Below are 72089 nucleotides of genomic sequence, written 5' to 3' on the forward strand. Positions count from 1 at the left end.
GGGGACAGTCAGGGGCTTGAGCTCTTTTTGCTATTTATTTATTTATTTATTTTTAGTGAATAAATTTTTATTTTTCATTAAGGCAATGTAAACTCATAGTGGAATTGATAAAGTATACTAGAAAATTGTTCTTAATGGTTGTGTCTGCGTTATGAAGTGGACCCAATTCTAACCCAATTCTTTTGAAGTTCATATTTACTAGGTTGTCACCTCGTCAGTGAGAACAGGAAGTTCGATTTTTTTAAAAGATAAAAGACAACTACAAATAACGTACAATGAAGTTATTGAAAATAATTATAAATTGTAATCGAAAGGATTCGAGACAGAATTTATATGGCCTATCAATTAAGACAAGAATGATAATGATAATGAATTTTTACCAAAATTTTGTCATCATCAGAAGCACCCATGATCATCATCTTAAAAGAAAATCCATTAAACAGCGATCCATGCTAGGACCTGATAGTCCTCTGTCTTTGAATGGAAAAATCTGTGTGAACAAGTGTGTAATGGTAGTTTGTTCTTGGACAGTTGGACTCAAATATGTCACAATCAGCCTTCCTTTATAACACCCAACAAAACATTGTCTTTTTGCCTTCTAACCTCATCCAGCCCACAACTCTGCAAACCACATGTACACACAGATATTTTGCCAATCCTGTTAGGATGGGTTCCGTGCACAACCACAAAATCCAACGTGGACCCGTGTTGGGGTTCTACACAGCTGGACTTCGTACTGCATATCAAAACGTTATCTTTTGCATCATGCACAAAAGATCCCTCCAAAGAGAAAGGGATCCTCAGCCGGGCTAAAAATCCTCACCTCCACCATGCATACAGGACCCTTCCAACAAGAGGGATCCTCATTCGAGCTCAAAACCCTCACCTCCCTGAAAGGGAGGGGGAGGTTATACAAGAAGGTATTCAAAGTGTCATGCATTAGTATACCCGGCCAACAAAAACACACTATTTTATTCAATTGATCTCACTTATTTTTGAAAATTACTCTCTTAATTATAATGACTTTGTCTAACTTGGCATGTCAATGACCTGGTATACCCAGCGCAATCAATATCTCCTCAGATTATACTAGTTAATCCTTGACTTGCAGCTGCAAATGCTCTCTCTCTCACACACACATACATATACTCAAAACTAATTATTGCCGTGTGAAGGGACCATCTCTCTCTCTCTCTCTCACACACACACACACACAAAAACACCCAAAACTCAAAACTAATTATTGCCATGTGAAGGGCACCATCACTCTCTCTCTCCACAGGACCCCGTCAAGGGAAGTTATACCACTTGGTCATTGACTTGCAGCTCCAAATACTTCTTTTAAATTACATAAAATAAAAGCAAAAGCGAATTCGACATCGAAAATATGAGAGCGTTAAAATTAAATCATAAATAATAAAAAATTAAACAAAAACGACACCTATTGAAAAAGAATGGCGTGACTTACCTCGTTCTCTCTCTCGTACCCACACCCAGACCCATACCCATACCAAAAACCAATTATTGCCACGTGCACCAACCTAGCTCTCTCCACACACAAACACCAAACTCCAATTATTGCCATGTGAACCAACATTGGGCACCACTTGATATACATCCCAACCATCCGACAACTCCACACTAGAAAGCTTAGCAGTGATTACAGTATTTATAATTTATTGGTTCGATCATCCCTTTTCAGTAATTATAAATCAGATGCTTATGGGAATGAAAAATCCATTGCCTGCTAACAAGTTTTTCACATTTTGGAACATGCCATGATCACAATTTTCATTAATGAAAAAACTTCTAAATCCGATACAAAGTGGTACATTTTTTTCCCTCCTACAGCATCCAATTTTCATGAGAAACTCCGATACGACGTTGTACATTGTTTTTCCGTCCAACAGCATCTAATTTTCATGCAACTTTCCGGTGGGATTACAAATGCCAAGAAAATTAAACGGAGACCAGAAATTGCTACTACCCCCAATCTTCCAAGTTCCTCAGAAGGTCGTGATAATGATGGTACTTAGCTTCTGGTCCAACAGCAATGCCACACTGTGTCGGTTGCTCTGATCCTACCCTAATAATTCCTCCAGCCTCTCTGAACCGTTGTTTTGTGGTCTTCAACAGTACAATATTTACAAGTCCGATTAGCTGGTCCTAGCATAGAGAACAAGGTCCAATTTCTTCATCTTCATGCCGCTGTGAAGATGTGATACGACGTACAAATACATCTAAGGCTTCCTTCATCCACCCATGCTGGCAAGCTTTTCTTGCTTCTGTCACGCTCAACTGCAAAACAAGTTCATATAATCAATAAACATTAGGTAATCCAAAATTTGGGAAATAGAAAAGGAAAATAACCAAAAGTGCCGAACATTTGTACATACCCATTTTCTTTGTCTAATGTCTTTCTCCGGCCAAATTTCTCGTTGCTCCTTAACAAGTAACTGAAACATGTAGCCTTCGTAAAAAACATCATTCCTTCTGCTTTTGAAATTCCATTTACCTAATTCACACTGCATAAATGTTCCAAATTATAAGATATTAGAATCCCATAAACCGTTCAAAAAAGTAAACTTCAACTAAATTGCAAGAACAAAAGAACAAAAATGAGATCAATTTGTCATCGCAGCAAATCATTTTCTTCCTTGAAATATCAAGTATTGTTCCGCTTGACAAGCACGAGGATGCATAACAACTACTCTATGAAAATTATCGTCAAACATCAAACGCAACACTAGCAAATGGCCTTTTCCTAATTATAATTATTTGATGTTTTAAACAAATATTGCATGAAAATTAATTGAAAGTTTTCATCTTTTGTCTAGCATGAGACTTAAGAGAAGGCCATCATTCTGTGTTTGTCTGTGCTTGAAGCTAGCAGCATCCGTCACATGGACTAAAAACCCTATTCAATTGAAATGAACATTTGTAATAGGAAAAAGATAAAGAGAAGAACGAACCTCAACAACGCCTGATACTCCGGCTTCCTCCATAGTCTCTCGTTGGGCCGCATCTATTATGGATTCATCAGTTTCCCAACCTCCCTGGTAATCAAATCGGTGGGATAAGTAGATTAGAGACAAATGAACTATAACATAGATTTAGAAACAAATATCACATGATTTAGCAAAACAAAATCGTAAATATTCTTAGTGATTGACTATCGGCATAAATTATTTCTAGACCAAGTACCTTGGGAAAAAGCATCCCTTTTGCTTTGTTCTGTGAACTAATGACAAGAACTTCTAATTCTTCCTCAACCACCGAGGATGACTTCTTGGTACCCTTATATCTATATGGAATGCATCTGCACAATTGTAAAGGTAACGGAAAAGAGTTATTCACAAAGATAATTATATTATATACACTCACATATACATAAATGAGTTAGTCAAAGTATTTCTCAAAATGAAATAATGACAAAATACAAATGGTGTAGAACTCCTGTACAAAGATATATTTAGAGAATGGCATCGTGCGGACATCCCCTGAAAATGAAATTTGTCCATTGCAAGTATTCCTCTCGGGTAAAAGTATATTCCGGTGGAATATGCAACAAGTTTGAAGTAATGAATGTTGCATTCTCGAAGTAACAGGGTAATAGCATTAAGGAAATTATTTAGAGTTTTTGACAACTCCGACTGTTTTATGTCGGCAGGGGCTGACGTCAGCCCCCACTCATATAAAATCAGTCAAAGTTGCCCGGTTTCAGACACTGTATCATCACTCCAACATTTAAGCACAAACATTGTACCGGAGAGGATCTGGGTCCACTACGAAATCATTATTTGTACCGGAGAGGATCCGGGAACCCTCTCTTTCTAGTTGCATATATGGCAAATCATTACTTGTACTGGAGAGGATCCCGGTACCCTCTATTTCTAGTTGTTGCATATATATATGAAATTATTATTTGTACTGTAGAGATCCGGCTACCTTCTAATTCTTCTCAGTTTCATACATTTTGAAATGATTCTCTTTTTCGTCCCATCATAAAAATCTTTCCATTTCCACTAAACATCCAAACACTCCCTAATTTGACATAGCCATCTAATTTCCAATTCTTGGATGGTGAAAAAGATATAAATTTTCCGCAAGTAAACGCATTTTATCAAATTAAACTCCATGTCAAAACCATAAATCACAAAGCAACTTTTCAGTTACACTTTTAAGTTCTTATTCTCAACTTCAACATAAAAACCAACAAATCTGAAAGAAACCCAAATTCCATAATGCGTTAGCATCTTCATATATATGTACATATGTATGTATAGGTGTATGTGTGTGTTTTTAGAGAGAGAAAGAGAACGAACCCAACGACTTGGCGACTGCCTTTGTTGTAACGCTGCAAATGTCTACCGGTGCGAGAAACCAAAGCCACCATATTTCTTCCTTTGAGATTGATTTTCTGTTGATTGAAAACAAAACAATCTACAGAGCAAAGGAATGGGAATTATTGGAATATGGAATCTCACAAACCCTAGAGTGAGAAAATGATGAGGAGGATGGGTTTGCTGTCTATTTCTGTCCACTGAATTTATGGATAACTGCTGCTATCAATCGACAAAAATGGGACCCCTTTTAATAACGCAACCTTTAGAGAGAGAAAACGACTTTCTAGAGTGAGAGAGGCCTCCTGCAGCTTGCGATGCGCGGATGCGCCTACTAACGTGTCGCTGACGCGTCTCGACTCTCGTTATTATTTTTAATAAATTACACCAATTAATTAAACATTCGCATTGGGTACAAAGATAGCCTACATTTTTTTTTGGTTCTCACTTTGTATGACTTATTAGATGATGATCGGAGCTTCGTACAGAGTTCAGTCACTATTTTTCTTTTTAAAACTATTATATTGGATCATATTTTATTTTAAGCCTATTTTGATTTTTTAAAAATAATTTTAAATGAATAATGTTGCGACTTTAATAAATAAGGTTCAACGTTTAACTTCTTTCCTTTAACATTTTGTGTACTTCTTGTTTTTTCTTTTAGTTCAAAGTGTACTTATTTTAAGGAAATGCGTAACAATTGTCATGAGACCGACCTTATTGTATTATATTACTATTTTTATTATATATTAAAAAAAAAATCATTAATTTGGTAGTTGTGTTAAGAGTTAAATTTAGACTAGAGTGAGGTCATGAATTGCGTGGGATAGGAAGTAGTTAAGCTCCTACATTTTAAAATCAGAGTCTTCTTATTATTAATCAGATTCCTATAAATAATGGTTCAATCATGGCTAATTAAACTGTTTTTTTTAAAATCTAACATTATTTTTTTTTCTCTTTCTAAGAATGTATGTTTCATAATGTTATGAAATATTCAAAAGAGAAATTATAATCATCATATCATGATCTTGTGAAAGATGTGACAACTATTTTGTCAATAATTGTAAGAGTCCTTGAATATATGTCAATATTACAAATGAGGGGTGATATCTAAATACAAGTTACAATAGAGTATTAATTAAAAAAATTCTCTCTTTCACGTCCCTTAGCTTATATTTATAGTCTCAGACTTTTACATGTGTCTCAAAATCCCCCGAGACTTTGCCTAGAGTAGCCATCATGGCCTTACAGGCTTTAATAGGGATATTTTGGTCTCCTGGCTCGATAATAGGTACCATTACATTAAATTCACATATTGACGGTAGCTCAGATTCATTAATGTGATTATGAGTGTTGCAGTTGAGACACGTGGACTCATCATTCATTCATTAATGTCGTTATGAGTTGGGTGATCTTTATTAGCAAGCGTGTGACATCATTGGTGATGCCAGATTTGAGCCCCGAATCGAGTGACGTGGGGTGTGCCACGTGGCTCAGTGAACTACATCCCCTACAGTCATGTCTCTATATTTTATTTTAATATTTTTTCTTACATTATTTCCTTCCCTTATTTTCTACTTGTATTTGCATGTAATAATTTGTATTTTCCAAAAAAGGTAAAAGAAAAAAATCCAAATTCGTAACTTAAATCCATAAATTGTATTAACCCTCTTCCACATGGATTATTTTCATTCAATTTAAATCTAGCTTTTCCAAAATGTAAAAGAAAGAAAGAAAAAATCCAAAAAATTTAACATAAACTCACAAATTTACCAAAAATGTAAACATAGGATTGTACGTAGACTTCATTGTTTGTTGTCAATAAAAAACAGAGGACAATAAGATTGACAGTTTGCAATGCTTGTGTTTAGTTAGGAATTCTGAAAGGAAGGAAATGAATCGACGAGTGCTTCTATGCTTTGTGATTAGTCGGATATGGACAAAAAGTTGTACTAATTTTTTGAGTTTTCAATTGTGTACGGAACCTTCTAATTAGAAAGTAGAGAGCTAGAGACTTACACGTCAATTTCACGTAAATTAAAGATTCGGATTTTTAATTACATTCATATTCATGCTAGAGACTTACACGAATTGACGTAAATTAAAGATACAAATTTTGATTTACATTCATATTCATGATGCAAGTCGCAACTCTTAATTTTGAATAAAGTGCGAGCCGATTCAAGAGATGTTTATTGCACGCGCCAAGCGAGGGAGTAGAAATGGGATGAGACAGTGTTTCCCACTTGCCTTCACTTTACTGGTTGATAGACAGCCACAAAAGTCTTTGCTGATGTGGACTCGAATGGCTGGATATAATTTCCACGTCACATCTATGATCACAAATGTCGATTGCCACTCATTCTTATCTTTTTATTTTAATTTTTTTTTTAAATTCTTTAAATTTTTTATTTAATTATATATTAAAACAAAAACAAAAATTCAGCTTATCACACATCTTTTCTTGGGGTCCATACTAACCCCATAAAGTATTTTGGTTTCTTGTCTTCTTGCTTTTATATGATACCAAAAAAGCATCTCTTGAAGGAAAAAAACAAAATATAATCAATTAGAGACATATGGTTGTTCTCTTTTAACCTTTCAAGGATCCACTAATGATAATATAATTTAATTACTTTTTTAAGAAATAATAATAGATATTAATAGAATATTCTTGATTGGATTTTTTTTTTTTTTTTTAATTGAGCATGATTTTAAGTTGAAGTTAAGTAAAACAGTAATAATTGTACTTGGGACTTCAACATCTCAATGGAATTATACAGTAAAATTCATATTCATTGTGAAACCATATCTACCGATTGAGATGCGACAAATAAGACAATTATTATTATCATTGATATAATTGTACTGAATATAAAATATGTGCTAGATGTTAATTGGGCGGTTTAAAAATCAAATCATCGCTAGTGATCGAGCATTGGACGATATTTATTGGTGTGAAATCCTTGATCTCCCATGACATGTCATATGATATTTTTTGAAATTTTAAAATGCGTGGTAGATGTCAATTGCGATTTTAGGGTCAAATCACCACCACAAAACCAGCATTGTACAGTAATTATTAGATTTTGTAGCCGACATTTACTTAGACATAGAATTAGTTACTAAGGTCAAAGCCATGAAACTTCAAACCATTTTACACTCAGAAAAAAAAAAAAAAAAAAGGCACACTGATATATTTTTGATTGGATTTTTTTTATTTATTTATTTATTAATTGAGCATGATTTTAAGTTGAAGTTAAATAAAGCAGTAGTAATGATACTTGCTGATACTTGCGACTTTAACATCTCAATCGAATTATACAGTGAAATTCATGTTCATTGTGAAATCTTATCTAACGATTGAGATGCGACAAATAAGACCATCATCATCATCACTGATATAATCGTACTGAGTATAAAATACGTGCTAGATGTTAATTGGACGGTTTAAGAATCAAATCATCGCCACTGATCAAGCATTGAACGATATTTATCAGGGTGAAATCTTTGATCTTCAACGACGTATCAAATGATATTTTTTAAAAATTTAAAATGCGTGTTAGATGTCAACTGCAATTTTAGGGTCAAATCACCACCACAAAACCAGCATTGTACAGTAATTATTAGATTATGTAGCCGACATTTACTTAGACATGGAATTAGTTACTAAGGTCAAAGCCATGAAATTTCAGAGCATTTTACACTCTCAGAAAAAAGGCACACTGATATATTTTTTATACTGTGTGCTAAATATATATACATACATACGTACAATGCTTCCAAATAATGTCAATCATGAATAATAGTCAACTAATACATCATAATACTGTATATCTTTCATGGCATGTACTAAATGAGAAGCACGTTGGTTCTATATATATGCCCTAATAGCTGATGTATCAAGAATTTCCAACAAATATATACGCGTATTTCTTATGGACTTGAATATTGACCATACTGAATTAGCCCCCCAAAAAACACATTTACATTTAAAATTTCTAGGGTTTGGTCACTTCCCAATTCTCACATAATTTTCAAACTCCCATTGAAATCATATTACACTGTTTGCCATTTCTTAACGTTATGTTAACATAGTAAAACGAAGTTTTATCTTTTAGGTATTGATACACCGTTCAACTGGTAAGATCTACATCATTTTGTTAAAATATACATAAAAATTTATAATTAACGACATTGCGATACTAAAAGAGAAAAAATATTTTCTGATTGTAAAAATGGTCGGCAATCAGATGCCGATATATATATATATATATTAATTATAGTATATTTCCACCCATTGACTTCACCACAAGCCTATCACCTTCGCCCACAAATTGAGAAAAGTTCCAAGTCTACTCTTTTTGTTTTGTTGTGTGCATTGAAGGCTGAGCCAGAGAGAGATCTAGAAGCAGAAGAGTTAGTCCATGAACGTTAAATTATTTCTAGAATATTAATTTTTGCTTCTCTCTCCTTGTCACGTGTAACGATCTCAATGGTGGGAATTATTCATAATTAATAGCAGTTGCGTGATTCACGATTGGTCGGTGAAAACATTTAATTTTTTAATCTGTTTTTCAAATCGAAGAAAGTGGAATATAGTTTTTTTTTAGTTCCCGTCCTTAACTTCACTGCTCTGACATGCAATTAATTATCTTAACTATACAAACCGAAATTGAAAGGCCCATTAAGCTTTATTTTATTTTTAGCTTTATGCAATATTCATGTTATAAATGCACTATAGTAAAAGAAAATGAGAGTGATTTTTGGCGGGAAAGCGCAGAAGAGAACGTGCGTGTCAGAAAAGAACGTGCGTGTCAGTTTGATAACTTTGATTGCACATTCTCCTTCAATAGTAAGTTGTTTAACGTAACATAAATCGTATGTAAGAGGAAGAAAAATATATAAATGTGTATTAAAATAAATGGCCGTTCGGTATTTTTTTTTATTTATTTTTTATATTTTTTATATTAATATTTAAATTTAGGTACATATCATATTTGGAACGACTGATATTAATTTAAAATAATTCATAATATATTAAATTTTTTGGTTCAAACTCTACTATCAAATTACTGATATTGTATGTGTAGAAACTAAAGTAAAATTTTAAAGACTTGCTTGGTTAACAGTTTTCGATTCTTAAAAAATTGTATAAAAAATTTTGATTTGTTCCGTTTTCTAAAAATTCGGTTATAAAAATATATGTTTTCAAATAATAGTCTTTTATAGTTTTTTGAAAACTATTCTCTATTTTCTGAATTTTTTAGAACTGTTTTCGAAATTACAAACAAAGCATGCCCAAAATTTCCTAAAACAAATTTTTGTTACCAAACATGATTCTAATTTCTTTCCAAAATACACCTACAACAAAATAGTTATTTTAATATTAACTAAAAACATAACGTATAAAATGCATTGCATGCCAAACAAGTCTAAAGGATATTTATGTCTTTTTATTTATCACCTTATATTTAACTATACATCTCAAATTAAATTCGAGATAGGTCATATTCCTTGTGGGGTCTCCCGTTTTTTTCAAAAAAAAACGCTATGCGTCCCAATTATAAGCGTGGTCCCTAGAAGGATTATAGTATTCAATTTGGTTCACATCAGTAACCTAACATCCCATGTGGGATGGAAATCATGACAGCAACCTCAAACATAAAAAATTTAGATATTTTTCATTATTTGTATGCTTTAAAATTTTATATTCAACACTCCCACCATCTCACAAAAGGCACCTTTTTTGGAAGCAATACAACTTCTCACTAGATTCGAATAATACAATACACAACTATTTTTGTTCTACTCGCCTTACTCAAGGTTACAAGAGTTCATGTTCTCTTCTCTCTTTTAAATTGGAAGACGAGAAGACGAGAGTTCAAGTTCCGATAAGAAAATTACAAATAACTAATAACCAAAATAAAACTTATGGTTTTGTGTATGTTATTTTTGCTTATGAGGAACTGAGGATAACTCATGCATAAGCAAGGTACAATAAAACGCTCCACATACAACTGTGTCATTATAGGATATATCTCTACAAAACCATTCAGCCTAACTGAACCAACGAACGATTATACAACAAATAGAACTGCTACCTACAGTCGCTACTATTGTGAATAGCAACCCTCAAAAACAAAGTCCTTCAATCATGTTAATCAAACTCACTCGATGGCCTGATCAGATTCATCGGAGTCCTCTTCAGATGTTACCTCGGACCCTTCTTCCTCTTCATCACTATCATCGATCCTGACGTCTCTATTGGCTGTCATTTTGGTAAGTGCAGCAGTCTTGCTTGCTCTCTGTGAGCGTATGCTCATCGTGCCAGGATTGGTAGGAACAACTGAAGTGGGTGAATTCTCGTCATCAGAGGAAGATTCATCTTGTCTTGCTCGTCTTCTTGCACGGGTTGGTCTGGTTGATCGTGGTGCTGGTGTTGGTGGCATTTCTGTGGACTCATTTGCGTCAAGGTTAAGGTTCAACTCCATTCTCCCTTCAAAATATAAAGACCATAATAAGCATTGTCACAATGACGAGGGAACAAATGATAAATAGAAAAGAATAACAAAATTAAAGTAAAAACACAGAGAATGAAAGACGGAAAATAATACAACTATAAAGAACCTTTTGCTGTCAATGAAAATGACCATCACCTATTACCACCTTTGGAACCAGGTAGCATACATAAAGAGTTTTCAGCAGCACTTTGCAGCACTTAATTCGTAACAAATAACAATTGGAAAGATGTTGCAAAATAAAATAGAAAACACGAGAAAGAAATCAAACACACACACACAAGAACACACAGATTTTACTCGGTTCACCCAAAATCAGGGTTACGTCCAAGAGTTGCAGGGATTTTCACTATGATGATCAAAAAACAGCAACGGATACAGAGAGTTCAGAATAAATAAATAGTTTCGTACTAAGGCAATATAACAAGTTGGATCCGCGGAATTGGGGCTTGGTGTACAGTACCTATCAGGCTCCACACTACACATCTAAAGATGCATATACTGAGACACCTAGAGGCACACCAACCTATTCCTCTAAAGTAAGTAAACGTATCACTGTATCAGCATTTTGGACAAAGAACTCCTAGTTTGTAGGTAGAAGTGATTAAAATTTTATAAAAATCTTAAATTCTTGCTACTCAGGGCTGTTTGGAAACTAGTTTATATTGTCTTGGTTTTGGCAGAGTAAATTTGCTAGATTGATTCAAATATGCACATGAAATAGGGGGCAGGAAAGAAGTCTACCTAAAATAAGATTAGCCTGATCCAGTGACAATTCCTCGTCTGGATTTCCATCTGCTGCTCTAAGACGTACAGCCATCTGCTTCAACTCTTTTACAATATCTTTCTCTGCCAATACAGATTCTGCCACACGATTCAAAAGCTTCCTCATTAACTTTATTGCCTCTTGTTCTGACGATCGGAACTGAAGCAAGACAAGTATTCTACATAGTGCCACAATGTATGATTTCTCGGCAGGTTTCTTCTTCACAGGGAAGCTTGCCACCTTGGAAACACCCAAACCACAAATTAGCAACTCAGAGAAATCAATAAACATACAACATTTACATTGAAGATCAGAGATATCATGGTACCCAAAAACCAACACTTCACCCATTGTTGATGTACCAGGTTTGGATATAGTATTTTATACGCAATCAAGATTCAAACACTAAAGATAAACTGAAAAAGATAGTAAACGAAGAGAACTTCGTTCAGGTTTTCCCTTCCACCTGCCTATCAGTTTTACTACAATGATTTTCAATTAGTACATAGAACCTGGGGGAACTAGTTTACAAGCAGGAACTTCATCCTAGTAGAATAGAAAACCTAAGAGTAACAGACCCGAATTCAGCCTATCAACAACCTTAATCAAACTTTATATGCATAACTAGAATAATGATTAACAGTTTCAGAACATAACAGCGAATAATTGCATAAATATAGATAGATTTTAACTTTTCCTAACTATTCAGGATCCTTTACTAATAATATACCACTTGAATTTCAAAGTTCTGAACAATTGATACCTCTGCACCTATACGTAAAGCAAGACCTTCCTCTCCATTCTCGAAGTCATTTGAAGGATGCACTGAACCTTCAATGATTTCTGCTGGTGATTCCTTGCCACCATTTTCATCCAATGTTTCAGTATCCTTTGCATATAAAGGAGCCTGCATCATCTGCAACATGAATCGAGATGCCTGAATAGCACGCTTACGCATATTAGACACCACTAGCGAAGCTCCCCCAGCATTCCCATTAATGCCCGGCCACATTGAACGCATGACTGTGATGAAGGACTTGGATAAACACTTCTGCTTTTAGAGAAGAAAAAAGCAATTAACACACTAGAAAGGCCAAAAACCATGTATAAATAACTTGCAAACATAGTTACATATATAACAACACGTCTTGGAATCTGCGTCACTTGCCTTGTGATTAACTGAGAGGGATGGATAATGCTCAAAGAACACAGAGAGGCCTTGTTTCAACCTAGTAAAATAAGAGAATTAATTGGCTTTCTATACAAGGAAACTAATAATTAGACCAAGGCACGGAGCAACCCACCTCTCCAGTTCTTTAGTTTGATCACTAAAATAAAGATTGACAAGCTTGGCTAAGAGTAAAGGATGTGAAGAAGCAGGTATGCTTGGATAGTTCTCACTTAAAAGAAGAATCTTTGCAAATCCCTCCCCAAGAACAGCTTGAACTGACTCATTCTCATCAGCATCTGTAGTGCTCCAATCAGATCTGTCAAGTCCAGCATATAACAAATCAAGTAATTCAATATCCAAATCCTCATTTGTACTGCACAAATTAACAGGACTGAACACCATCACATGGTCGCGAAGTTGTGACGAGAGATCCTTTCCCATGGATTTGTCAACTTCCTGAGGACCATGCCACATTCCAAGATCAAACAATGCCTTACAAGCCAAGACGCTAACTGGAGAGGGTCCCTTGACAAATGAAAGCCTCAACTGTTTTACTAGTTCCTCAGTTGGTTTCCTCTCTAACAAACCAAAAAGACCAAGACACCTGGTAGCAACCCTCTGAACATCCAAGTGAACGTGTCTTGTCTGCATTTCATGGTCCATGTCAATAGTAAATACTTCCAAAATAAATAGGCAGACAAGAGAAAGCAATAGTTATATAACTGAACAAGAATAACTAGATTATAGAATAAAGGGAAAATAAAACAAAAGAAATTGTTCAGAAAGAAAACTTTTGAACAGATACATACCCCTGGAAGCAATAAAGACTGCAGTATTTCAGCAGGTTCAATGGCCTTTCCTTGCATCCAACGGAATGAATTTATGTTTTCCAAGAGGAGGCCAGTCACTGCAAGGCAGTGCATCCACTGCAAGAAGTCTGCTGTTCTTTCCCTGCAAGGCCGAGCAAGCTCCTCTACAACCCCTACAGCAACTTCTTCAAATTCACCAGAAGCAGCATGAACCTTCCTTGCCAACCCCGACACTGCAGAAGCCCAATCTCTGTCTCCACCAAGATTGATGCCATCTCCTATGATAACCTGGTTGCCATTGTCATCCATTTCAATGTCAATAGGCCTGTGCAGTAACTCCTTCACAAATGCGCTAGCAACCTTCCAATTTGTGGCATCAGAAAAATCAAGCATTGCACCAAGCAGTAGTAGTTGTCGTGATGCAAAACGGTAATTTGGTCCTATAACAATCAGGTGGCATTAGAATATATACCTATATAAATAACAACAGATCACGTTGACTATCGCATTTCACCCACCAGCAACAAGATGAGCTCTAACCAATTCTACATAGTCAGAAATAGTCAAGGGAAGAACTCTCTCCAGAAGATCATTGCTGTCTGAAGCTTCTGCTGCATATACTGCTGCTTCAGTGCCCATTGTTGCAGCAGCATCAGAACCTTTTGCCTGTTTGATCATTTTTGAAGATTCAAATAGATGGCATGTGTTTGATTTGGCAGATATGCAACTTCAAGCCAAATTGTCACCTCAATTGGATAAACACAAAAGGTCAAAAAAAAACAACTCAGGTATATTAAAATATGGCATTTTGTTAAATAATTGTTTGCCTCCGATTACATCTTTTTTAAAACAAGCAAAGATAAATGCAAGGAATAGTGTCCTATTAACTCCAATGAAGGTAGGAACAGTAATCTTTTAAATTTTGCAAATGTTTGCTTAAACTATACCTCTATAAACTTTTGAAACATATTCATCTTCTATATATAAATTCAGTCCAAAGAATCCTTGCACAAGTTTGTAGGGGAATGCTTTTAAAAAGAAAATTTAGAAGAATAATTATCATCACCAGTTTAGATGCAAATAGTTAAGACATTAAGCAAGAACCCTTGAGAATAGGGTGGAATATGGCTCAAGAAAATAAAAGTATGCTAGATCACAACGTAGTGTTTCAGGAAGATGTTATCTCTATCCAAAATATAAATAGGTAGTTCAGTTTGATAGAAATTAAAACAAAGAATTCTTGTGTTTCAGTTTGATACATATAGACTTATACAGAATGTAAGAAAAGACAAGCTTTAACAGCTTACTTGTGCTTCTGTCTGCAAGTGCTCACATACAGTCCTCCAATAAAGGGCAACTTCTGCTTCCATTAGTTGGATGCTTGAGTTGCAGTGCCCTACCATATTTGGAAAATCAATAAACTTCAAGCCAGCAAGGTACTCCTTTGGTGTTTAGATGGGAACCAATGAGACAGGTTTAAACATAAGCCTAAATAGTAACATAGACTTGAGTGATTCAACATTATATGACAATGATATTAAGCCAGATGTAAACAACATAAGGCATTTTAGACTGTTATTACAAGATGTTGAAAGTTTTTTCATCAAAATGGATATCAATAGTATATTATTTAACATTTACACTTCCAACCTTGTGCCACTTTTCATTATGAAAAATCTGAACCAGAAAATCTTTTAAAATTTTCCAGACAATAGCAGCAACATTAAGAGAGAGGGAGAGAGGGAGAGAGAGAGAACAGAAGAAGAAATAAATGATTACTTCTGACTGATGAAATCTTTGAAATCCTAATAGTCAGTAACTCTATTCATAACTACTTAACGACATCCGGCTGTGAATTTGCTTCGTGATCAGAGTTCAAGTAGTACGGGATAGATTGAAAACAGGCGGACAACTTTTGAAGTCAAAAGAAGGAAGCAACTCCATCAACTGAGACTCTTATAGTAGAGGGCACGCTCACACGATCACTACAGAGAAGGAAAGAATGGATCTTTGGAAATGAACAAAGGGAAGGACGACCAGATGAGGCCATCTTGGACTAAACTCAACCTATCGATCTCCCCACGAGAATTTGCTTTTCTTTTTCTTCTATCCATATTTCAACTCTTCCTTGATGACTTCGGCCAAATGATCGACCACCTAATTCTGCTAGATAATAGGATGACAGCCGTGGCAAAACTGCTTCACGGTAGCAACTTTTGGAGCTACTTTATCGGCAATCTCTTTGTCTGTAGAGATTGACTCTGCTCCCCTTTCGAATCATGTTTTAGGGCAATTAGTCCTAGACTTCCACACCCATGCAGTGGGAGGATGCAGAAGAGATAGATGCTCAGATGCTTGATCCTTATTTCAGAACCATGATCATGAAGAAAAAAAAAACAAGGAAAACCTTGAAATATAAAAGTTAGCAAGTACCAACATATCAGCAGAACAACCAATGTTAGATCTGTTCAATCTAGAAGATCAAGTAAACATAATTCAGTAAAAACTAATACCAAAATTAATAATTTAAAACACAAGTCTTTGTTTTTTATTTGAAATGACATAAGATTAAACCTGTAAGATTGTCAGACCATGTTAAGTACATCAAATGGTATTAGTTAATTTGGCCCAATCTCAAATTAGCTCCCACAGTAAGGAAAATTAACTATAAGCCATACCTACCTTCAGTTCCATAGCTGGTTAAGTCTAAAAATTGCCTGATGCTTTGACCATCTTGCACTTTCACCAAACCAGCTTTTAAAAGAGCTACCATTACAGACTCCCCAACCAATTCATAGGTTTCAACATCAAGATATTTGAGAAGCGCTATTGGGTCGCCATTGCAATGCTTCACAAGCCACTCATCTTTCATTAATTTCAGACACTGCTTTGTCACAGCTGCCGAACGATCAGCAAGTCCTCTCTGGAGAATAATTGTCCGGAGCTTGATACTACCATAACAATAATGCAACAAAGACATGTAAGATCAATGATGAAACAAAGGGAAATATATTTAAAGTTACAAAGACTACGGATAAGTTAAAATCTTGCTCCTTGGCCATATTAAGAATCAGTACAAGACTGATTCCCTTCATTAGAAGAGTTATTGTTGGGAAATCCATTTAGATGCACAATTTGGCTTTTACATTCCAAATAAATCTAGTGTCCAATGCATAGTTGAATTTAAAACAATAGAAAGCTATGGAAGCACCCAAATCAGATCATCCCTTCCAAAGAGAAAACCCACTCTGACCAAGCATTATAGATAGAATCATAGAACAAGAACTTGGGAAAACTACGACACCATTTACCAAAGAGAACTACAATGCAATCATCTTCTTCCCTCAGCAACATTGTTGCACGGCCAAAATTCTAACTTAGTTTTCAAAACCAAAGAGAAGCAGAAATTATGTTCAAATCATTGATTTGCATAATTTCCGTACTTTGTACATAGCTCTCTTGAGAGGTGTATGATTTAGGAAAAAGAAAAAGAAACGGTGCATTACAGAAAACTCAAAATTGCCCCACAAATTGATTAAAATCTTAGTAGTAAAAAAGGGAAAGAGAGAAAAGCTAAACAGCAGATGTTAGAATAAGACAGTAATTCACCTGAGGCTCTGGAGGGGAAATTTACTAGCCAGAACACAATATGCTGCTTTGCGTACGGACTCACTCACATCCAGTGTGCAATTGACAATTGCCATTGAGGTTGCATTTGAAGGAGGCAAAGCAAGTATTATTGTCCTACGAACCTCCTGCATACATGCCACAATCAGGAATTCAAGCAACAGTTTTAAACCTATGCTCATAAAATTATACTCCGTAGAATAGTTGAAATATATTAAAGATGCCTATTCAATTTTTGGCATCCTACATTTTGTGAAATTGAAATGTAAAATTTTATCGATTTGTAGACTATAACATTATGATCTTTGCTACATACATTAAAGGACAAGTAAAAACCTTAAGAAAATAATTCAGGAGTTTATATTTTCCAGAAAATAGTAAAATGACTTGTTAGAACAATGAAACTATACCTCACTCGTCCAAGATTATAGAACAAACATACGTATCTTAAGATTATATAATTTATATCATATTCCAAGGGATATAAAAAATGCAGAAACTGATTGATCGAAAGCTCACAGCATTCTGTTCTAAAGGCAGTTCCTGAAGGAATAAGTCAAGGATGTCATCATTCTCCGAATCATTTGCAAAGCGTGAAAGAGCTCTAACTGCGAAAGTACGGATTACAGGGACCTTATCACCCACCCGCAACTTCATGCATTCTATCACATCATCCCACAGATCATTGCTCACTTCTGCGTCATCCGGCAATCGCATTATGATCTAGAAGAGTAAAGAATTCAACAAATTATACGAAGAATGAGAACCAAATGATCATTTATAAAAGTTGAAAAAATTAGTTAATTTACTAGCTGTTTAGAATGCATTGGTCATACAAAGAAATTAAAAGACAGACAAAACACTTTATATATTATAACCCACTCATTCAAGGTAAAAAATTATAGGAGAAACCCACGTCAACAATTGTGATTATGATAAAAATAGTACCTTTTTGGTTTTGAAGATAATTAGCAGAACGGGGGAAGTAAAAAAAAAAAAAAAAAATTTGACTTCTCATCTTTGGATTTTTTTTTTTAAGAAAACAGAAATACACTTCTTCTTTTATTTATTTATTTTTTTTATGGGTGAAAACAAATATACTTAACTCATCCAAGTCAGAGTGAATTTGGACCCAATATTATGTCATATACAAAAGAAAAGAGAAATCTAACACTTAAAAATATCTAATTCACACCATTTTCTTCACATGATAATATATATACACACACCAACACACTCAACTAGCTGAGAATCAATCGACCAATCAAAGCCTAACTTCGCAGTTATATGACAATACCAATTTCTGAACAGCATATAATAGAATACAGACGACAAAGCTCTCAAAAACACCGTTTGATTTCTTAGAACAAAATGGTATGAGAAAATGAGACAAAAACTTAAAGTTTGGATTCTTAGAAACTCCAATTTTAAAGTTCCGGTGCCAACTACCAAGACAAAAACAAAATTACAACAGCATTTACTATAAGACTTGAAACTTGATTTCCCTTGATTTTCCTTTACTTAATTTTTCTCGGCAACCAAACAGAGATCATCTACTAATAAATTAGTACCTCGGAGATTATCTGAACGGCCCGAAACCTGGCGGTTTTGTTGGCAGCGGTAGCCGCGACGATGAGGAACCGCAAGAACTCCTCCAAAAAAGCATCTCTGACGGATTCATTGTTCGCGTCGCGAGTGCCGGCGAAGATAGCTACAAAACGGACGATACGTTCGGCGGAGGCATTTCGGCGTTGGAAATTGAAAAGAGGAATTAGGGATTTGGAGAATGCGGAGAAGAATCGGTCAGACGAGGATGATCGGAGATTCAAGAGATCTTTGAGCTTCCGTACGTGAGTTGCATACGACACTCGAGTTTCATCTAAAACCCTAGCGATCTTTTGCATCAATCGCTTCTCTTCGTCTTCTGTTCCAATCGCCATTATCAGAGTTATCAAAATCTCTCTCTCTCTCTCTCTCTCTCTCTATATATATATATATATTAAAATTTAAAATCGCAACTCTTCTCCTTCTGCTCTCTCTCTCTCTCTCTAAAACGCTCTCTCTATCCTTTCAGATGAATCTGATCTGCAACCTCTGAAATGCTTTTGAATTCAAGCGGGATAACAATTCCGAACTAAAACAATGCTTTTGAATTCGTGACAAATGGGTCGAATCTTTGTGAATGGTTCAGATATCTCTAAACGGGTAAAAACATGTAAATTGGGGGTTAGACAATCCGCAGCAGCCTTTCCTGAATTTTGCTTTTTAAAATTAGCCACGTCAGCTTTTTTGAAGAGTTAGTAGGCAATTTTTGTTCTACAAATTTTGATTGTTCTCCAAATTTTTGCGTTGATGCAGCCTTTCTGAATTTTCGCTCTATACAAATATTATTATTATTATTATTATATATATATTTTAATCAACAAATATATTTATAACGGTTATATTTTTCATCTTATATAAAAACAACGCATCATCACTGCATCCATCTAAAATCAATACATTATATTATGAAATAAAATAACAAAAAAGAAAAGAACAATGCAATATCCATGATCTCGGATAAAAAACAATTACAAATAACTGAAAGAATACAATATAAAAGTTTAGATTAAGTAAATAAGTAGGCTATGACAACATTTGTTGCATAGATTCCAATATCCCCCTTTGTCACATACGAACCCATTCTTGCCCTTCTGGTGTTGGCATGGATTCAGCATCTATTAATATCATCTCCTTCTCTTTTTTTACTAATTTATTTTGAATCTCCAGTTGTTTAGTCTTTTCTTTCTCTACTTTTCTTGCCTCTCACATCATTTTCGCATTCGCAAGATTATATGAGTCCGTCTCAATACGGAATTTAAGATCATAAAAATTGTTTAAGAATGAACTCCGCACCGAATTCGAACTCGAACCTTTATTTCGGCGTTGTTTAGTCGCTTTTCTTCCGGGTGGTCGTTCAAATGGATGACATTCCTCAACATCGGGTGAATCATTTTCAGCAATGTTTTGTGAAGATTCAACCGAAGTTGAAGTTGGTGGCGTAACTGCATGACTACATGTAGTAGATGACACTCTTCTCTTCTGCTGTTGTTTTGGGTTGTTATTGTGAAACTTCTCGATTCTAGAACCGCGGGTGATCAAGTCCGAGCACAGAATACAAGGGATATCAAACAATTAATATTTAAACAAGCATTGGAATACAAGATGAATTAAAAATAAATAGATAAGTTGAAAAGAAAACTAAATAATAATTAAAAATCCCATACTAAAGTTCTTCAATCCTCTGATACCAGTAATTAATTAAAACCACAACTCGGGAATCCATATTGTGGACCCTTAATAATATCTTAACTAAAATAACTGAACTGAAATAAAACTAATAATTAAATCATGAAGAAGAGTCCTACGTAGAGTTGGAAGAGTGAATGACTGTCTCTGCTTGGCACAAACAATCTCTAAGACTGGAACTGACGAATACCTGAAAAATAATGGTGGGTCAGGCCCACAAACAAGTTTTAATCTACTACATCCCAAACAGAAACCCGATACACGTACACATCCTAATTAATTCAACAATAACTAAATAGTCCATACGTAGATATATACACACTAAAGGAACCTCACTAGACTATAGAGTTGTCTTAACCTGAATAGTAGGTAACATACAAAACGCACATATAGTGGGCATGAGTACCTGGACCTACCAGGGTACACAACTACACTATATCTAGTTGTACATCCCTGGCAATATACGCACCCTAACCAATGATTCTGACACTCAAGCTCATATCATGGCGTATAATTATATATATATAATCCGTCATATCCAACCATCAAAGTAAATTATCCAAATATTATTTTAATAATATGTCATCCAACTATTCCGTTGACCTGACACGAATAAGTAGGACTTAACACTATGGTTAATCCGTTCCCTTATCCAAAAATAGGTAGGACTTAGGCCATGCTTGGATTGCATTTCATAGAACAGTTCTCAAGAACAATTCGTGAGAACAATTTTCAAAGAACGGTTTTTAGTTTTTTCAGATTTCAAGCCTGCTTGGTTAAGAGAATTTACAAAACAATTTCCGAAAAAAAAAAACTCATAAAACTACTTGGTTGTATGAGTTTTTGAAAATAGTTTTCTGAACTAAGAAAATAAATAAAAATATTATTGTACCTCATTTTTTTATTTCTTTAATTTATGATATTAACTATTCATGTAAATAAGTGTTGGAGCTAAATTCATTTTAGCTGGTATTCTTAACTTAATAACAATTACACAAATGCATATATCAAGTTTAATTACAATCCTCTTTCTACATAACTCCAAAATGGAGGTTCTGTTTGGTGCTTGTATTTTGTTTCCCCTTCATGGGACTCCATGTATATTCTTCCTAAATTTAAATACAATAAAAGAGTTACATGAAATATTATAAATTAAACATAATAAAAGGTACACCAAAACAAAGTTTTCATAACATAAAACATAATAAATTGTTCCCCACACGAATATAACACAAAGTCACATGCATAGGAAAAATAAAAAATAAAATATGGCATAAGGAAATTGTTCAATAACATATAAAACCAAATATGTGTTTCAAGTCATATGCAACCAAAAACTAAACCCTGCATTCAGTAACCACCCAAGTCAGTCCAAGCTCTTCAACCAAGCAAACTTCCTGGAAATACTCATCTTAATGAACAATTCTCTGTAGTGCAATTCCTTGAACTTTTCAGTTGCCTTCAAATATGTGTCATCATCTATCTCATCAAGACCCTCAAGGCATTCAATACAATTACTTAGAGAGTATCCGTCTAGGCTAGTTGCCTTTTGAGTATGTTTCATTTTCTTATACGTCTCCGCCTTAGCTAATGAAGCTTCAGTCCTTGCTTTGGAAGCTTCAATCCTTGCTTTGGAAGCTTCAACAATACAAGCAAGAGTATCACTAATGGAATCTTTTTTACTCACCTTTTTTGCACGACAATTAGAGGATGTGGATTTATGACGATGAGGGTTATTGTCTTCAACTAGAATATTATCTGAATCATCTTGACCTTCAACAGTTGAACTAACATGGACACCTATATTCATAAATTGATCCTCCTGCTCTCGTTCTTTGTCTGTATTAGGTGGATCTTGAGTGGATGCATAGTGAAGTTGCCCAGTAGTAGTCGACGTATTACAAAGAACTCCCAAAAGTTTGTAATTTTCACAACCTTTTTTGCGAAAACATTTAGCATTGGGATGAGCCTGAAAATATATATATATATATATATATATATATATATATATATATATAAAATTGTTAGGAATAACCATGTTTAAAAATTAAACTAACTATTGTAAAATAATTAATTAAATATATATTTTACCCGCAAATATGTTTGCCAAGTTTCTTCATCAACAGTCACAGTGTTTGTTTCTGCATCCCAACCAAACCCAGTTGTCTCGTTTAGAAGAGTTGAAAACTTACGATGCTTTGTACGTAATCGATTAAATTTTGCCTTTAGTTGTTTCACATTATAAGCGTGATTAGTCTTGTTTTTGAACTCCTCCGCAATCTTTTTCCAACACTTGGAAGTAAATATCCCAGATGGCATGTTCCCCTTGTTAACCTCTTCAACCATTATATCAACAAAACATTTCTCTAATTGTGTAAACCACAGAGCTGACTCCTCAACATCAGCAATTTGAGATGCCATCCTTTATTTGTGCATTAAGCAAAGAATTACAAGCAATAAAATGAATTACAAGCCAAGAATTAGGTAGTGATATCAACTTAGAGAAATAAATAGACCAGGTTAACAGTGATATCAACATATGTTTCCGGCAAGGATTGAACACTAAATCAATTTGAAACAAATTTCTCCATAGTCCTCTAGTCACTTGTTCTTCTTCTTTTCTTTTTTCTTTTTTGGTCTCCCCTTTTATTTTTGGTAATTCTTTTAACGAAATGCGGATTTATAAGGTATGGAACCCATAGAAAATAAATACAAGAAAAGGTTTTGGAATTTTCTGCAAGGCTGGCCATCCTAGTCAAGCCAGCCACAGTGTACAACATTATCCATAATATGGTAGAAAAACCAATATATATTCCTTTTCTTAAGCTTCTTGTTCTGTTATTATTTGAAAATTTAATTGAAGATCAATAATAGAAAATTTTGACATTGTGATTGACGACAACTCCAACATAATCACAATAATTGATTAAATTGTTGAGATAATAAATAATCAATTAGGAACATCTTCACAATAATTGATCTAATTGAAGATCAATGATACAATATTTTGACATTGTGATTGCCGACACCCCCAACATACATCATCACAATAATTGATCTAATTGTTGATCATGTGATTCATTGCAGGACAAATAATATTAACCTGAAATGTATTGCCATTTATACTACAGTCCAGCTAATCCTTTTCCATTTTCATTTGTTGAGCCTATAAAAAGTGGGCATGCCCTGTCTATCTTGTACTTTTGTATTTTTCCTGTAATTGAAACTAACCCATTCGAAAAAGAAAAAAAAAATAAAAAAAAATAAAATACATGCACTACAATATTCATATAAAACCATAGAATACATTCTTAAATTGAAAAGTACAGAACAGAATAAAACTAGTTTGTTATATCCAAACAGAAAATTATATAAACTGACTTCCTATTATAATCCACACAGAGTGGCTTGGTTCAAGCACTCTTCCTGAAATTCAAAAACATATAAAATAACTTTTACTGCTTCAATAATTATTTTCATTTGATTAGGTCACTATATGGTGCGTTTAGATTAGTCTTGGTGGTCAAAATTTGTTTTATGGAATCTTTGTCATAGTAGAAGTAGTAGCACTACAACAAGTTATGTATATGTTTTTTTGATTTCTCTCCTTTAGTTGAATTAAAGTTGATGAGAGAACGTGATGCTCTGCTAATTTTTGTTTTCGACTTTAAGGGTTGAGTGTAAAGGAATTCTTTGTGAGATTCCTAGTTTCATCTTCTTCTTTCCCTTTCACCTTTAATTTAATACTTGAAACAATGATATATTAGCTGATCTTTCAAAAAAGAAAAGAAAAGAAAAGAAGTATATGCGGTTTAATATTTCTGGCAACTATTTATTTTAGTCCCAGCCATTAAACTTTCTATACCAAGCAATTTGTAGCCCCTTTTGATTAACAAGCCATACAACTTTTCTTTCTACCTTTTTCTTTCCTTAACCTGAGCAACAATTGAATCGTCAATCTGATTATATGACGACTGAAACGATATCTCGCAAAGGGGAGCACATATATATGTGTGTGTGTGTGTGTGTGTGTGTGGACTAATTTATACATACACATATCAAATCCCTAAATTGCAAACCAAATCCCTAAACTGAAAACTCCAAATCCCTAAACTGAAAATCAAATACACAGCTAAACTTACACAACCAACAAAATACATAATCAAATCTTCATACCATACTCATCCAACCAACCAAATCTATAACCAAATCCACAAAGAAAACAAAATCCATAACCAAAAAAAAATTGCTACAGAAAAAAGGAGTGTGATTTGTGTTTACCTCAACAAAATATGAGCAAGAGTTGGATCTAAAGGAGTGCGTGCAACGATCTTGTAGAGAGAAGCGGTGGAGAGGAGAGAGAAGCCGTAGAGAGGAGAGAGAAGCGGAGAAGCTATAGAGAGGAGAGAGAAGAGAGGTGTTGCAGAGTCCATTTTGGTAGAGGCGTAAAAGGTGTTATGTCCGAGTGCCGCTTCCCCTTTTTTTTTTTAAGTGCACAGTATTCTCCGCATTGTTCTCCCTATTTTCAGAAACTCCAAAAACAGCAAAAAAGTGTTCTATAAAAACTGATACTATGAGTTCTCAGTTTTTAAAAAACTGTTATGTGAAAATAGATACAAGTAGAACAAAAAGGCAGTTTTCAAATTTTGGTGACTCTCAAAACAGAAAACTGTTTTGAGAGTTCTGATCCAAGCAGGGTCTTAACTTTTAAGTTAATCCGTCCCTAATATGCCCCAATCCCATAATGGTGCATTAATCCACATCATAACCAAAGAGAAGTTTCCAATCCAAAGATAATGTAAATAATATTTACATATAAACATTATATTAATCATATAAACATTCTTTGCATTTACTTGAGCAAAAATATCAATTCTCAACTAAATTGTACATCTCCATATGTTGATTACATTAATTTAAATCTATGCAATAGATTAAAATAATTTAATCCAGTAATATCTAATTAATTTATTCTTTTAAAATTAATTAAATTCCATCCTTAGCATGTAAACTTATATCATGCATACCAATTTAAATTGAATAAATATTTAATTCAAATCCATTAATCAAAACTAACAAATATTAATTTAATATTCTAACATTAAATAGATTACTATTAAAAATATTTAATGCAAAAACTATTTAATCAAAACAAAATAAATTAATCATAATTCCAATCATTATATCCATAATGGTACCAATCATTATATCATGGCATTATATAACAATCTGTTTTTTTTTTTTTTTTAAAGGAATTGTCAATGACTTCCTCGATCGGCGTGCCCAATTCATTAGAAACCAATTCCAAACACAGTTTTACGAATTGCTAAAATTAGATTCATGCCACTTTCTAGCTTGCCTCGTTCAGCGTGCGTAGCTTGTAAAAAAAACACTAATTTGACCTTACTCATGTGCATACAAACTGATGCATAGGAAAATAAAATAAATCAAATTAAAACCAAATTTAATTCATATTAACACAAGTCATGTAAAAGAATAAAATAAAATAAATTAAAATTAAGGCCACCAACAGTGTAGGCAAAAAAATTAAAACCCATTCTTAAAACCCATAAACTAAAATTTCAAAATAAATCTATGTAATTAGATCCAATTAATTTATTTAAAGAACCTAGAATTAATCTAGCATGCACAGAGTATGAATCAAAGGAGAAGAGAAGAATTAAAACTTGCCTTTAGGGATTTGATAAAAGCCCTAACCTCATTCTTCCTTTTTCTCTTCCTTCCTCTTCTTTCTTTCTCTCTCTAAACTATAGTACGTGATATATTTTCTAACCTCTTTCATAACTCTATAGTTATATATTTATAGGCAACTAAAATAACCCTAATCCTTTTTCCATTCCAAGACAAACTAAAATAAAATAAAAATAAAATAAAATAAAATTTAAATACTAAAAAGGTAACTTAAATCTATGTTACGTATAATCTATGTGTACTCCTTTTTATATATAATATATAAATATATATCAGATTATTATTTAAGGACTTTCCTTATATATATATATATTTATTTATTTATTTATATATTAAATATACATATACATGGGTAATTATCCGTACCCATTAAACCCCTTATCCAAGTAGTCCATGTCAGTCCAATTGATTGGTCAATTACTACTATCCCTATCCAATTCCTTAAAAATATAAAAATAAAATAAATAAAATAAAAATAAAAATAAAATAATTAAATTCCTAAAAAAATATACATCATCACATACAATTCAATTTAAACAAATAATTAAATTAACACATTTAAACAAATAATTAAATCAATTAAACCAATAAACAATTAGCCAAGAAATCAACTAAATAATTAAATGCAATTAAAATAATAAAAAAAAAATACCGAGACTATCCTTTTAAAATTAGGGGTATTACAGTTATGTCCTTTTTGTTTGGCACAGTGCAAATTCTATTTACTGATATTCTTCACAATAATCCATTAGCTGTCGAAAGTAAATTCTTTGCGATATTGTGACTTAAAAAGATCTTTAGTTGCTCATCTGCACAAAAAAATTAAAATTAAAAGTAATTAGAAGTTGAAATTTCAAAATATTTATGAGTTAAATTAAACACAATAAAAAACTAATGTATCTTCATTTAGGGCCGGCCCTGAGGGCAGGCGACCAAGGCAGATGCCTAAGGCCTCCGATTTAGCCCAATTTTACTCAGGCTTCATGAAAAATAAAATTACTAAGGCCCAAAACTTGAAAAGCCACTTGAGCGCAGCAGACTTATATAGCATGCAGTAATAATTGAACAATAACAAAAATAACAAAAAAAAAAAAAAAAAACCAGGATAGTAGTATGTAAAGTTAACACGACAGTGTGAATTGTGACACTAAATTTTTCATTTATTTTTTTGTCACGTATTACACCAATTACTAATACGGAATCTAATACATATAAATTAAAACAAATACAGTTATCAGATTATATAAATTTGACATATACTACTTTGTTATTCAATTAAATAAATAAATATTAATTAAACTAACAACCAAAGAAACAATTGATTAAATTAGCCTTTCCAAAAAAAAAAAAAAAAACTTAATTGAATTAGATTAAAAAAATAATAATAAAAAAAAAGGAAAACCAATGGCATACAAAAAGTAGTCAATGTTGTGGAGATTTCCAACACCATTGAAGTTGACCCCGTCAACCGGACACTCTATAAAGAAAAAGAAAGATGAAAAAATTATATATATATTATGCCACACCATGAAGCTTATTTTTGTACTTTTTTGTTAAGTACTTATAATATATTTCATGAAATATTGTCAAATATATCTTTGAATATGATTAACAACAAACTGAATCTTATTGCATGAAGAGATAGGAAGTGGTATTGTCGAAACTAGAAAATCAAAGTCATGGCACATGTTCTTCATCTAATTATTCTTTTTCTTCTTCTTCTAACTTACTCAATTTGATTTATTTTTTCTAATAATATTGAATATGTACACTATTTATTGGTGGTGATAAATTTATTATTATTGGTTGGTTGTCATATGCAAACTGTACTGGCACACAATTATTTGTTATTGGTGATAAATTTATAATTATTAGTTAGTTGTCTATGTATACTGCAGATGCGCATAATTATTTATTAATGATGGACACAATTATATGGTAGTGTGTTAAGTTTTAGTTGAATGTATTACTTGTAGAAATTGAAAACATCGTGTAAATATATTTTATGTACTCATCGTCTATATATATATATATATATATATATATATATATATTTTTTTTTTTGTGCGTGTGAAATTTTATTTGCAAAAGGCCTCAAATGTGAGAATTCGCGTAAGGCCTCTCAAAATTTTGAGAGTCTCGATTAGGGTCGGCCCTATCTTCATTGATGTAGCCACTAGGGTGATTCTTATTGATTGTAGTCATGCATGCATAATATTTGGTCATCATTTTCTACATAATGAATTAACGATTCATCAGACCATTTAGAACCCTAGAAGATGGGCGACTAGGTTGAAGCACATGATTTTCATTCACTCGAAACCAAAGTTTTACCCTAGTTTGGTCTGCACCTGTACCAAGTCTTGCATAAAGCCTCACTTTCGTCCATCTTCCAATTAGGCTGCCTATCAATCGGTTGCCTTGAGGAAGCTAGGTTCGGCGCTACTTGATTGTGGCATCTCAGGAACATAATCTTGGGAAGGGATTTGGGATTATGGTACACTACTCCCATAATATAGAGTATTATCGGGTTGTGACTATGAAAACAAATCGATATTATTTTCATCAAATGGAAAAAATTCATCGGTCGGTTAGGAGTTGTAGTGGAATGGTGATCTTGGATCCATGGAATTTGAAGAATATATAAATAAAAGCTAAAATAGACAAAATAAATAAATGAAGCTTGGAGGAGTAGAGAATAGACATGGGTTTGATGTGGTTTGGAAATGTTTTTATAGACATGGGTATTTATAGAGTTGAAAATGTTGTTGTTGTTTTTTTTTTTTTTTTCAAAATATATAGTCATTAAGGCACTGTTTGTGTCAATCAAACAGTTCCTAAACGGCTAGTTTGGCAGGTTTAAATAAGGGGGTCTAATTTTTATAGGCCAATATACCCAAATAATGCTTAAGGACCATATTATTTATTTACTAACACCAAAAAAAGTGAAAAAAACAAGGGTTTTAGGGGCAATTGGTCAGCCAAACAGGGCCTTAGGACCGTTGCCCCATTTTGTTTAGAAAAATCAGTTGAACGACAACGTTTTTTTTTTTTTTTTTTTATTTTTAATTTTATTTTATTTTTATTTTTTAAAATTCCCTTCTCAAAATGACATCGTTTTGAGAAGGATTTTTTTTAATAAAAAAATTAGCGATCGCGGGCCAGCAAGCGCCTGTGGGCCTGCTCACATTAAGGCTCGACCTTAGAGTAGTTTGCGTAAGGTATTGTGCTACACCAAAATCAATAACGGGAAAATGATAAATTAATTCCATGTTACATATGCACTATAAATGATATTTATCATATTGTGGATATGGATTGTGATGTGGAACCACTGTGGGCTGACTATTAACGCATTACCTATTAGCATGAATGATTTGCCAATGTATAGTTCAGTTGTATGGGTACGTAGTATGATCTACTAAAATGGTTGATTTGCCAAGGCATGATTGAGTTGTCTGGGTACGTACATGGTATGATCTATTAACATGGTTGATTTGCCAAAACATGGTTGAGTTGCTTATTACTTTATGTTTATAATTGCATATCACATGTTTATGGGTATTGAGTTGGAGGTTTTGTTTTTTATTGGGTTGGTTTGGTTAGAGATGATTGGTTTACCAATGCTCTGATTGGGTTGTAGAAAAGATGATTTGTTTGTAGGATTAATGCATCATTTATTATTTTTTAGATTTAGACAATTTCAACCACAGGGTTGAAGATTTCGCTTATTGTCGTTTGGCCTTCATGATCTACTCTTTCGGTTATTTTAGAGTAGGGACTTATTATTTTTCTTTCTAAATTCTTATGGATAATATTTTATAATTTTGAATTTAGAAGTTCTTATTTTACCAGATTTCAAGATTTATAAATTTAAGAATTATTTAACGTTGATATTTTTTTCTTTATTGCATCTTGTATTTCGTGCTTTGATTATTATCAGATCTTGATGTCAACTAGTTTTCATGATATCCTTGTTTGTGGTCATTATCTTCTAGGTGTGCTAGCTACGTACTACTGTTCAACAGGGTTTTAATAATTTCTTCATGGAAGAAAACACCATCACTTTCCTGCGCCTAGAGCTCTAAGACACACACATTTAGAGAGAGAGAAATAGGTTAATCACTCTAAAATTTTGCATGTAATTTAAAATGAGTCTTTTGGTAGTTTTGTTATTTAATAAATGAAATATAATTTTTTTAAATCAACAGAGTAACATCATTATTTTACATGTAAAAAGCACTATGACAGTTTTGAAAAGTGAAGACAAATTAGAATCAAAATAACCATTTATTTAAGATTTGATTTGACATAACTTAGGATGTGTTAGTAATTTGACCTAAATCAAAATAGGATAGTACTTTTGCAGGAAACAAAATTTCTGCTAAAGAGGGTAGGGTTGTTCAAATGGGTTCGTTTGTGAGAATTGGCCAGATCCTTGTAAACAGGTTGAATTCTTTATTGAATCCTTTTTAAACGGACCAAATCCTTTGTGAATGGGTCGGAACTTTTGTAAACGTATTAGGCCTTATCAACCGAAATGGGTTAACTTGTCAACTTGAATTTTTGTTTTCAACTTGCTGACCGTTAGCACAAGTTAAAAATTGATTTTTATTATTTTTAAATTTTTTTTTTTTTAAAATTAATTTATTTGTAAACAGGTTCTATTTATTGTAACGGTTATAATATATTGTAAATGGGTTGGGTCTTATAACAGCCTTGCCAATTTGAATTTTTTTTTTTTTTTTTCAAATTTTATAAAATTTGAAAAACAAGAATAGTAGATCCAAACCCATTAAATATGTTTTGCAGCATATGTTTGACCCGCTCACGATTCAAATTCCATCAAACTTATGCATTTGTCATTCTCATTACAAGGTTGAATGTCACTAAAGATGTGTAAAAATTTGTATAAATATTTTATCGTTATGGACAATAAGGTTGTAGCCACCCTCTCTTTTGATGCTTATCACACTCAATTTTTGAGTTGGTTCGGCTGGCTCTTCAAACTTGATTTACAAATCAAACCTACCCTATATATGGGGCATCCTGAAAGCTAAACAGTAAAATCTAATCTCTAAAATTATCCATTCAAATATCTTAGGTATTTACAAACTTTATAAAACTCCGTAATCTTCTTTAAAGTTCTACGATAATTTAATTTCTACCAACTTTTCTACATTCTAAAATCCTCTCCCTCAACAATCTATAATTATCTGCACGAGTGTAAAAAGTTTTTTGAATACGTATGTCACGTCATGAAAAAGTTTACAATACTGTACTACAAAGCCTATCAACCGTTAGATAATCAATCAATACGGTACTCCGAATCCTATCAATCGTTACATCATCAATCAAGTGAGTTTCATCATCACATTCAAAAATCTCTGAAATATGATATTCCAAAGTATTGTAGACCTTTATGTAAATACAAAGTTCTACGTAGCACAACCTCCCATTAAATTGGTGAGACATTAACTTGAAGGTAGGAATGGGTGTATTTTCTCCATGATTTGTGATTGTACTTAACTATTGTTATGGAACAAATTTCTTTTCTTTGTGAGTGAGCAGCTGTGAGCTGAATCTTTTCGCGGTTATGGAACAAATTTAAATTCCTCTATCATTATGCTAGATATTTTCATTTCTAAAATGTTTATATATATAGTGAATAAGTAAATGAATGATCTATCATTGTGAGCTGATTTTTTTATTTTTTATTTTTCCTTTTTACATGCCAACTTTATACTTAATAACTCTTTTTAGTGTTACACGATGGTTGTATTGATTAATGGTTCTTAGGTATAATATTATTGGTTTCTACACCCCAAAAGACACTTGAAATTTGATTTGATTTTTTTATTTTTATTATTTTTTTTTTTTCTCTAAACCATGAGAAAAGTTTTTCAGGAAATCTTAACATAAATTTATTACTGACCTACCAAAATAAGTAACACTCCTGATAATTATTCAAAGAGAAGAAACCACTTTTGGTGATTAATTTAGTTTTTCGTTTGAAGAAACCAGTTCATTGAATGGAAAAAGAAAATGACAATTTGAGAAGAACATATAATTAAGATCAATTCTTACCGGGACAAAGAGAAAAATCTAAAATAAAAAATAAAAAATTCTAAAATACATGTCTCCACATATTAAAATACAGAGCTGTCCCAGAGATGTACAACATGCATAATCCTTTGGATTGTTATAAGTGTGTATTATCTGATTCCTTGCCTTAATTTCATGTGTATATAACTATATATACGTATAATCTTGTGTTTTGTTTAAATGAGTTCAACCTGGGGTATGACTCCGAAGGAACTTGGGTTGTAATGGGCTACTTTTGGGCTGAAAATAGTCTATCCTTGGGCTTGGGGAGGTTTACCCAATACTGTCCGTTTTGCGGGTAACAATATCTCAGACCCGAGTGGGAAATGTTAACACCAAGCCTATTGTGACCTAACTAACTGTAAGTCTACTATCAATTCGTTTAAAACCAAAGCCCATCCTTCTTCTGAAGGTATTTTATTTATTTATTTTTGTTGACGAGGGTAGTGTCAGGATTTTAGAACATTCCATTTCTTTTTCTTTTTTATTATTTTTTTTAAAAAATAGAAAGTTAAATAGATGCTTATTTTTTGTCCCCAAGTTGAAAAAGCCAACCTAGCAAAGAAAGGAACGCTCACATTCTGAATGAGAGGTGAGTGGTTCGAGTTACTGGAACAGAATGCGTGTGTCTGTAGGATTGTTACTAATTGTGCACCTCAATTAAAGATTAAAGAGACAAACTAATGCTACTAACCATTCAAGTAAAGGAGTTGGATTCTAGGCATACATAGCATGGTCACATGTATGAGTAATTATAGATATCAATTGTGATAAGGTACGGTAAAATGCTTTACTACGAAGAGTTTGAAACTTCAAACACACTCAAATATTATTTGAAAAGACTTATAACTATCTATATGTCACACACTTGGACCTACATATGGCTAGCTTTTTAAACAAAGTGTTTCTTATTTCTAGCCAACATATAGCTAGCTCTTGTTTAGTGCATAGGGGAAGGGCATAGCTGAGAATGGTACCCAACTTCCACAACATGGATGGACATTTGGGAAGTTGGTGTCCACTTGGAAATTGGGGTATAGCATTTGCCTACTGAGAAGTGTTGGACCTTAAAGTCGTGTTCATTGGATAGGAATTGATTGTTGATACTTTTGTTCTTTCTTTTGACTACATTGATGCCTTTATTCCATGATTAATTAGATAGGTTTGCTTCGAATGGATTTTATCTAGTATTTCCATTCATCTGTTCTGATCAGACACCGAGGAATGTAAACAGTAGAATATGTTCCTTCTTGTCACTTGCGTGGTGAAGGGAAATAGAATTCCTTTATTCTTTGGTGGAGAGAAAGAGGGGAGGAAAAAGAAGGGATGGTAGACCACTTTTCCCAACACATCACTATCTATTTCTTCCAATAATAGATTGAAGGATGGAAATGGATGGCCTCAATTTCTCTCTCTCTCTCTGTCTCCCTCTCTCTCTCTCTAAATAAATAAATAAATAAATATATATATTTCATCAATTGTTTTTTCTTTTTCTTTTTCAAATAAAAGTGTTTAAGGACAGGAGAGAAAGACTAATTATACCTAGACTAGCTATGTAACATGCTACATCACAATGCTACATGATATAATATAATGTGCAACACTTATATAATAACGATGTAATAATTTTTGTAATACACTTATATTGCATTAACGATTTAAAATTGCTACGTTATTGATGTATTGTTAAGTTGTGGTTTTAAGTACACATGACCAAAAAGAGAGGATTCTAAATATAAATTCAACTTGTGCCAATCTATGCTGGCTGGTGTGACGTAGGCTGGTGCAAGGTACTAGGTGAACAAAATAGTGAAGGATCATTCCCAAAACAAACAATATTATATTATGTGGTGAAGTGAGCAGTTACAAATAATATCAAAGTCGAAGCTTAACCAAAAGTGTGGTCAATGGGGACGTTAGCCCCTTAAGGGAGGTAATTGAGGTGACCTATGTGGATAGGTATGAGAAATTGGACAAGTTATCACATTAGACGAACTATAATCATACATGCTCTGAATATGGTAAAAATGCTTATGTGTGCCCAAAACTTTGTCAACTTGAGTATTTACGATTAAATTAAACAATAATTCATTTTAAATAAGATGATGTGTTGATCCAAATAAAAGTGCATTACAAAATAAAGATTTTGTTGTTCCTCATTTTTCTCCTACCCAACTAAACAAAATTAGAAAAAAGCCTTCCATTAGAATCCCTTTTTCTTTCCCCATGTCTCTATCCTATATATCAAACATATATAATATATATTATTACACTGCATAGAAGTAAGTGCTTCAAATGGATGCTCTTTGGACCATCATCCATCAATACGTCAATTTGGCAGCAGATGCCTCATCCACAGGCCATGACAGGGATGAAGTTTGAAAGTGAATGGCTATTCTCTAACGAATGGGCTCTGTCAGATTACTGAACTTTCTCAAGAAGCTTGAGTTAGCAAAGAAATTTTATTTCATTTTTTTGGCCAAACACTAATTTAATACTTCTAATTTTTATTAGAGGTACAATTTATGTGAACTTTTTTTAGCACTTCATAACCACCCACCACCAGGTAAATGGGAAATTACCAGAAAAACTTATTAGGAGTGACCCTAAGGCGATTCAAAGACTTTACCATTAGACCTTCTCATTCGAATCGGGATTGACTAATGAGTGTCTATTGATATAAAAATAAAAATGTCAATTGCAAGACACATGCATAAAAGAGTTTTAGCATAAATTGTTTCCAAAATAATTAAAAGAGCGAAAATTGCATCTCTTGACACCATGCCTAAGCAAAGAGCATAATTTTGACCTAGGAATTACAACAACATAAAATAGGTGTCAAATTAAAATTAGGAATTCGACTTTTTATTTATTTATAGTAATATCTTACAAATATAAGAACTTGGAAATCCTCAGTAGATTCTCTTTTAAATTCCAACTTCCCAAATTTTTGTTTACATTATTTCATTTACTTCGTAAAAAAATGGTAAAAAAATACTTAATATAATACATAATATATGTACAAATATTTGTGTAGTAATTACTTTTTCATAGTCCCTACTCGTGAAATGACTTGTGTTATCAACATAGAGACCGCACTATAAAGGCAGCTCATTACCTCTGTGTCCAGAGTACTCTGCATTCAATCAATCAGAGAGAGAGAGAGAGAGAGAGAGAGACAGTGAGGAGAGAGAGAGTCAATTGAAGACCTTCGTTCTTCTGTGTTTCAGCAATGTCTCTGCTTTCAAATTTCGTCAACTTAAACCTCTCTGATTGCACTGAGAAGGTGATTGCTGAGTACATTTGGTGAGTTTATCGTTAATGGGTTGTTTTCTTTACTACATATCGTTAATGGGGTTGCTCTGTTTTTAATTATTTTGGGTTGCTTTATTTTCTACATGTTCATATGGTTTAGATAGTGAATGTGCGACTGCTTTGTGGTTTTTTTTTTTTAATTTTTTTTTTTTATTATCATTTTTATTTTATGAAAACTCGATTTTGTTATAATTTTTTTTTTTTTTTTTTTTGGGGCTTTAGTATTGTTTATTCTCTATTTTCTTGTATTTTGTTTGTCACGACTGGCACGGTTGGGTAGGTATGTGTAGACGTTGTTCATTTTACACTCCATTCGTGTTCACGATTTTCAAAATTGTGGATGACCTTATGGTGAGCTTGTGCACAATCTCCATTTATGACTTGTCACTGTCTAAGTTACACATTTCTTCTTAATGGCTCTTGTTTTTACGCTCAACTTCAGTCACACAATTCTTCTCAACAGTTCCTGTTCCCACGCTCTGCACGTGTTCTCACTTCCGTTCCAGTATTTATGACTTAAATTTACAATTCTGGAGCTCTCAACCTATCCTATTGTCTGCTTTTGCACAGCTCATGAAAATCGTCTCCACCTAGTCGATGTGGGATAACGCATTGTTAATTTTTGTTGTATGAGGTTATATTAGTTTCATTCGGCTTTAATATATATATATATATATTATAAGGTAAATAGGTATGTTTTATTCATGGGTGGACCCAATTATTTTACTTGGAGCGGTAGAATCAGTAAACGCAGTACTAAAATAAAATTTTAAAAACTTAAAGTGTAATGTTTTCTTTACTATAGAATTCTTAGGAACTAGATCAAAGAAAATTATTTTTGAAGTAAAATATTTTATAATTTACTATGTTTATTTTAATAAGTAAAAAAACTAAAGCGTATTTTTTTTGTTGATAATTTACTAAATCTAAGTAAAATATAATTTACTATGTTAATAAAATAAAATAAGGAATAAGGGTGGGGTTATATTTTAAAATCATTGACCTTTCAATATGTGGTCTTCCAAAAATAAGACCTAAAAGGACTCAAATTGAGGTTCTTTATAAATTTTAGAATTTTTTAGATATTTTTTTAGAATTTATTGTTTTCCTCCCTCTATTAACTAGTTATATGCTTCTCTAACCATTTCACGAATATGTTTATATCTAAATTTATCTTTTCTTGTCGTGTTGCACATCCATCTCAACTTGCGCATTCTAGCTATTCTCATTATGTGAATATGTTGTTTTTTACCCGCCTAACACCCTGTTAAACAATTTCACAAAGTTTGATTCATCTAATAATTGTTTTTCAGAATTTATCTTTCAAATTTTAAGTTTTTGCGATTTCACAATATGCCAGAAGCACCCTTTATTAACCCATCATGCTTTAATTTTCTGATTAACATCATTTCAGAATTTATTTTTATAAATATATTTTTTGAAAAGTACCTTTTTTTTATTATTTTATAAATAATCATGTTTAGTTAACAAAAATGGTTTTTTTTTTTTTTTTTTTTTTTTTTTTTTTTTTTTTTTTTTTTTTTGGTATTTCTTGACCTTTGATTTCACCACTTGTATTTTAAGTTTATTAAAGTTACATTTCATTATTCAGTTTTAGTCCTACATATATTATATACTCTCTCCAGTCCCATCTCTAATTTTGTTAATTGAAACAATATAATCAACAAATGGCTTACCCCATAAAACTCTGTTCTGAACCTTTTGTCATTACATCCATAACTAAATCAAAAGGATAAGCAGTTAATTGCTAATTATCGAGTTAAAGAAATTAACCTTTTTCTATCACAAAAGCCTTGACTTGTTCTAAAATATAGTCATGGTTCCATCACAAAAGTCATTTTCCATGTAAATATAGCTATGTAACTATTTTTTACTCATTTCTTTCAGAAACTCACCAAATTTTATATTTATGGATCCTAACATAGCCTTTTTATTTTTATTTTAAAAATTTGAGTGTGAGACCAAAAAAAAAAAATTGTTTATATCCTTTTCCTTGTTCAATCTAGTATTATTTAATTCTCTTTTTTTAATTCAAATTCTTCAACAGGATTGGTGGATCAGGCATGGACCTCAGAAGCAAAGCAAGGGTAATTATTATTTTTTTTTGAAAAAAAATTTATATATATATTTATGGTAGGTGATCACACACACACATACAACTTAAACACAACCACTGTTGCTCTAATGGTGTGAAGATTTGTGATGCATGTGGCTGTTGGATATGCATAGACTCTTCGTGGATCTGTTACCGATCCCAAAGAGCTTCCAAATTGGAATTACGATGGATCGAGCACAGGTCAAGCTCCTGGGAAAGACAGTGAAGTGATCCTATAGTATGTTTTATCTTTGTACATTCATTTATTTTGTTCATTTTTCTTAAAATCCCCAACAAGTATTATTTTTTATTTTTCTGTCATTTTTAATCTTTTGATTCTATTTACTTCAAATGAGAAAAATTCTATTTAACTGTGATTTTTTTTTTGGCGCGGACGATATAATAAAACAGTCCCCAAGCAATTTTTAAGGATCCATTCAGGAGGGGCAACAATATTCTAGTAAGTTGAACCTTATCTTGCATTCAATTCATTATTATTGTTTAAGGTCACTTGTTTTATTATGTTTCAAACCATATTTTGAACTAAAGTGTCTTTATTTATCTCGTAATTGTCTTAGGTCATGTGTGATACTTACACTCCCTCTGGCGAGGCAATTCCAACAAACAAGAGGTATAATGCCGCCAATATTTTCAGCCATCCTGATGTCGTTGCAGAAGAGCCATGGTAATTAGTTATGCTTATTTTTTTTTCCCGAACTTTGTTCTCATTTCTATTCAAGTTTTACTCTGTAGTTGTGATTACGATCAGAGCAAATAGTTAGATCGAGGAGAATGTCTAGGAATTTCCATCTCAGGATTTAGGATATATTGGTGTTGATATCGTTTTTTTATTAGAATCCCACTCTTACTTGAAATTCAATCTGTAAAATAGGTATGGCCTCGAGCAAGAGTACACCTTGTTGCAGAAAGATGTTAAGTGGCCTGTTGGCTGGCCATTGGGAGGTTATCCAGGACCCCAGGTAACGAAACACATATTTTTCGCAACATTTAATAATTTTGGTGTATATTTTTTTTGCCTTAGTCTTGAATACTTAAATTAGTGGGCCACACTTTTTAAGGTATGACAAACAAATGTACAGATAAAAAGTTATCTATTTTTTGAATAATGCACTCTTTTTATTGAAATTCCATCCGAATAAAGTTTTAAATTTTATAAAAAAAACAAAATTACCTCTCAATATTAAATTTAAATACATTATAAAATATCAGACCTTACAAATAACCCCTTGTTCATTTTTTCTTCTTATTCTCTTCCTATCACACCAACTATGCTTCTCTGTGTCTCTGTCTGCTAACATATATATAAATAAAATACACATTACAACACCACCACCAACACCGGCGGGGGATCGCCGCCGCCGCCGCAGCACCTCAGCCTCTCCGGCGTCGGTGTTAGAAGATCAGCGGCAGTTTCGCCGTCGTCTTGGAACAAGTTGTGGTCACTGAGTTGGATAGAGAGCTAGGAGTGAACGAGTCGACTCAACCGGGACCATTAGCAGACGCCGATCGGATCTCTTGAAGAGAGAGAATGGAAAGGGGAGAGATGAGAGAGAAAGGGGCTGTGAATGGGTTGTGGATGAGAGAGAAAGGGGCTGTGTGTATATATATATATATATGTATTAATCTTTGCAAAATCTGGGTCGGATTCGAAGGATGAAGGCTCTATGTAGAATTAAGGGAATTTTTGAAACAGCATTATTTTCTTCCGGTGTTGAATTATAGAGCTATTGGAACCGCCTTTTTATATAATTCATGTATTCATACCTGATTCTTATTAGTTGGATATTCGATTTAATAATTTGGTTTGTTAAAGGTTTAATTACTTATTTTACCTTAAAAAAAACTCATTAACAGAGTAAGTTGACTAAGTAAGACACACATGCATACAGAGAGAGAAAGGGTTTGGGTTTGATGTATTTAAGTTAATTAAAATATTAATTTATAACAAAGGATTTGTGGGTTTTTCAAAGCTGAAGGGAACGGCATTGTTCAAAAAATAAATAACTTTCATCCGTGTATATTTTTTTTTGTCAAACCTTAAAAGATGTGGTGATAGTTTACCTAAATTATTTTGATTAAGTCTTCTTATTTATTAAGACCATATGAATTCAATGGTATTATCTATGTGTCCTCCTTTCCTGCTGTTTTAGCTTCCCAGTTTCAGACTTTTGACATGCTTGGCAACCACTTGGTGGTGTTGAAATTCATTTCATAACATCATGTCAATACTTCAAAATTTTCTTTCCTTTTTAATCCTAATTTTTCTTTATATCTTAAAGAAGTTCTACAGTAATTTTTTTTTTACTAATTCCTTACTTCAAATTTTCTTTCCAACACCTGAGATAATTCTTCAATCACTCTAATGATTCTATGTGTATCAGTTTTGATTCAATTTATTTTGTTATTGTGACATAGGGACCATACTACTGTGCGATTGGTGCTGACAAAGCCTTTGGACGTGACATTGTCGATTCTCACTACAAGGCCTGCCTTTATGCCGGCATTAACATAAGCGGCATCAATGGAGAAGTGATGCCAGGCCAGGTAAACGAAGATTTCGAGTCATCTCCTTTCTGTTTTCTTCCCTTCTAATCCGAATTCTAACTTTTCATCCTCGGTCATGTTAAATACAGTGGGAGTTTCAAGTTGGACCTTCTGTTGGCATCTCAGCCGGAGATGAGTTGTGGGTGGCGCGTTACATTCTGGAGGTACACTTCAACAAAATCGAAATAATTACTGCTGCTGCTACTACTACATTTTCATGGAAAATTGCTAGTACTTGTATCCGGGATTTTGTAATATAATAGTTGTGCTAAAATATTGAACTGTTTTCGTTAACAGAGGATTACTGAAATTGCTGATGTGGTGCTTTCTTTTGACCCCAAACCAATCCCGGTAAATTTTTTAGTTTGATTCTCAAGAATCGTTAGTTTCCTTGTTAAATTGCTAAAATGGAAGCGATACGACATATGATGTTAATACTTTGTTGCCTCACCAGGGTGATTGGAATGGTGCCGGTGCTCACACAAACTACAGGTAATGTACATTTATACTGAAATGTACGTACTCCATGTTGAGAGATTATATTTAAATTACACCATTTCTAACAGCTTAAACTTTTAGAGTAGATGGATTGTTAACACTCCATTCGTCCTCCCCTTCTCTCTTTCTCATACCGAAGTCTATGATGATGATTTCAGCACCAAGTCTATGAGGAGCGACGGAGGCTATGAGGTCATCAAAAAGGCGATTCGAAAGCTTGGGCTAAGGCACAAGGAACATATTGCCGCGTATGGCGAAGGCAATGAGCGTCGCCTCACCGGACGACATGAAACAGCCAATATGAATACATTCTCATGGGTAAGCACATTCCCTCTTAACCTATGCAAAAATGTTAAAATTTTGTTTGTTACATTACATACTAAGATTGTACCATTTGGAAGACTACCACCACCAATTCCTATAAATTGAGCACTTTTGAAAACATACTTTTTATCGAACTATTCAATTGTTGTTGATGTAATAAAACCATGAACGGGTTGTGTTTCTTTAACAGAGGGCATTAGAGCCTGATACACTTTTGGACATTATTCATTGCTCGTGCTACAACTGAAGAGGAGGACACGGATTTCTCATATTTGTGCACATTATTTTCTTTTCAGGGGGTTGCAAACCGTGGTGCATCCATTCGGGTTGGCAGAGACACGGAGAAAGCAGGCAAAGGGTATTTCGAGGACCGGAGGCCTGCTTCAAATATGGATCCGTACGTGGTCACTTCCATGATTGCCGAGACCACCATTCTGTGGAAACCGTGACTCTGCTGACATTTCACAAAAGGAATATATCAGAACAACACCACCACGGTCCATTTTTCATTCAAGTATCTTTCCTTTGTTTTTCTTCCTGATGTAGCAAGCTGACCTTGCTTACCTTAAGGTTTGGCCTCATGTATTAAATAACAGTAACATCTATATTAATAACGATACAAAGGGAATAAATTTTTTGATGTTTTCAGACAAAATGTATCAATCATGTTCTGTATTTTCTGTGCATGACCTTCTCTTTTATGTTTGCGTATGATCCTATACTTTGAATCTAAATACCACATAACAAATCCAAACCTTACATTGTTATTACAATTTATTTCCTCATACCTTTTAAGCACAAATACAACAAGCTTTGGGCACACGGATCTTTTGCTTCAACAGCACCGTGATGTACAACAAGAGACGACTGTGATTGTTTACACGAATCTAGAAAGGGGATGTAATATGACAAATTCCCTCCCAAACTATGCAGTGGGACCGTACACGCTCATACGTGTAGAGCGTTCACACCTGTGAGTGATGACATTCGTCCTCTAACATTTGTGGTGTGTGAGACATCCTTTCTTGATCTCTTCCATCAATTACAGTTTATTTACCTCTTTTGTCATATCATTTTTAAATCTCTGATGGTGTTTATTTTATACCTTCACTTATTATGGGCTCCGCAGGATTTGGTGTGTGCAATAGATGAATCTTATCATGATCTCAATCTTTCCCAATCAGTGAGCTTCTCACGAATTGTTATCACATACCATATATAAAACAAGTATATCTATATATTCTTGTGCTAGATTCTTTATTAGAATTAATGCCCCATGACTATTAGATTATCAGAACTAATGCCCCCATGACTATTATATTTTTTGATTAGTTGAAATGTTTCTTTTATTGAATTTTGTCATTGATTGTGACATTGATATTACACAAATACAACATAGTACAATATGTCCTGCGTGTCAATTATAACCACCGATAATTTATTGTATAAACTCCATAATTAATTCCTAAATAATGACAAATTATTCTATTAGGTCGACATAGACTAATTCACACCCTTAATTAATTGATTAAAATAATAATAAAAGAAATTCCAAATGAGAAGAGTCCACTCAATTCTAGAACCCCATAATCACACCCACCTCACACATAGGGTTGGCTCAATGACCCACCACATATTCAAGTCTTGACATTACAAAAAAACAGGGACCTTTATCAACTTTTTCTCTCTATATATCAATTGCACCCAAACAAAGCCCATGACGCATACATACCTTTCTTGAGAGAAAAATATACCCCAACTACAATGGTACAACAATATAAACTTCCCAACACTTTATCATATGTTTTAAAACAAACATGTCATCTTCAACCTTCCCCGGCATCTACAAGTACTTCACGGAGAGGAAGAAACACGGCGAGGACGTCGACGAATTGGCGACAGTGAAGGCAGCTGCATGGGCATGGTATCAACGTGGTTCAGGATCCGAGCTCAGACCGATGCGCGAATTCGATCTTACGAAGATTCACAGAGCTCCACAGCCAACGCGGTACAAGCTAGAAGCTATGAAAACCAATGAAGAAGAATTGGTCACGGAAGGGTCACGGTCAATGGGTCCGAAATTAAGTCCTAGCCAAACGGACAATTCTCTTCTCGACACATATGAAATCCAGAGAATTTCGAAGCAGCTGGACTTTTACATAGAGTCTAGTAGGTTTGTTGGCCGCGATAAGGGCGATCACCGGAGGATTGGGTCGTTGTTGTCTTCGTCGGAAAGCGACACCAATGGAGTGAGGAGCAAGAACAAGAGCAAGAAGGGCAAAGGGTTTTGGCAAAGGAATACAGTGATGTGTGGGGGTTCGAAGGATGATGTGGTGGAGATGAGAGGTTTTAGTGGCGGAAGGCGGCGGCCGGAAAAGGGTGTGGCGGTGGTTGGGATGGCCAACTGCAGGACACGGGCCACCCATGCCTAGTGAATGGGAGCATGGTGGGTGGTAAGTAGGCATCATATTAAATTTGTCCATATGGTAATAGTTTAAAATGGTGGCACAATTAGGCCTCTTCATCAATCTATTGTTGCCAGATCATGTCACCATTTATAATTTGATTGAGGCCCATGTTTTAATGGGCCCGGGTTGGTGAAATAAAAGAGAAGAGAAAAAGTTTGATTGGTTGAGTATGGTGTTTTCTATTTTTATTTTTTTGATTTTTTTTTTTCTCCTTTTGGATTGTACTTGTGAGGGTTTAAGAATATAAAAAAACCAAACTCCGGGAGTCACTTATCAAACTCATTTTTCATAGAAGTGATCTATTAAATTATACCCATAAAGTGGAATAAAGTCATTGTGGATTTATCAGAATAAAGTACTGTTCCTTTTGTCCTTTTTGATAAATTAAGATATATATTTGGGTAATTTAACTTCTCCAATGTTCATGATTGATTTGAGTAGTCATAAAATGCATCGCCAAAAAGTACACTCACTTGGCTCATCAATCACAACCACTGATTGGGTGGTTGTTTTCTATAAATATTACACGTGGGTGACCCATTGCCGGACCTATTTGATGAAAGAAAAAAAAAACAAAAAATCCCTCTTACCATTTTTGTAGGCAACACATCGGATTTATTCAGAGTCTTGGACTAAAATAACCTAACTAGCATTATTATATCTAATAATTATGGGGATTCAATTTTTCGTTCAAACGGCTGTGGATGTTTGTATGCAGAGAAAATTGCTAACGGTTAGAACCTTCACCTGAGAAAAATTTTCTTGCGTCCGTTGGGATGCGTTTGAATTTCGGACCATTCATATAATATATGCAATTATATACATATATTATACATGCAATTATACATTTTGAATCTGTCCGTTACACGATCCAAAGGTGAACAAGAAAGTATTTCTCATTCCTTCTTGGAACCAGACCAAATCAACCCCTTTGAATAGATGATTTTCCCACCTATGTTCTGATTTTAGTTGTGGGGTGACTGATATTGGACTTGACTTGGGCCTCTCTTTGTACCCAATTAAATTTTTTTTTTTTTTTTTGGGTCGTTTTCTCTTTATGGGGGGCGGACTTCTTGTCTTTGGACTTTAGGGATATGCCCAAGTTCTACTAACATTGTTTAATTATGCATTTATTTACTTTAAAAAAAAAAAAATATTAAGGAATGAAAAATTATTACATGAACCATATCAATTATTAAAAAAGAAAATATATAATAAATGATCAATAATTACTCAATCAATAATCACTTTAAAAAATAAAATTTATAATTTTTTTTAAGTAAGTAAAACTAAAAATTAAATTAAATACATATAAAGATTCAAAATAACAACAATAATAATAATAATAATAAAAAATAAATAATCCATTGATTCCCATGTTCACCAATATGTAAAAGGAGCAAATTGTTAATTTGTTACATTAACCTCGATTGTAAGTGTGCCCATGCAACAGATATATGACACGTGTCATATAATATCATATTAACTTTCCTTGATTAGCAAGGAACAAAAGCGTTCTTATAACGCCTAGCTCGATCTTCCCTCCAATTTTGTTATAAGGGGGGCTACGTCTTCCCTCCCATCTTGTATCTCTTTCTCTCTCCGGACGCCTCTCTCCTCGTCTGCTTCTTCAGATTCTATAATAACTTTTTTAGAGAGAGAAACATCTATATACAGAGAGAGAAGGGGTACGTTACGTACGCCTCTCTCTAAGCCTGTATATGTATATATGTTTCTCGCTCTAAAAACGTTAGTATGGAATTCTGTGATCATCTTTTAACTTGGTCTGTTTCGTTCTTTTCGGTACGTAAATCTGACATATTTTCTGCTATTGTTATTATAAACATCTATGTGTGTGTGTGTGTATATATATATATATACATGTATATGTATCCTGTATGTGTGTATAAGGTTTCAAAGGCGTTTAATTTGGTCGAACTCAGGGCGGATTCGATCATTCTTTAGCAGTTGACGGAAGCTTTAATTCTTTGCAATCTCAATTTCATTAATAATTATTGATTACACTTTCTGTTTAATTATTGATTGCAATTTCATTAGTAATTATTTACTTTTTTGGACAATAAACATAACTAATTATAACTACTCATCAAGAAAGAAAAAATAATTTCGTATAATAAGCACTCAACCTATCAATAATAGTTTTTTTTTTTTTTTTTTTTCCCGGTAAATGATCAATAATAATTTATTGAATATCAAGCAACATCCAGGAAAAAGTCTTGAATTGGTATAATAAACTTACCATTTAAAACATTCTTTCCACATAAATGAATTAATTCGAAAATAAGTTCCATTTAATTTGAGAAATAAAATTTTAAACATACAATTTGACCCATTCATAATTGTTACTAGAGCTGACTATATAATGCAAAACATGCAAAGGTGAAATTTAACATATTTATATGGTTCTTTATCATATGCTGTCATAGTGTCATTTATATATCGTCATTATTTATCTTTTGCGGTTAAACTTCGCACTTAAAAAAAAAATAAAGAAAATTTATATTGAGATATCTTCACATACATTCAAAATACCAATATAGCTAACATAGTACGTAGTAAACCGTTTTACTGCATTACTAAGATCTTATACGAAAGTTTCCAAAACTCTGTCCAGTTTCAAGACTTGAAGAAGGTATTAGGTGCACCAAATTCATCTAAATCGTACGTACACAACACGTGCTCACACGTGCATGTGTACATTACGACTCAAATAAACTGGTAAGTCATGCGCAACCAATATTTATTCCTAAGTCTGCTAAAATCTGTGGCAAAAGAACTTAACAATCCTTTGGCACATGTGACAGTAAGACTGAAAAGTGGGACATGAATCTTAGATGTTCTTTATAAGTGCTGACAATTTTTTATTTAAATGTTTGCTCTCATTGGAGGACAGTTCTATATTTTCATATGTGGCGACTTGAATCATAGATATTGTTTTGCAATAATTATTTTTATCCTTTTACCAGTTTATTCCTATTGCTAGGAATAATATATTTCGCAATTTTTTATATTTTATTTTTATCATTTAGAAAAAAATTATTCAAATTTCAGCTGTCTTCTGGGGTGTAGAAACCAATAATAACTGGAATCAACCCAACTAGAGTGTGACACTAAAAAGAATTATTAGCTATAAAGTTGACACGTTAGAAGAAATGTTTATTAATTTTCTTGTACGTGGAAATATTGAGCTTAAAGATAGAGAATATTTGTTGAACAACGATGTATAGATAGATATTTTTGCACATGACTTTGTTCCATGACAAGGGTTGGATACTATAATCACAATTCACAAATTATGGAAAAAGAAACATACACATTGATACATTTGCAATAACTAGATTCATAAGAATCTTATGACATCATTTGTGTCACACGACTTTGTATTTTTATGTCATATGTGAAAAGTTTTTTTTTTTTTTGGGTAAATCATATGTGAAAAGTTGAGTTTAATAAATCTTTTATAGAGATAGAGAATTGTAGAGTGTTTTGAGAGAATTAGAGGATTTTTGAATATTAAAGACTTCATAGAGATGGTTTTTTTTTTTTTTTTTTTTTTTTTTTTTTTTTTTAAGTGTAGAGATTTTTAGAAGATTAGAGAGTTATGTAAAATTTATAAATATTTAGGATATTTAGGTGAATAGTTTTAAAGATAAGATATTGAGTATTTCTAGTCTTCCCAATGCCTATATATACATTAAAATCACAAGCGCAAGAGTGGGTGAGAAGCACCAAAAGTGAAAGTAATTAAAATAAGAAGAGATATAGAAGGAAATAAAATTATATGAATGAGAATGTGTTATCAAGTTATTAGATCCACCAAAATGTTACGAGTACAACATTAATGTAATGGGCCGCCTCTTAGTGAAGGTTGATGGTATAATTCTAATAAAAAGCAGTAACCGAGGTTGCTGTCCAATCAAACAAATCATTCTTCCATTTAAAAAAAAAATGTTACTAGTACAACATTAATGTAATGGGCCGGCCTCTTAGTGAAGGTTGATGGTATAAGGTTGATGGTATAATTCTAATAAAAAGCAGTAAGCGAGGTTGCTGTCCAATCAAACAAATCATTCTTCCATTTTTTTTTCAAAAAAAAAAATGTTTTTTTTTCTTTTTCAGGAGCAACATTTATATCAATTTATCTATTAAAATAAGAGAAATCAATATCTTTAGGATGCATAAAACCCATAGCATGTTTCAAATGCATTGATGAAGGTTGAAACTGATTTCTAATAAAATTTATTTTCTACCACATCTGTTTATATAATTTAAGAATGGAAAATTATAATGGTACTGATGAAGCTAACTAACTACCAAGCGCATTTGGCATGCGATATTGTTTTTGCTAAAACAAAACAACTGTTTTTGTTGTAGGAGTGCATTGAATCGAAATCAGAAACTTGTTTGATAATGTCCATTTATTTTATGAATTTTTGAATCAAGAACAAAAAACACATATTTGGTAACTTCATTAAGATTTCTGAATTTTAAAAGCAAATCACAAAAAACATGTTTTGTAGGTCGTACAATACCACCTAAAATGTTCATACATTGCTCTGGTTGCCAAAATCCATAATCCCACCACTGTGAATGACTATAGACCTATATCTTGTTGTAACCTATTGTATAAATGCATCTCTAAGCTCTTAGCTACCAAATTAGGCATGGTCCTCCCTTCTGTTATTAGCCCTACCCAAACAACATTTGTAAAAAATAGGCATATCACAGATAATATCTTATTGGTACATGAACTATTGAATGGTTATCATAGAGCATCCCATCCACCTTGTTGCACCCTCAAAATTGACCTAAGAAAAGCATTTGATACTTTACATTGGCAGTTTATCCTTGATGTCCTGTCATTGTTTGGTTTTCCACACCAGTTTATTCATTGGATTGCGCAGTGTATTACCACTCCTTCATATTCCATTTCCCTTAAAGGACAGTTGTGTGGTTTCTTCAAAGGAAAGAGGGGTGTCAGGCAAGGCGACCCCATCTCTCCCTAGTTATTTGTTCTTGTAATGGAAGTTCTATCACTGGCCCTTGACAATGCAATCTCACAAAGCAATAACTTCAAGTACCATTGGAGATGTAGGAAGCTCTCACTTTCACACTTAGCATTTTCAGATGATATCATGTTGTTCTCCTATGGTGATGTTGCATCTGTTGAGATTTTGAATAATGCAGTTAACAATTTCCTTAAGTTCTCTGGACTTTCCATCAATTGCTCCAAAAGTCATGTCTTCTTTGCTGGGGTTAACACCCATACTAGGATCAACATCTCATCTCTTCTACAGTTTGAGATTGGGACACTACCAATCACATACCTTGGGTTGCCTTTAACCTCATCTGTTATCAATGCCAATGACTGTCAAACCTTAATTCATAGAATCACATTAAGAGTTAGTAATTGGACCTCTAGATTTTTGTCATATGCAGGAAGAGCTACTCTGACAAAGTCAATTCTTTTCTCCATTCAAGCCTACTGGACACAAGCATTTGTTCCCCCCATGAAAGTCATTGACCAAATCAACCAAATTCTAAGGAATTTTTTCTGGTCTGGAACTGACCTTAAAAACACTGGAGCTAAAGTGGCTTGGACTGCTATTTGTAGGCCAAAGAATTTTGGGGGTCTTGGATTTCCTTCACTTGAACTTACTAATAGAGTGTCAAGCTTGAAGCACCTATGGAGACTCTGCTCAAGAAAAGAAAGTCTTTGGGTTGCCTGGACTTTCAGGTACTTTATCAAGGCCAAAACCATTTGGACTGTCAAAGCTTCATTCTCCAGTTCAGGATTTTGGAGACGACTTCTAAAGCTGAGGGATATGGCTAGGGACTTAGTTAGACACAGAGTTGGAGTAGGGGATTCTACTAGTTTATGGTTGGATTTTTGGCTGCCAAATGGTCTTATTGCAACACAACTTGGGCTTACAGATGTGGAAATTCTTCAACTGGACTCTCAAGTCAAAGTTGATAGCCTAATTTCTAACAATCAGTGGGTCATTCCAAGCTCTTTTCAGCATGTACCTTTTTTCCATTCACAAGAATTTGCCCTACAATTTCAAAGTATCCCCTCTCCATCAAATGAGATTGATCAAGTTCACTGGTTGCCAAGTTCAGCATTTAATTATTCACACATGCTTACTATGGTGTATTTCTCCCCTCCCTCTCTGGTTTTTGCTTGGGAAAATCTTATATGGTTCAAATACCATATTCCCAAACATGGATTTATTGCATGGATGGCTCTTAAGGAAAGATTGGCAACATTGGATACCAAACCTATGCTAAAGAAACATTATACAAATGCTTGCTACTTATGTCTTGCAGAGAGTGAATCAGTGGACCACATTTTCTTCAAATGCCAATTCAGCAGCATTGTGTGGGATTTTGTTCAGCACGCAGCAGGGTTCTACATCAAGCCAGACAATTGGAAGGATCTTATAGCTTGGTGCTCTTCAGCGTGGACTCAGGAGCATTTCATTACCCATAAGTTACTTCTCTCATATACCATCTACTACATATGGCAGGAAAGGAATTCAAGAGCTTTCAGGAACAAAACAGCTTCTGTTCTTCATATTATTCATCTCATCAAAGGGTGTATCAAAGCAAGGTTTGCCTCACTCAAGTTAAGAAACAGTGTTGAGTTATGCAAAATCAATTCCGTGGAGGCAATGCAGCAACTCTTCTTGTAAGGATGTTCATTTGCGTCTGGTCAATCATGGTTTCTAATATGATATGGATCTGATCTCAGTACAGGTGCTTGTAGCTCACAATGAGCTGCAAGGTCTTTTGGTTGGTTTTGTATGTCCCACTTGTATGTAGTAACTGTTCTGTGTTTGCTTGGTTTAGTCTTTGGTGCTTGCCTTGGAGCTTGTTCCTGGGCTTGGTTCAATTGACTCTATTGTTCATATTTTCTCTTTTTTAAAGCTTACCCTTTTAACAAAAAAAAAAAAAATACCACCTGAAATGTTAATGGCTGCAGTTCAGGGAAAAAAAATTATTGGACAAATTGATTTACTTTCTTAATGTTGCAGGTAGCACCAAAAAATAAAAATAAAATAAAAAATAAAATTGGTCCGGGGGACCACAAACAAAGTATATGGTATTATTTATCACAAATTAAATATATTGGTAATTGAATAAATAAAGTTAAGGGAATTTACTTATCATTGTTGATATACAATTTTGTCCATAAAATACTGAACAAAGTAATTGCTGTTTGGATAATGATTTGTATTGGATGATGTCAGTGGTAATTCAATAAATAACCAAGTTCACCCGTTGCTCCGGTAATTAAATAAATAAACCGTGATTCCTTGATTACCCAAACCCAGAAGCATCAACAACATGAACATTGGCAAGAACTAGAAGCTCCATTAGTGTGAGGACCAACTAAGAAGCAACTTCACCGACCACACCCTTGCGTCGCCGCTGCCGGCTTTTTCCTTCGTTCCGTGGTGGCGCAAGGGTTTTAGTCGATTCGCCCTTTGAATCACCACAGAGCAGCTGCAAGGAGAGAGAGAAACGAGAGGCCTCAAATTTTGGGTTATTATATATGTGATGCCTCAGCCACAGTTTATTGATATAAGTTTGTTTTTAATTTGAACCGTGTTTGCTCTGCTACAGTGTCAAAACAGATTAATATAATCAATTTGGTAATATGAGTTTGATCCATTTTAATGCTATTCCAAGTTTTCAAATTACAATAGTCTGTCCCAAACATGATTTGAAAACGCAATCGTATCGCTTGTCAAACAAGACCTAAATAACATCTTGACAATGATAGATGAAAACAACCACCATTCATGTGCGCTAGAGATGATTAATTTTATTAATTTTTGCGATGATATAAACAAAATCACATAATTACCTTCTAAAAATACACTAACTACGAAGGGGAGTGTGTGATGAAAATGGGGTGTGAAATGTGAATACTTGCATTTCCATCCACTACAATTAGTTAATGAGAAGCTCAAACTAAATTTTAAATGAATGGACTTAAAATGAAGTAATGTATGGTTTTCTTTTTTTTATAGAGCAAGGAGAGTATATAAGTAGCTGTATTTTCAGGGACGGAGTCAGGATGTAAGATGGGGGGCGGGGAAGAATTTTGGGGGTAAATGTAATATTTTATGGGTATGTTACTGAAAATGAACAAATTATAAAGGTAGATTACTAATTTAAAAAAAAATTAAGTGGGGTAATTGTCCCACTACCTTCAATGTAGATCCATCACTATGCACTTCAGCCTTTTGTGTAAATTATTGAATTTTCCTTTCCACTCAGGATGATTAATTTTATTATTAGTATCCCATTTAATAACAAACCGAATAAAATAGTAGTCTTGCATCGTAATTCACAATCAACACCCCCCCCCCTTTTTTTTTTTTTTTTCAATTATTTGGAGTCAGCTATGTGAATCATGTGTTTCTATTCTATTCATAGGATTCAAGTAATTACTCAACAACAAAGCAAATTTCCAAGACACAACCAACCACGTACCTTTCTCTTCTTCATGTCTACTCTCTTTGCTCAATCAACAACCCGACTCTTTCCTCCGAGACCTCCAAACTTATTGCTACTGAATATACACTTATACCCACCATTCGTATCTAATCAAACCGTAAATTGCAGTTGTTAGTTTTGATTTCTGATTGGGCTTGTCCCTTGTTCCCTTCATTGGGCTCCTTTTGCCCTCACTAGGTTGGGCTTGTAATGGCCGAAGGTCCAATATGTATAGGGGTGGTAAAAATCCCCAATCCAGTGGGGAACCGCCTCGCCCCTGCCAAATTAAAGCGGGTTTGGAGAACCGTTTACTTAAATGGGGTGGGGATGGGGATTAAAAAAAAAAAACCGGCCGGTTGCGGGGTGGGGGCGGGGGACTAAGATTCTTGCCCCATACCTGCCCCATAACCGCCTCGTTTAATATTTTAAATTATTAATTTATCCTATCATGTTAATATATTTACCAAATTAACCTTCACTCTCTCTCTCTCTATATATATATTGGAAACCCTACACCTAACACTTCTATATATATATATATATGTATATATATGTGTATATGTGCTATGATTGTGTTTAAATAAAAATATAATCAGTTATGGGGCGGGTGATGGGGCGGGGGTGGGGGCGGGGGCGGGGGCGGGGATTAGAGGCAAAAAATTAATCGGTTATGGGGCGGTTTTGGGGGCATCAAAATTAAACGGGGGCGGGGATGGGGAATGAGAAACCCGCCCCAAACCGCCCCATTGCCATCCCTAATTATATGTACTTATTCCTCAAATATTTTAGTCGTTTAGCCTTTTGAAAAAAAAAAAAAGCCAACGCCTAAAATATCCGGAAAAACAAATACAAACAGCTTATAAAGCCATTTCCTTTAGTTGGGCTATCTCATTTAGACATATGCTATAAAAAATTTAAATCCGATCTACTTTATAGAATTCACACACACACACACACACATATTATATTTACATAAATATAAAATGTGTGATAATTGAGAGAGAAATTTTAGAGGGTGATTCTGGGACAGAGCCAAGATTTAGTTTTAGGGGGGGCACAAAGTAGTAATTTACAAATTATATACCTATATATGTGAAAAAATTTCATTTCTAAGGGTATTTTTGACAAAAATTAAATTTTAGGAGGGACACAAAGTAATATTTTATAAATTTATAATAATAATAATAATAATAATAATTTCAATGGCCAGCTTGGGCCCGCGGGGTGGGGGGTACGTCCCCCCGGGCCCAAGTTGGCTCCGTCACTGAAGTGATGGCTAGCCTCTTATGCATTTGAGACCCGCTAATTCTCTTTTGCAGGTTGCCATGGGAGAAATTATTACATGGTTCGGGATCACGAGATCCCGCCAATCAAAATGCCATGTAATAAAAAGGTTGAATAAAGTTGAAAAATTTGATTACATGACATCTTATGATTGTTTAAGTTGCTTCAGGATTATATGGTCCCGAACTATGTAATAATTTCTCTAACAATTTACATAAAAAAAAATGGTCACAAATTTTCTAATCTTTTCTTAATTTATCACAACGACTACTTTGCATTGAACTATACAGTGCAAGACAGAAAAATAACTTGTGCTACAAAAGTTCCTTTAATTTGACAAACAAAATTCAAAACATAACTTGACCTGACTAAATAATTTTTTATTTAAAAAGAGTAAAAATTAATATACTTATATGATTCTTTCTTATATGCTGTCATATGTTCATTATTTATGTTTGGCATTGTTTGAGCGGTTAAACTTCTCATTTTAAAAAGGAAAGAAAATTTCTACTAATAAATATTATGTTTTTTCGAAAATGAAAAGGAAATATATTTTCTTTCCTTTTTTTGTGAGTACTATTTTGGCGCCTCCTTCAACAATATATGATTTTGAATTTCAAATTACTTTGTCATCTACAAAAATCCAACAATTATAAAAAGATAATCCCAGTGACTGAAAGATATGACACAATTCAATTTTCAGTATCAGAAAAAGGTGAAGAGAAGAGTGGTTGAGTATGCCATCGTTGTCGACATTGTCGTCCACGGAAAATGGGAAAACTCGACTTATGGCTTCTCCAATCCCATTTGTTCTACTTGCGATGGCTTGGTTTTGTTCCGGCACGACAACAATGACCTTCTGTTCTGTGTTGCAAATCTTGTCACCAACCAAATACTGACCCGCCCTCCATTATTCGAACCTATTCGATGTTCGTCCACTCTTTCTACTTTAGTGTATGCTCATTCCAGCAGGAAATACAAAGTTGTCCGTGTCTTCCCTGTCAAATCACTCGAATTCAAGTACGCGATATTGACTGTGGGTGCTGAAACTCCATGGACACTGATTGATACTAAACTTATTCCGAATACTGATCTCTACTTCTCCGAAACTCACTCTACACTATTTGCCGGAGGGTATCTTTATTGGACTCCCGGTTCTCGAGTTTCGTGTAGTTATCTTCTAGCTCTGGATGTTGAGTCTGAGAAAATGCACAGGCTTCCGAATCCGAAATCGTTCATTGGGAAAGGGGGTTATTTTATAGTGAAGGAAAGCTTTCTTGCTTTCATGGTTCGAAAGTATTTTTTGTGCGAGGTTTGGGCGTTGACAGAACTAAACAAAGGGTCGGAGTGGACAAGGCTTTATAACATAGACTTATCTGGTCACACTGTCATGCTTAATGAAGTGCTCGATCCCTAGAATTTTTGTTTGAGAGGTCATTTGTTTCCTCTTGTCTGGTTGAAAAACGGAGAGGTGGCGATCTTTCGTTTTCCAAATCCGTCCAAAACTTACATTGCTTACAACCTCAAGACGAGAAAAGTTTCTACATTTACATTGGAGGAAAATGATAGAGATTGTAACACCACCTACCGTGCCCATGTCAACAGCTTGGTTTCGCTAAAGGTATGTTAGTTGTCCTATTTAAAGGGTTTTATGTTTCTCATCAACGTCAAGATATAAGGGTTAGTCTGCCTATTACAAGTTTGTTTTGTTGGATGCCTAAGTCACATAATCCTTTTCAATAGGTGTCGCTCTTACGTTCCGAGCGCGCTCCCGCTCTCACGGTCCGCGTACGCTCTCGTTCAAATTCTCACTACTTATGATTTAATTCTGTCGCTCTCACGCTCACGCTCATGCTCCCGCTCTCGAATTCACTCTCGCTCCCATTTTATGTGACTTATATTCTTGCTGTTAAACATTTTCGTATGATTGTCTTTTCATGTTTCTACTTAGTAAGGCCATCAGCACCGAGATTCTCAAAAAGGCAATCAAACGATCATTTATTGTTACTTTCATATTTCCAAAGTTGGTGTTCACTTATAAGAAAGAAAAATGACTGTGTCAAAAAAATTTAAAATTAAATTATATTATTTCGGACATTTGGTTGCTACCCATTTGCGAGTTTTTGCCAAGTCCGACTTTCTCTTTGACAGCCTCCATGGCTTTTTTTATCTTTTTCTTTTTTTGAATTTTGTTCACCAATTCACATATATTGAACACTAGTCAATGTATTTAGGACTCTTGATCAGCACATCCTACACTTTATCTTATTTTTTGGAGACAATATTATGAACATATATTAAAGTGACAAACATTTTTTTTTTTTTAAATGACATTAAACACTTTGTCTTATGTAATGAACAAAAATATAACTATAATAACGAGATATGAGAGTAATATGATACCGAATGTAATATATATAATTTTGATTTCACATAGTTTCATCTTCTAAATTGTATAACTTTAGTACAAAAAAAATTAAATAATTAAAATTTTATAATAGTCTTACTAAATAGATTTATTAAAGAAAATTTATATTTATATTAATTGGATCTACACTGAATTTAAGCAGCCTTTATAGGTTTTTAGAATTTGATAGTATCTATGTTGTGTAGTGTCAATATCTCGTATTGTATTCATGCTGCTCAAATTTTCGTATTGAACTCAGTTTAAAAACGCGCTTTAACAAAAATGCATGAATTTGAAAATAAGTTCCCTCTATTATGGGAAATAAAATTCAAAACATATTTTGACATTTTAGTAAATTCATAATTGTTTCTCCATCTCACTAAATAATGCAAACAAAGTAAAAATTAGTATAATGATATGCTCCTTTCTTATATACTGTCGTATTGTCATTATTTCATTTTGTTTGTCTCATTTTTTAATTATTTTTAGCACCAAACCCCCTCTAAAAGGGGCCGATATACATTCTCCAAGGGAAAAAAAACAAAAAAGTTTACCTATTGAGGGCTGCTATCAACATAACTGGTAACTATTTTATTACTGTTATGATAATTATTTGTCATTAAACACAAGTGGCGCCACCATGACAAATAAAGAGATTGCACTCGTGTACGTGCACCTTTGTGGTCACTGGTGGGCTCTCATGCCAAATCGGTTCCAGTTGACTGATTGAACACCAACTCTTGAATATAAGTAACAATCCAACGAATAATATAACACTTGCCAAGCCACTTATATTTAACTCATTCATAATTGTTGCTCCAACTGACTAAATAATTTCAACAAAAGTAAAAAATTAGCATAATTATATGATCCTTTCTTATATGCTGTCATATATGGTAATTTTTTATGTTTGACATTGTTTGAGCGATCGAACTTTTTTTTTTTTTTTTTTCTTCCCGGCTAAACTTCTTACTTAAAAAAGTAAATAATTTTTTTTTTTGGGATATAGTATTGTTCTCCATCGGCTTATTTAATTTAATTTTATAATGGTTTGTCATTGCAAATCAAGGTAAGATTGTTTTATAGTGACTCATTTGATGTATGGAAACAATCTCCTTGGCAACAGCAGGAGCCACGTGCACCGAATAGGAAAGAAAAATCTGAACGATGTTGTAAATTAAGAATTTTATGCCACATTCTTTTGTAAAATTTCCAAGTAAAGTGAATGAAAATTGTATAAGTAATTAAGTAATCAATCTACGTCTTGGATTCCCATCAATTTACAGAGATTTTACTGCGTATTTCTTATGCGTTGCTACTTGTAAAATGGTACGTCTGTTACTGTTTTGTGCGTTTATTTTTACTTTTTTTTTTTAATTCTGTAGTCTTGTGAATTTCATATTAGGGATTGGATTGATTTTTCCTTGAATCATGATTTTATTTTATTTATTGCTTGTTCAAGTAGAAAAAAAATGAGAAGCAACATACCTTTTCTTCCTGAAGGGATTATATTCAACATTTTGGTTTTGCTTCCGGCTGATATTCTGCACAATGCGATGAGATACGTTTGTCGAGAGTGGCATAATGTTATCAACAGCCCCGAATTCGTGAACGCACACCTTCAAAAATCAACTAATGGCCTCCTCATCCAACCCTGGGATCATCCAGAAGTGATTCACTTTGTGGAGATCATAAACAATTGCGATGTTCGGATAACAGAATTAAGATTTGAGTTCTCGAATCCTATTTGTGCTTCTTGTGATGGCTTAGTTTTGTTCCGTCATGACAGGAATGACCTTCTATACTGTGTTGCAAATCTTATTACCAACCAAACACTGACCCTCCCTCCTTTATTTGAACCTATTAAAGAAGAAGGTCTTTCTGCTCTAGCATACGATCATTCGATCAGGAGATACAAAGTTGTCCACGTCTTCCATGAATATGATGGCCATGATTTAATGTGTGTGATATTAACTGTGGGGAATGAAACTACTTGGAGACGGATTGATACTAAACATATTCCATATACTGATCTGTATGTATTTAAATCCGAACCATTATTCTCCGGTGGATATCTTTATTGGACCCCTGATTTTGGACCTTCTAGTTATCTTCTAGCTTTGGATGTCGAGGCTGAAATACTGCAACAACTTCCACTTCCGAACGTCTTCCATGAAAAAAAGGGTACTTTTGTAGTGAGGGAAAGCTTTCTAGCTTTGATGGTTGGAAACAAGATGTTGTGGGAGGTGTGGGTGTTGACAGAATTAAACGGAGGAGAGTGGACAAGACTTCATAACATTGACTTGACAGCTCAAAGTGGCGTGCTTCGGCTCAGGAATTGTTCTTTAGGATGTTATTCGGCTCCTATTATCTGGTTTAAAAATGGAGAGTTGGTCATCCGTGTTTCAGATCCGTCAAGAACTTACATTGTTTGTAATATCAAGACGAGAGAAGTTTCTTCATTTACGATGGGAAAAAATGACAGTCACTTTAAGAACTACTACCATGCCCATGTCAACAGCTTGGTTTTGTTGAAGGGTTAGAATGCCTGCTACAAAGTTCGTTTTGTTGTAAAGACTATGACAATTTGATATTCTTGCTGTTTAAAATTTTCCTACTATTGTTTGTATTTTTTTTTTTCGTGTTTCTAGATGTGGATGATATTTAAATTGTGAATGCAATGGTATAATTAAAGAATAATGATTTGTAGTTTGGAGTTGGACAATTTCGACCATTTATGTGAGTGGAGGGTTGACATTAGTCACATGCGTTGACATAAAATTAGTCACTTTCGAATTCTCCATCATTATTCTTAACTAAAACATCTTTATTTTTGGATTGATTAATAAGCCCGTTTTAGAATTGTATTACTTGCATATATACTTTCAATTTATATAAGCAATAATGCTGATCTATGAGCACCATGGCAACACTACTTAGTAAGGCCATTACTTAACAAGGAAGCACGGGTGGAGCCCGTGTATGCTAGAGGGGGGCACATGCTCTGCTCACTATATTATATGTGGTAATTTTTGTAATTTCATTACACATATGTATCAAAATCTGTATATAATTTCTTCCTAAAATCATTTTAGTTTTTAAAATTCTCTTTATTTTTTTTCTTATTTTACTCTTTCTCTCTTTAAATTATTTTAATTTTTTTTAAAAAGTAAAAGTAATTTGACCAGTTGCACATTTTTTTACTTTTAAATTAATTTAATTTTAAGTAAATTTAATCGCAGTTAAACAAGCATCCAACAATCACAAAACAAAAATAAATAAATAGTAAAAGTAAAAATAAGGAGAGTAGAGAAGCAAAGGAAAAACTATAGAGACTTGGTCATCTCTCTCAAAATAATTGACTATAGTTATTGGAGAAGCAGAACGACGTCAATGGCCTTCTGTGCAGCCTCTTCACGAGTTGGTGATTCCGGTGCCTTACAGCCCTATCCACAACTCGTTTGCGGGCTCCGTCGGAACATACTTTACCTTCCACACTTATGCTATATATGTTATTGGTGTACAAAAGAACCGTAGAATCGGAACCGGAACTGTGAGAACCGGAATTCCGGTTCCTAAAATGAGGAACCGTTGAGTTTCGGTTCGGTTGTTGTTCTGGTCTCATAGTTCGGTTCTGGAACCGGAACCGTAATATATATATATATATATATATATATATATATATATATATATATATAATATTATATTATATTTTTAGGGCAAATCATTTCAGCGGCTCTCCCCAATCGCCTCCATCTCTATTCTCTCAACTCTGAACTTGCCCTGTTTCTCTCTGCAACTGTAAGCTATAAAATCTACAAGAACCAGAAGTTCAAAACCCATATATTTCAGAACTGTCTATAAGAATCAAAAGTTCAAAACCCATATCGGCATATCATTTCAAATTGTTCAAAAAATCAAAACCCATATCTTTCAGTTTCCATCACCTGCTATTCAGTTCAGGTTCGCAAGCTTGAGCCGTCTCTCAACTCTCAAGCTTGCCCCTCTCTCTTTGCAACTGCTAAACTTACTCCCTCTCTCTCTGCAAGTGTAAACTACAAAATCTACAAGAATCAGAAGTTCAAAACCCATATATTTCAGATCTGCTACAAGAATCAAAAGTTCAAAACCCATATCGGCATATCATTTTAGATTGTTCAAAAAATCAAAACCCATATCTTTCAGTTTCCATCGCCCGCTATCCCAGTTCGTGTTCGCAAGCTTCAGCCGCTGTCTCTCAACTTATGGCTAACGGTTCTCATGGAACCGAATGGTTTGGTTCCGGATCCATTTTTTAGGAGTCGTTGTGAACGGTTCTGGTTCCAGTTCCGACTGGAACCGTAAAGAACTGAACCGTGTGCACCCCTAATATATGTTTGGCTCGAATTCATGTCTTGAATTTGTAATTGGAAGAAGTTTAATTTACACCAAACATAACATTAGGGTTTTTCAACTCTCGCATGTTTAGAATCATCCATAACATTGATTCACACTAACTTCATAATTATCATTTTTCCTTTATTATTTTTTTTACTTTTGTGTCATCTAGTGATCGGTGGAAACCGCTAACTCAATAAGTGACAATGTAATTGCCGAGCTTGAACACTCCTCTTACATTATCCAGCCAAAGCCCAAACACCTCGAAACTCGTGATATAGAACTCATTGTTAAAACCTATAATGCCCGTTTGGAACGTCAGAGGGTCAAATGTCGACACTAACAGATTTTCTGGCCAATCCTAAAGTGGCAAAGTGTTCATTTTTTAATCCAAAATGAGAGTTTTTTTATTTTTATTTTTTATTTTTTTTTAATTTTTTAGTACTGGAAATTGCCGTTTAGTGCTTCAAAACATATTTTTTCTCATATAGAAAGTAGGCTGAATATTTAGGGATTTTTGTTAGTTGACTAAAAGAACTCGATTGCTCACAATTTTTATATTTAGTAGTTTATATTGATTAAGTTTCTTACTATATTTTTCCAGAATATTTAGAGAAGCTTTATTTTTAGATATTTAGAGAAACTCTATTTTTAAGTTTATTTTCAAATATTAGTTTCCTATTAGATTTGCTATTACAACTAGTTTCCTATTAGGTTTGCTATTACAATTAGTTTCCTTGTGATTTAGGGTTTTCTATCATTACAAATACAGATCATAATAATTCATTCAATTATTAATACAATATCAGATTATTTCTTAATTTTATCTCTTAACTATGTGATTCAAAGTTGTTTATGATTCCGGTGAACAACCTTAATACGGCTCGGCAGCCTTACACGGTACAATATTTTATTTTATATTTTATTTATTATTATTTTTTGAGTTTCATCACAACAACCCTTTTAAATTTTTTAATTCTGTAGACTATGTTTGGGTCATATCCTGTATAAGATATTTAAAATTTTGATGTAGTTACAAGAAATACATATCATTGATTGGGGATTGTACAACTCCATCCAAACTTCAGTTTTTTATTTTTATTTTTATTGGTCTAAAGTAAATATTTTAAAATGGGAGGCCAATAACATCCAATTCGCTAATCAATTACCTACGTAAATACGTGATCTGATCATGTTAAATGGATTATTGCGCATGCAACTCCAGTCTTTTTTGTCCAAGAAAACGTCTTCTATATATTGAACCACAAACTTTGGCCCTAAAGAAGTCAATTTAGTGAATTTCATGTTAGGAATTTGATTAGTTTTTTTTCTTGAACCATATCTAAAATTGCATTTAGTTTATTATCATTATTATTATTTTTTATATTGCAGATGGCTGGAGTGAATGGTATTATCAAGAAATTTAGGTCACTATCTTGTTCGGGTAGAAGAGAGAAGACAAACAACATACCTTATCTTCCAGAAGGGATCATATTCAACATCTTGGTTTTGCTTCCTGTTGAGATTGTGTTGAATGTGATGAAATATGTTTGCCGAGAATGGTATAATATTATCAACAACCCCCATTTCATTACTGCACACCATCAAAAATCAACTAAATTCCTTCTCATGCAACGCGATGATCATCCAGAAATGATGGATATTGAGGAGACAAACAATAGCAGCTGCATAATGGAGGCTGATTGATACTAAACATATTCCAAATACTGATCCGGTTGAAACTGCACCATCTGTTGGAGGATAATATCTTTATTGGACTCCTTGGAATACTGCTCGTAGCTATGTTTCTAGCTAAGCGCTGAAATAAGGCCACATCCGGAATTCTTCAATGGAAAATAGCAAGGTAAAGAGTTCTCACTTTCATGTCTGAAGATTTTGATTTTCGTTGGGAGGTTTGGGCATTGACAGATTTAAAGAGAGGAGAGTTGGTGATCTTTCATGTGTTGGAAACGGGGGCATTAAAAACATAAACTTTTGATGAGATTTGAAATAGATTCCGCTAATAATTTTTTACGGATCTCTAGACAAGCGCGTTTCTCTCCGCAAGGAGATGAATGTGGTATATTTATTTTCTGAAATCCGTTTCTGGATGAATGAGAAATTAGCTCCAAAGTGTGGTGTTTTGATAAGCCTAAATAGGTATGCAAAATGTGGGAAGTGTTTGTCCTACATGGAAAAAATGTTGAAACAAATTGAAATTTAAATAAGCTGAGTTTAGGATTTGGGCTTGGGCTTGGGCCTAATTGTAAAATCCAGATTATTCTTTTTTTGGAATTTTGGATTGGGCCTAATTTTGGGCTGGGCTTATTTAAATGGGTTTCACAAATGGGTAGGGTTTTTGGGTGGTTGGTTTTTTGAATTAAAAAAACTACTTTTTAGTTTTTCTAAAAGGTTACACCTTTTAAATTAAAAAAACCATATTTTAGTTTTTTTTCTAAAGGGTTACACCTTTTAAATTAAAAAACCACTTTTAGTTTTTTCCAAAGGGTTACACCTTTTTCCGAACCATCATAACCCATAGTTGCACCCACTCGAAAAGGCACATTGTAACCTATTGGAATGGATGTGTCTATTGGTGAACAGACACCATGTGAACCATTGCAACCTATTGGAATGGATATGTCTAATGGTGAATAGACACCATGTGAACCATTGCAACCTATTGCAATGGTTGTGTCCAATGATGAAAAGACGCACCCCATCCGAAAAGGCATTTCTATTTCTATAAATACCCCCCTTTGGATCATTTGCAAGTCGTTCATTTTCATTTTCTTCTATCTCCCTCTCTAGACTTGAACCCAACCCAAGTGGGTTCAAACCATAGGTTAAGTGGTCCGAACCACTTAGACCCTAATCCAATTTCATCGAGCCATATTAAGATTGGTCCGAACCATTTGATTCGAATTGCACCCAATTCAGCATTTATATAGCATAGATGCATTTTTGAGTCAGAGAGAGTATTACACGGAAGAGGTTCGCCGTATCCACGAGTTTGTAGTGCTGCTACTGGTGGATGTAGACCGTTGTATCCTGGGAGATAGACGCCACTGAGTCCGTTAGCACCATAGCGGGGCGAATCTGTCTTAAGGACATAGTATCCAATACTAGCCTCGGTCCAGGTTCATTCCTTGCATATTATTATTATTTTATTGCTTTATTTTGCATATTTAATTAAATATAGAGTTGCATATTTAATTAATGATTTATTAGCATATTGTTAATTATCTCATGACATATTAGTATAAGGGTTGTTATATCTTAAAAGTCACATTAAGCATATATTTTACCAACAATCTTAAGACAGATTCCTTCCTTGCGTAGATTTTATTATATGTTTCTATTTAAGATATAAACAAGTAGATATTATACTAATAGTTGAGATATGATAAAATAATGTTATATACATTATTATATGATAATATGTTAAATATTAATGCATTCAATATTATGTGAAATTGAAGCATGTTATATAAGTGGATTATTGAATTATTCAATATTGGTTGAATTATTTACTTTTGTAATATGATATTATGAAGTATATGACATTACCTTAAACATGTATCAACTAGAGGTGAAAAAAGATACTTCGTTACTTTTATCATTGGTTGCACAAGATACCGTTATGTGTATTTGCCACGAAGCAAAGATGAAACCTTAGAAATGTGACACCATATGAATTATAAAAAATTCGAAAACCTTCTTATAAATTCTTAAAAATGTGGGGGTGTCTAACTAAGGTTGTACTTTCTCCTAAGAAAGTTAAAGTGAGACCTATAATATGGCAACCTTGTGGGTGGGTGTGCCGTGGGCGGGTGTAAGAGGCACTGACATGTTATCACATTGAGCAAGTTACAGGTGCACAGTCCCACACCACCTACGTAAGGGAAAGGTAAAGTGATTTTATGTAGTGGTGTTATCTCCAATTGGTACGAGGCCTTTTGAGATAAAACCCAATAATAAAATCGTGCTGGCTTGATCCCAAAGTGGACAATATCATACCATGTGATGGAATGGATCGTTACATAAAACCTTTGGTAGGTTATAACATTAGTGCATATCATTTTCTTGTAGGCTAGAACGTCTACATCTTTTAGTCCTAATTTTTTTTTAGTATGTTTATTGGAGAATGAGCCACAAATCTTTTTTCTTAAATTAATTATGTGATATAATTAATCATGTGATATAATATGAAACTATATTGTTATGCAAATTCAATATTATTTTTACAAAAGTTTATTATTTGAGATTATAATATTGAGATATGTAGTTGAATTACTTAGTGTACGTAGTAATTTAATTTTACTATATAGCTTATTTAATGTGTGATATTATTAATTTTGTATGAGTTCATAACTGGTTTGTGTATTTAATACAACAGACAAAAATTGATTAGTCTAAGTATGTCAATTCTTCCAATAGTCAAGGGAGAAAGATCTATACTAGTGTCTAAGACACGTATAGCTGTGAATGGGCTAAATAAGAAAAGATTTTCTGATAACTCTAAAGAGTTTAATGGAAAATGTTATGGATACACTAAGCTAGTACACTGAGACAAGCTAAATCAAACTAGTTAGCTCTAATGTACAATTTAGCTAAAAGCTAAAATGTTATTGAGTTGCAAATAAGGTAGCTTAGCTATAAGCTAAAATGATTAATGAGGTGCACAGAACCTAAGAGGAAGATGGAAAATTTGTTAGTTGGTTCTAGCTCTCAACTTGTTAGTAAAAAACACGAGGGTGATGAGTAGCTATTTTAGCCATAAGCTATTTGAGCTATTCATCATATCTGCTCATGTAGGAGGGAATAATACTACTTGTAAAATAGTAGTTTTTGAAGAATATTCTTCAAAACAATTACTCTACTACCAAGGTAGACTACTTAGATAAGTGTACTAAAACTATGAACTACTATAATTGATAGCTAAACAAACTTAACTTCAAGCTAGTGGTAATAGCTAAAAAGTGGGTGCTCATCATAACCTAATAGTAGATATGAGAAGAGTGTACTTAATCTAAGCTAGTAATGATAGTTAAGAACTCACTTTTGACTAGTAATGATAACTGAGAAGTGAGTGCTCACTCTGTAGTGATTGTATCCAAAGCTTAAATAATAAGATAATTATTTGCTTAAATGATTGAGTTATGTGATGTGTGACACATAAAAAGTTATAACATGTTAATATGACTGACTTAACATGAACCTAAACAAGAATAACTCAATTTATAAATATAAAAGAAGTAAAATCAAATATTAATTAGAGCCCATTGTAATTAATATCTTTAGCATTAATTCACAGTAATGTCGGTGAATTATTATAAGAATATGCTAAAGATAAAGTGAGTACATATGCACTAGAGACTATTATATATGCTTGTTGAGAAGCGAATATGGAACCTTGAAAAGGTAGATGAGGTGAAGTATTTAATATATGGTACTTTCAAAGTTGAAAAATCATAATAAATACATTAGAGATAAAATTTCAGGATTATCCCAAAGTTGTGGGGAGATATTATCCATAGATGAAATTTGTTACGAATCACTCATCTTAACAGAAATACTTATAAATGTGGGGGGTTCCAAGTCCTAAGAGCTTTAGGATAGAACCAAAAATCATTTATATTATTATAACAATAGTACGTGCATATTATTTCCTACGATGAAAATATTATGGAACAACTAGAAGAGTTCTTTTTTCAGTTGAAGTGCTGAGTTATTTGTTCCAATTGAAAAGTCAAGTGTGCAAGCTTATAAGTCCTTGAATGGATTAAAGCTACTACCGAGATAATGACATAAATGTGATGCGTAAGTCATTGTATGCCTTAAAATATAAATGATATACTGATTGGTATATTTGATATGAAAGATTTAACATCTGATAATATAGTATATTCTCAATAGAGTGAGATTGAGATAATACTAGTTATGATAACAAAAGCCTAGCTAACTTTTGTAGATGTAAATCTCAAATATATATACTAGCCAAAGTATATCATTGGTTGAGATTGCAAGGCAACTTAATAACTGTGTTTAATTGCACATTTTCAATCCAGGATCGGATCACTAAAAAACAATAAATTGGGTAGTTGAGATACACCCTAAATCCAATATTGTATAGATCGAGGTATCTAATTAAATTGGAGGTGTAACAGTGATGCAATCTGGATATGGGATATTAAAGACTTCAAATCCAATAGTGGATATGTCTTTTATACTAAAGGTGTAGTTCTATGTTCTTAATATAACTCAAAGTTAGAAACTTTGAATAAATCAAATAAGGAAGTCAATAGACTTCACCTAGAGGACAATTCAAAGTAAGTCTACACCTGTGCCACTAAAGAAAATGCTATTGCTAACAATAAGCAATTTTAGGGCACAAAGTATACAGTTGCTCTCACCTGGAGAAATCTCTGCAGAGTGTAATATTTCTAAACACAACCTTGTGGCCACATATAAAATTGAAGGTTGTACTAGAGAGCAATTGTACAGTTCATCGAGGGGAATGGGGTTTAAAGCCGAAAGCTAACGAGTCACCTTAATGGAAACCCAACCTAATTGACTGGAGATCCCAAGATCTAGGTTCAAAGGGACAACAGAAATTCTGAGTGACTCACCAGAAGCACTGGGAAGATATAAATCTTCTACCCATTTCTATGATGAGACAGTGCTACCTACAGCGATGATTAGGATAAGCTATGCTTTTAATGACTCTTATACCTTGAAATTTCAAGTGGGGTATGGTAGGATACTCTTAATAAGAAATCACCTATATGAGTGTGAAGTGGGGCCGCTTCTATGAGAACTATAAAGGCTAAGTTTTCTGGAGCACTCATTGAATACCAGGACTTGTTCAGGGCCAAAATGAACACAACAATGAGAACCAACTTTGTGAGGAAAGCTACTGTGTGTTTGTTATTGTCTTGGTTTACACAAACGGCTGAACAGTTCAAGACATCGCGTTCACTGGTTAGCTAGTAAATCCGATAGCAATACACTAGGGAAGGTTCAAAACCAAAAGCTACCTATCCTGATGCAGTATCTTTCTGATTATACTCTCTCTAGTGTCTGCATGATCATCTTTTGCATTTTATGCAAATTTCCATTCATGTGGGGGATTGTTGGAAACGGGGGCATTAAAAACATAAACTTTTGATGAGATTTGAAATAGATTCCGCTAATAATTTTTTACGGATCTCTAGACAAGCGCGTTTCTCTCCGCAAGGAGATGAATGTGGTATATTTATTTTCTGAAATCCGTTTCTGGATGAATGAGAAATTAGCTCCAAAGTGTGGTGTTTTGATAAGCCTAAATAGGTATGCAAAATGTGGGAAGTGTTTGTCCTATATGGAAAAAATGTTGAAACAAATTGAAATTTAAATAAGCTGAGTTTAGGATTTGGGCTTGGGCTTGGGCCTAATTGTAAAATCCAGATTATTCTTTTTTTGGAATTTTGGATTGGGCCTAATTTTGGGCTGGGCTTATTTAAATGGGTTTCACAAATGGGTAGGGTTTTTGGGTGGTTGGTTTTTTGAATTAAAAAAACTACTTTTTAGTTTTTCTAAAAGGTTACACCTTTTAAATTAAAAAAACCATATTTTAGTTTTTTTTCTAAAGGGTTACACCTTTTAAATTAAAAAACCACTTTTAGTTTTTTCCAAAGGGTTACACCTTTTTCCGAACCATCATAACCCATAGTTGCACCCACTCGAAAAGGCACATTGTAACCTATTGGAATGGATGTGTCTATTGGTGAACAGACACCATGTGAACCATTGCAACCTATTGGAATGGATATGTCTAATGGTGAATAGACACCATGTGAACCATTGCAACCTATTGCAATGGTTGTGTCCAATGATGAAAAGACGCACCCCATCCGAAAAGGCATTTCTATTTCTATAAATACCCCCCTTTGGATCATTTGCAAGTCGTTCATTTTCATTTTCTTCTATCTCCCTCTCTAGACTTGAACCCAACCCAAGTGGGTTCAAACCATAGGTTAAGTGGTCCGAACCACTTAGACCCTAATCCAATTTCATCGAGCCATATTAAGATTGGTCCGAACCATTTGATTCGAATTGCACCCAATTCAGCATTTATATAGCATAGATGCATTTTTGAGTCAGAGAGAGTATTACACGGAAGAGGTTCGCCGTATCCACGAGTTTGTAGTGCTGCTACTGGTGGATGTAGACCGTTGTATCCTGGGAGATAGACGCCACTGAGTCCGTTAGCACCATAGCGGGGCGAATCTGTCTTAAGGACATAGTATCCAATACTAGCCTCGGTCCAGGTTCATTCCTTGCATATTATTATTATTTTATTGCTTTATTTTGCATATTTAATTAAATATAGAGTTGCATATTTAATTAATGATTTATTAGCATATTGTTAATTATCTCATGACATATTAGTATAAGGGTTGTTATATCTTAAAAGTCACATTAAGCATATATTTTACCAACATCATGTTCCAACTGCGAGAACTATATTGTTTATAACAGGCATTCTCTTTTAAGTGTTTGGCGAAGATTTAGATCGAGGTTGAAATCTTGTCTATCAGAATAACTTGTAAAAAATCTATGGATAAATTGTATTTGTTAAGTTTTAATATATTTTTAACGGCAACCAAACACCACCGGCTAGTTTTCTCTGTATATTCACTCCACCCATCCTTTTCTCTGGTTTGCCTATTACAAGTTTTTTCGCTTGAAAAACTTTGATAATTTGCTACTTTTTTTGTTCAACCTTTTTCGTTTGATATATATATATATATTTAATGTTTCTGAATTTAGATGATATTTAAAGGGAGGCATTCTGTCGTATGTTTTTGCCATATCCAATTTAGGGGCCATGTTTCTGAATTTAGATGATATTAAAAGGGAGGCATTCTGTCGTATGTTTTTGCCATATCCAATTTAGGGGCCATCAAATCATTGTTAAGTCGCAAGGAATTTTAGGTTCTAGCAAATATATATATATATATATATATATATATATATATATATATATAGTTCAAGCAAATTTTCACATATTTTTTACAGAAAAGATTTTTCTTTTTTAGGTAAAATTCTTTTTTTTTTTTTAATTGTATTTTTTAATGTTTGATAAAGGTCTAGGTCAAAATTGAGATTTAAATCACTTGACAAAAATTTATGAATAAGTTATTTTTGTTATGTTTTAATATATTTTTTTCTTCTTAAATATATTAGGGATTCGAGAAAAGAAAAGGCAATGCAATATTTAGAAAGATTAGGATTTAATTAACAATTTTGCATTTAGAAAGACAAGAAGAATATTTCTTAAATTAATGTTGATTAATATAATTTATATAATAAATCATACGTCTAAAGGCAACCAGTTTTTTTTTTTCTTTTTAAAACCTCTGCCATGTCAAAATAATAATAATAATAATAATAATAAAATTCATTTACCAAACCATAAAGCAACAAATGAACCGAGTCAAGTGAGCTTGAGTCTATTTGGGATCAACTCATATGTTTGTGGGCTTACCTTGGACCCATGACGAGCTTGAAAAGCTAGGCTCGGGTTTGGCTAGTTTAATAATAAAAAAATAGTTGGGGCTCGATTTTAGTCCGTTCACGAATACAAATGAGCGTACATATGCATGTTCACGAGCTAACGTTCATGAACCTATATAAGCATATGTTTATGAACGCATTCATAAGCCTATACGAGCTCATGTTTATGAATATATACGAGCCTTCACAAGCTCATGTTCATGAACTTAGAGAAGAGGAGCCCAATACTGTTCAAGATAGCTTCATTCACTAAACGAGTTTAAAAATTGAACTCGAGCTCCGCTTATTTGGTTAACGAAAGAGTCCAAACCGATATCTGAGCTCGAATTATTCATCAACATTTTTATTCATTTGCAATAGGTGAATTTAAGTGTGTAATGGACTAATAAACAAGGAACCCTATATGGTAGGTAAAGTGTATAATGAGTACTTTTTTTTGTCCCAAAATACATGTCATGTTTGGGGAATTCAACTTTTTATGGTAGTAGAATTTCAATTCTTTTTTATTATATTGATAAGAGTAAAGTTTCAAATATGCCCTTGTTAAAAAACAAAATAGTGCTTCGTAATTAGTGCACTTGTTTAGTTAAGAAGATTGTTTGAGAATGTTGTAAAAAATACTATATCCAATTTTGGAATGGACTTACTTTTGGAGATATTCCAAAATTGAAAGATAAACAAGTATTTTGGAATTGAGACAGTATAATCTAACAAAGTACTCCTGGGACAAGTTGATGTGTAAAGAAATTTTCTATTGGGATGTCTTAGGAGTTAGGTATGTCTTTCGCCTTTTTTTTCTTTTCTTTTTTTTTTTTTTTTTTTTTTTTTTTTTTTTTGAAAAAAAAAATTATAATTGTTTGTTCTTCTTAAGAAAGACTAGAATTGAAAAGGAAAGAACATCAAAGTCTTAAAAAAAGAAAATTCTTAATTTCAGTTATTTCCTTAATTTATTCTACATTCTTTTGTAAAGTGTCGCTCTTTAAGTGTGTGGAAGTTGTATAAGTATTCCCATTTAAATTAAAAAAAAAAAAAAAAAAATTGTGTAAGTATTCGACCTACGTTTTGGTTTCTCATCAATTTAGAGAGATTCTACTACAAATTTCTTATGGTTTAGTGAGTTTAATATTTTTCCTTTTTATTTATTTATTTATTTATTTATTTTTGAGTATTCTTTCTTGAACCATATCTAAATTGAGTATTGCAGATGGCAGGAGTCAATCAGATCCTCAAGAAATTTAGGGCACTTGCATGTTCAAGTAGAAGAAAGAGGAGAAGCAACATACCTAATTTCCTTCCTAAAGAAATCATATTCAACATCCTGGTTTTTCTTCCGGCTGATATTCTTTACAATGTGATGAGATATGTTTGTCGAGAGTGGTATAACATAATCAACAACCCTCATTTCATCAATGCACACCTTCAAAAATCAACAAAAAGCCTCCTTGTCCAAGACATTAAGAGTCTAAAAGTGATCGACTTGGTAGAGACAAACAGCATTGGGAATGTTTGTGCAAGAAAAAAATTAAGATATGGGTTCTCTAACCCTATTCTTTCTAGTTGTGATGGCCTAGTTTTGTTCCGTCACGACGACAATGACCTTCTATTCTGTGTTGCAAATCTCATAACCAAACAGATGCTAACCCTCCCTCCCTCATTCCAACCTATTGGAAGAAATTCATATTCTACTGTTTCTGCGGTATTATACTATGCTCATTCTATCAAGAGATACAAAGTTGTCCATGTCTTTTTTGTTAACCACTATCAATTCAAGTGTGAAATATTAAATGTGGGTGGTGAAACTAGTTGGAGACTGATTGATACTAATCATAATCCAACTATTAATCTCTATTTCCTTGATCTAATTGGAGGACGAGGCCGAAAAATTACTGTACACTGTGCCGGGGGATATCTTTATTGGACTCTTCCTTATAAAAAATCTACTTATCTTCTAGCTATGAATGTTGAAGATGAAACGATGCACCAGGTTCCATATCCGATGATCTTCGAGGCAAAAAGGGGTTATTTCGTAGCGAGGGAAAGCTTTCTGACTTTGATGATTGAAGATAGGAATTGTTGTTGGGAGGTTCGGGCATTGACAGATTTAAAGACGAGAGAGTGGACAAGGCTTTTTAACGTTCACTTCTATGGTCAAAGAGGCATGCTTCATCGTCATTTGGTTCCTCATGTCTGGTTAAAAAATGGAGAGTTGGTAATCTTTCAAAATTTATATTCATCGAAAACTTACATTGTTTACAACATCAAGACAAGAGAAGTTACTTCGTTTCTAATGGGAGAAAGGGACA

The 72089-nt window shown here is 33.6% G+C and overlaps 7 protein-coding genes and 1 non-coding gene across 8 annotated transcripts in view; 4 read left to right on the forward strand and 4 right to left on the reverse strand.

Annotated features, from left to right (window-relative positions):
- Window positions 1–1755: 1755 nt before the first annotated feature.
- Window positions 1756–4540, reverse strand: LOC132266379 (nudix hydrolase 17, mitochondrial-like). Its single transcript, XM_059767232.1, has 5 exons — window positions 4326–4540; window positions 3205–3319; window positions 2973–3056; window positions 2397–2525; window positions 1756–2298 (listed from the first exon to the last, which is right to left on the reverse strand). The coding sequence occupies exons 1-5, from the start codon at window positions 4394–4396 to the stop codon at window positions 2167–2169; spliced, it is 531 nt and encodes a 176-aa protein (XP_059623215.1). The 5' UTR covers window positions 4397–4540; the 3' UTR covers window positions 1756–2166.
- A 5720-nt stretch (window positions 4541–10260) lies between these two features.
- LOC132266380 (uncharacterized) lies at window positions 10261–19209 on the reverse strand. Its single transcript, XM_059767233.1, has 12 exons — window positions 18809–19209; window positions 17757–17960; window positions 17220–17365; window positions 16293–16561; window positions 14918–15006; window positions 14129–14276; window positions 13611–14050; window positions 12935–13446; window positions 12799–12859; window positions 12394–12681; window positions 11609–11870; window positions 10261–10842 (listed from the first exon to the last, which is right to left on the reverse strand). The coding sequence occupies exons 1-12, from the start codon at window positions 19175–19177 to the stop codon at window positions 10514–10516; spliced, it is 3117 nt and encodes a 1038-aa protein (XP_059623216.1). The 5' UTR covers window positions 19178–19209; the 3' UTR covers window positions 10261–10513.
- Window positions 19210–21697: 2488 nt separating this feature from the next.
- LOC132267478 (L10-interacting MYB domain-containing protein-like) lies at window positions 21698–24840 on the reverse strand. The gene is made up of 3 exons (XM_059768640.1): window positions 24810–24840; window positions 22620–22950; window positions 21698–22497 (listed from the first exon to the last, which is right to left on the reverse strand). The coding sequence occupies exons 2-3, from the start codon at window positions 22947–22949 to the stop codon at window positions 21895–21897; spliced, it is 933 nt and encodes a 310-aa protein (XP_059624623.1). The 5' UTR covers window position 22950; window positions 24810–24840; the 3' UTR covers window positions 21698–21894.
- On the reverse strand, window positions 24466–24517 carry LOC132268054 (small nucleolar RNA snoR111). The gene has a single exon (XR_009469195.1). It is a non-coding gene; the product is annotated as a small nucleolar RNA snoR111 (small nucleolar RNA).
- A 10629-nt stretch (window positions 24841–35469) lies between the features above and the next one.
- On the forward strand, window positions 35470–41818 carry LOC132266382 (glutamine synthetase cytosolic isozyme 2-like). Its single transcript, XM_059767234.1, has 12 exons — window positions 35470–35651; window positions 37729–37768; window positions 37911–38014; window positions 38188–38236; window positions 38355–38461; window positions 38669–38756; window positions 40213–40341; window positions 40431–40505; window positions 40639–40692; window positions 40796–40833; window positions 40998–41157; window positions 41460–41818. Exons 1-12 carry the CDS (start codon window positions 35578–35580, stop codon window positions 41610–41612), a joined length of 1071 nt encoding a protein of 356 aa, XP_059623217.1. The 5' UTR covers window positions 35470–35577; the 3' UTR covers window positions 41613–41818.
- A 703-nt stretch (window positions 41819–42521) lies between these two features.
- On the forward strand, window positions 42522–43839 carry LOC132266383 (uncharacterized). The gene has a single exon (XM_059767235.1). The coding sequence runs from the start codon at window positions 42981–42983 to the stop codon at window positions 43593–43595; it is 615 nt and encodes a 204-aa protein (XP_059623218.1). The 5' UTR covers window positions 42522–42980; the 3' UTR covers window positions 43596–43839.
- A 10284-nt stretch (window positions 43840–54123) lies between these two features.
- LOC132316257 (uncharacterized) lies at window positions 54124–54858 on the forward strand. The gene has a single exon (XM_059814767.1). The coding sequence runs from the start codon at window positions 54124–54126 to the stop codon at window positions 54856–54858; it is 735 nt and encodes a 244-aa protein (XP_059670750.1).
- A 16132-nt stretch (window positions 54859–70990) lies between these two features.
- The window catches only part of LOC132316258 (F-box protein CPR1-like), a 1164-nt gene continuing 65 nt past the window's right edge, over window positions 70991–72089 (forward strand). The window contains exon 1 of the mRNA XM_059814768.1: window positions 70991–72089. This exon is cut by the window's right edge and continues 65 nt beyond it. Within this exon, the coding sequence (XP_059670751.1) occupies window positions 70991–72089 (1099 nt within the window).

Source organism: Cornus florida, unplaced genomic scaffold (assembly GCF_030987335.1).
Source record: "Cornus florida cultivar Cherokee Brave unplaced genomic scaffold, ASM3098733v1 CherokeeBrave_3.0.0_Hap2_Chr07, whole genome shotgun sequence".
NCBI lineage: Eukaryota > Viridiplantae > Streptophyta > Magnoliopsida > Cornales > Cornaceae > Cornus > Cornus florida.

Coding starts and splice junctions, on each gene's coding strand:
- LOC132316257 (XM_059814767.1), top strand. CDS start 54,124: ATGACACAATTCAATTTTCAGTATCAGAAAAAGGTGAAGAGAAGAGTG.
- LOC132266382 (XM_059767234.1), top strand. CDS start 35,578: ATGTCTCTGCTTTCAAATTTCGTCAACTTAAACCTCTCTGATTGCACT. Junction 35,652..37,728: donor GTGATTGCTGAGTACATTTG/GTGAGTTTATCG, acceptor ATTCTTCAACAG/GATTGGTGGATCAGGCATGG. Junction 37,769..37,910: donor ACCTCAGAAGCAAAGCAAGG/GTAATTATTATT, acceptor GGATATGCATAG/ACTCTTCGTGGATCTGTTAC.
- LOC132267478 (XM_059768640.1), bottom strand. CDS start 22,949: ATGGCATCTCAAATTGCTGATGTTGAGGAGTCAGCTCTGTGGTTTACA. Junction 22,498..22,619: donor CTTGGCAAACATATTTGCGG/GTAAAATATATA, acceptor ATATATTTTCAG/GCTCATCCCAATGCTAAATG.
- LOC132266383 (XM_059767235.1), top strand. CDS start 42,981: ATGTCATCTTCAACCTTCCCCGGCATCTACAAGTACTTCACGGAGAGG.
- LOC132266380 (XM_059767233.1), bottom strand. CDS start 19,177: ATGGCGATTGGAACAGAAGACGAAGAGAAGCGATTGATGCAAAAGATC. Junction 16,562..17,219: donor TTTCCCCTCCAGAGCCTCAG/GTGAATTACTGT, acceptor TTGTTATGGTAG/TATCAAGCTCCGGACAATTA. Junction 11,871..12,393: donor CTTTACGTATAGGTGCAGAG/GTATCAATTGTT, acceptor GGTGTTTCCAAG/GTGGCAAGCTTCCCTGTGAA.
- LOC132266379 (XM_059767232.1), bottom strand. CDS start 4,396: ATGGTGGCTTTGGTTTCTCGCACCGGTAGACATTTGCAGCGTTACAAC. Junction 3,320..4,325: donor GGCAGTCGCCAAGTCGTTGG/GTTCGTTCTCTT, acceptor ACAATTGTGCAG/ATGCATTCCATATAGATATA. Junction 2,299..2,396: donor ACATTAGACAAAGAAAATGG/GTATGTACAAAT, acceptor CTTGTTTTGCAG/TTGAGCGTGACAGAAGCAAG.